The sequence below is a fragment of the Coregonus lavaretus genome (assembly GCF_964263955.1).
Source record: "Coregonus lavaretus genome assembly, chromosome: 15".
Lineage (NCBI taxonomy): Eukaryota > Metazoa > Chordata > Actinopteri > Salmoniformes > Salmonidae > Coregonus > Coregonus lavaretus.
In genome coordinates, this window is record NC_140002.1 from 24,561,442 (window position 1) to 24,622,389 (window position 60,948).

General features: G+C 42.9%; 1 protein-coding gene and 2 long non-coding RNA genes across 3 annotated transcripts in view; 2 read left to right on the forward strand and 1 right to left on the reverse strand.

The window, feature by feature from the left end:
- Positions 1-4,297, forward strand: part of LOC311142462 — a 5,196-nt gene extending 899 nt beyond the window's left edge. The window contains exon 2 of the long non-coding RNA XR_014614317.1: positions 4,130-4,297. This is a non-coding gene — a long non-coding RNA (uncharacterized lncRNA). The remainder of the gene's footprint in view (positions 1-4,129) is intronic.
- Positions 4,298-13,696: 9,399 nt separating this feature from the next.
- On the reverse strand, positions 13,697-14,191 carry LOC311142461. The gene is made up of 2 exons (XR_014614316.1): positions 14,114-14,191; positions 13,697-13,990 (listed from the first exon to the last, which is right to left on the reverse strand). It is a non-coding gene; the product is annotated as an uncharacterized lncRNA (long non-coding RNA).
- A 4,086-nt stretch (positions 14,192-18,277) lies between these two features.
- Positions 18,278-60,408, forward strand: LOC311142459 (polypeptide N-acetylgalactosaminyltransferase 10-like). The gene is made up of 8 exons (XM_084178109.1): positions 18,278-18,459; positions 18,685-18,868; positions 22,719-22,836; positions 40,278-40,385; positions 53,984-54,205; positions 54,583-54,699; positions 55,480-55,629; positions 56,305-60,408. The coding sequence occupies exons 1-8, from the start codon at positions 18,303-18,305 to the stop codon at positions 56,467-56,469; spliced, it is 1,221 nt and encodes a 406-aa protein (XP_084034235.1). The 5' UTR covers positions 18,278-18,302; the 3' UTR covers positions 56,470-60,408.
- The last annotated feature ends 540 nt before the right edge of the window (positions 60,409-60,948 follow it).

The window sequence follows — 60,948 nt, forward strand, 5'->3', positions numbered from 1 at the left end:
AGATAATTATCATCGTGTAAGATAGATAAGTCAAAAGTCGCATAGACAACTGGGGATTTGCTCTAACTCTGTCTATTTCATGAAACTGGAGCAGTTACGACCTCTAGGTTACGGATAGTGTTAGAAATAAATCGTAAAATGTTGTGTACGTGTGAGACTTAATGATTCATCGAAATACGTGATAATTGTTTCAAGGAGGGACGAAATAGATCGCGTGAGAAAAAATGGTTATCTGACCCCTTTCATGAAACCGGAGTAAAAAAAAAAAACTCTGGGTTAGATAATTTAAATGGTTAATTACAAAAGCAGATCATAACATTGGCTCAAGAGACGCATCTAATAATAACTCCTAGGAAAATAATTCTGGATTGAATTATTACTAAACGGGGGGGATTTCTTATTTTTCCACCTTGGGAAAAAAATATTCTAAAGAGGTCCGAGAATTAACGGGGGATGAAAGATATATGTTAGGAAGAGATCGAAGAAATATGTTTTATGGATCCATTTGGGAGAAGAGGTATGGATTTATTGGGCATCTCGATGTGGAAAAGTTAGAAGTTATGATTAAGCAGATGCATGTAAACCGTGGAACGGATTTGAAGAAACAGCGAGGGGAGGGGCTAGAGACAGCGAGGGTATTTTGGAAGCGCGAAGGAGAGAGGAAGTGCTTTAACTGTAACAAAGAGGAATATTTGGCAAGGGAGTGTAAGGCCCCGTGTAAATACTGTAACAGAACAGGTCATAACCATCGTGACTGCAGGGGTAAAGGAAAGGGCAGTGTCGGAGATAGGACAGTCTATTTTTTGGTTCAACGGGTAAAATGTTTGAAGAAATGATTCGTGTCGATTAAGAATTGGCTAAAAACACCACGAAGCGATTATTTGAGAGGTACCTATACATTTCCAACGATATATACGTATGAACTTTCTCACCCAAACGTAGATGTACGTCATGAGTGAGAAAGTAGAGAATATTTACATTTGCATTTTTGGTCATTTGGCAGACGCTCTGGTCCGGAGCGACTTGCAGGAGCAGTGGGGGTTGGGTGCCTTGCTCGGGGGCACATCGGCAGGATTAAGCAGAGTTCAGGCTAAAACCTGTCTCTCCTTTGCTATCTTCTTGATTGATTACAGCAGGAGGGGGGGTTGTGTTAGGTTTGGATTATTTAAATATGGACTTGTCATGTCCAACAATCAGTCTTCAGGTCAAGCCCGGGAGAGCCGGGGTAAAACAGAGTTTGAACTAAACATAAGTGTTTTTACAAGATAAGAGATTGATTGATTGGATTACTAATTGATTCTGAACTGAATGAAAGTCGAATTTAGCCGCCATAAAAGACCAAGGAAGTGTGAGGAGCAATAAAGAAGCAAAAGACAGTCTCAAAAATGAAAGGCATGGCAATTGGTTGATAAATTACCTAAGTGATTGTTTAGGTAGGTGGTAATATTGACACATGAGCAGAACTATGTGTCAAGAGGGGGGAAGAGGCTAATGGTAGGATTAAATAATATACGAAGGAGAGGAAAGAAAGAAAACATTTTTTTTAGATACAGTCTAGAAAGAGAATGCAGTCAGAAATTGTTAGATTAATCTGAACATGTGTGAAGATAGTTTATTAACCACACCCGTATGTCAGAGGTTTTGTACCCCACAGGTGAACTAAAGGAGAAGGTGACCCACTCTATCTAACCAGGTGACTGGTGAGCATCCAGTCCCTAAAGAAGAAAAACTGGAAGCAGGCCTGTTGGGAAGGGCCCTATCAGGTTATATTGGTCACTGCCTTTGCCATTAGAATAGCAGAGAGAGTAACCTGGGTCCATGTTACCCACTGCAAGAGGGTAAGACCACATACAAGCACCACTGAACAGACACAGAGTTGGAGAGAAGAACTGAACCAATAAGGTCCGGGGATCACCTCTGTTAACGAAGATCTCCTACCCCGACCTATCATCACTGTAGTGTGTTCTAAGGGTGTGAGTATGGGGTGGTACCAAGCAGAAGGACTAAAGGCAGGAGAGGGTTGGCGGTTTTTGGGAATATGGGTGACCCTGAGCTGCATCATAGTCTCGGCAATAGTCTTGGTATGTCAAGATCCACCACCACCTCGCACCAATTACGCTATGGCCTTACCATTATTAAGAAATAAAAGGGAAGCGACCCGACATACTGACCGTCAAGGGCGAGTGATCTACAAAATAGGAGTCAAGAGAAGGGTGGGGAGTAAAATTCAAAATTAGGATTAGGGATCTTATCAGGGCAAATAAGCAAGCAACGTGGGATTATAAGATCCCATTGTATTTATGTTCAGCTCCCTCTGCGGATTGTTCCTGGGCTCAGGTATTTAGACATACTGGGGGACGGAGATATGAGACGGGGGACGGGGGACGGGGGGGGGGGTGCTGGACGTCCAGATGGAGGATAAGAAGGTATAACGACATCCCCTCGGAGATGGTAGTAACAATAGTAAAGGTCACTAAAGAGGACATGAAAAGAACTTACTGGACTTGCGCGGACAAATACGGATGGGATACTTGTCTAAGATTACATTTGAGGGAGTCAAAAGATATGGAGGGCACAGGTACTGTCATTAATCCATTAATAGCAATAGACCGAGTAGATCAGTCAAGGGATGACGGAGTCAATTCGACTAACCCGTCCACTGTGAAAGATTTTCTCCTCCAAGAATGGAACCAAGGGGAAGTGGAGGGGGTCCCTGATGAGAATCTCTGGTTAAAGTGGATGAAGTACACCGCTAGGGCCTTGGGGGAGATCAATTGTTATGTATGCTCCATTGGGCGACCGACAATGTTGACCGCCCCAATGCCAAAGGCAATGTTTCCCTGTGTATTAGACCTAGGGTCCAATCAAAAAGAGCCCAATTTCACAGGGATTGGGCTGGCAAAGTTGACTTACTCGGCCAGCCCACCTAGATTCACTTTAACTCCTGGCGAATACCAGTGTTACAGACATAGAAATGGCACCCGTAACTTGGGTGATTTTGATGGCTGTAAGGAGATAATTAATGTGACTGATTTAGATAAGGAAGGGAGGGGAAAAATTATTAACCTTACCATCCCTCTGACTGATGTGTGGTGGGCATGCACTAACAAAGGGAGCATTCGACAGACATTACCAGAAGGATGGGTGGGTATTGTTGGTCCAAACCTGTAAGAATTAGTCATCAAAGACCAGTGACAGGAAGAATAATCAGGAGGAGGAGAAATATAGGTCAGGAAGGAAATAGCCCAATTTGGATAGATGGTATAGGCATCCCCAGGGGTGTTCCAGACGAATACAGAGCTATGAATCAAATATGGGAGGGTTTTACCACAACATTTTTCTGGTGGGTGACAATAAACAAGAATGTGGATTGGATAAATTATATCTATTACAACCAACAACGATTTATTAACCAGACTAGAGATGCAGTAAAGGGGATCTCCGAGCAATTATCCGCCATCCCGCTCATAACTTAGTAGAGGTTGGTTCTAGATCAGGCAGAAAGGGCCGGTGTCTATAGAATGATAAGCCATTGTTGCACATTTATCCCTAACAACACCACACTGGATGGGACAGTCACCAGAGCTCTTACAGAATTAACTGCACTAAGTGAAGAATGAACTGAGAACTCAGAAGTTAGTACATCGTGGATAGGGTGGTTTGATTAAATGTTTGGTAAATGGAAAACCATAGCAGCCACCATCTTAGGAGCGGTCAGTGTTTGTATGGGTATTCTTGTATTATGTGGTTGTGGTTTTGTTTCCTGTGTCCGAGGATTGGTGAGTCAGGCGTTGGTGAAATGCAGTATCTAAACAATGATGAGAGATGGACTGACTCCGGACTCTGAACAGGGGAATGTGAAAAACGATCCTCCAGGCTTGGTGGATGACGAGGATTTGGACCCTGAAAGACCGCAATTGGATGAAATGTTTATTAGTTCTGACGTAATCTCTGAGATTAATCATGCTTGTAAAATACATTTATTCTGAATGTGAAAACATTTAGTCAAAGGGGTGGATTGTTAGATTAATTTGTATTTTAAGAATAATGACTAAAGGATTTCACCCCAAATACAGTATAAATGTGTGAACGGTGTTAGTTATAATGTAGTGGCAACCCACTAACAGAGGTGGGCGGGACTAAACATTCCAGGGTGAAGGGGACTGAGAAAACGGGTTAAAAAAAGCCTCCTAAAGGTGGGCGGAGCAAAGTGCCTTTGTGTGTCAAGGGGTATAAAACAGGAGTGTATGGGTTTTGGCGCCAGAGCTCTCCATGAATAAAAATACAGATCATTCTTGCTGGTTGTGGACCTTGCATCATTTATGATTAAAACCAGAGCCTTACAACCCCTGGTAATGATTCAAGCTTAGGTTGAATTAGAGATAGAAATTCTCATGACAGTCTGTCTGATGCCTACCTTATGCCTCTGCGCTTTGGCTAATTAATGGGCTTAGCTGCTCGCATGGTGGGGGAATTGTCTCGCTCTTCATTAGGCTCTAATTGAATTTTCCCTAATACACCTTATAGAAGGTCACTGTGTTTGTCTGGCCCAAGGGCTGCAAGGGAGGTGGTGGTGCCCTTTCATAGACACCTGCTTGCTAGATAGTGAAGCCGTATTCATTGCTGCCTTTTAACAGAAAGTTATGTCTATTAAGCAGTTAACCACTTATCTCATTAAGTTGTGTGAAGGAAGGCTTTTTAGCAGCACCTGGGGGTGGCATAACTGTTCCTTTTTGTCTGAGACTCAGTTGTCCTAACTTCTATCCTTTTGTATTTTTTCAGGAGCCTGAGCTGCTGTGTTTATGCACGCGCTCATGCAGGCCATCTGTAGTCGACGATGTGAGCATGTTTTCATTAAGCGGTCATTTTTTCATATTTTAATTTGAGTTTATTTTGGGGCGTGCTAGTGCCGCTTCCCGCAGAGCCCCGGCTCATTAGCATCAATGGTAGCAATAATATAAATGATAATATATGCCATTTAGTATATGCTTAGTCATGCGTGCGTGCATACATTTTACATATGGGTGATCCCGGGAATCGAACCCACTATCCTGGCATTACAAGTGCCATGCTCTACCAACTGAGCTACAGAGGACTACCATCTCAAAATAACTGTTGAGAAGTTGGATTGGCTTAATGGGGGCATTGTTATCATCCTAACTAACCAGAAAAAATACGTGATTTATATTTTAATAGCCCTACCCTGGAGAGCAGAAGGCCCATTTCCTGCTGTTCTGCTGATGGGAGCAGCTCTGGGGAGAGGGAGGCTTCAATCAGAGGACCAGCCGAGTGGTTAAAGCAGCCCGCTGGTGACCCGAAGGATGTTGGCTTCACTGTTCACTCTTTAATGGGGAGCAGCTGTCCTACCCCTACAGCTAATTACAAATGGCCTCAATTGCCCCAGTTAAAAAACAATCTCTTCGTAATGAGTTTGTGGATGGAAACTATATATATATTTTTTTATGTTGTGCTAAGGATGATAAGTTTGCTAAACAAATTAATTATATAATGCACTAGAACGTAGATATCTTCCCCTCTCCTCTGCTCAGAGTTTGGGCTCATGAATATTTCATAGATGTTTTTTTCTCTTAGCTGGAAATAATATTTACAAAATGAACAAACAGGGATTTGAGTATTTCAGCTGGTTTGAACTCGGAGCTCCACAACTTTGTTACTTTGCGGCTTCAGAGGTTCAGAGTTGTGGATCTCAACATACGTCCTCAGACTTGTTAGTCGTGGGTGAGAGTTTGGGAATGTGTGAATAAGAGAACAGTTGTTAGCGACGTTGCAAAGGTGGCTGACTGAAGGGTAACTGGGCCAGGACGTCTTCAGGTTCTTATACAGTGAGGGAAAAAAGTATTTGATCCCCTGCTGATTTTGTACGTTTTCCCACTGACAAAGACATGATCAGTCTATAATTTTAATGGTAGGTTTATTTGAACAGTGAGAGACAGAATAACAACAAAAAAATCCAGAAAAACGCATGTAAAAAATGTTATAAATTGATTTGCATTTAAATGAGGGAAATAAGTATTTGACCCCTCTGCAAAACATGACTTAGTACTTGGTGGCAAAACCCTAGTTGGCAATCACAGAGGTCAGACATTTATTGTAGTTGGCCACCAGGTTTGCACACATCTCAGGAGGGATTTTGTCCCATTCCTCTTTGCAGATCTTCTCCAAGTCATTAAGGTTTTGAGGCTGACGTTTGGCAACTCGAACCTTCAGCTCCCTCCACAGATTTTCTATGGGATTAAGGTCTGGAGACTGGCTAGGCCACTCCAGGACCTTAATGTGCTTCTTCTTGAGCCACTCCTTTGTTGCCTTGGCTGTGTGTTTTGGGTCATTGTCATGCTGGAATACCCATCCACGACCCATTTTCAATGCCCTGGCTGAGGGAAGGAGGTTCTCACCCAAGATTTGATGGTACATGGCCCCGTCCATCGTCCCTTTGTTGCGGTGAAGTTGTCCTGTCCCCTTAGCAGAAAAACACCCCCAAAGCATAATGTTTCCACCTCCATGTTTGACGGTGGGGATGGTGTTCTTGGGGTCATAGGAAGCATTCCTCCTCCAAACACGGCGAGTTGAGTTGATGCCAAAGAGCTCCATTTTGGTCTCATCTGACCACAACACTTTCACCCAGTTCTCCTCTGAATCATTCAGATGTTCATTGGCAAACTTCAGACGGGCCTGTAAATGTGCTTTCTTGAGCAGGGGGACCTTGCGGGCGCTGCAGGATTTCAGTCCTTCATGGCGTAGTGTGTTACCAATTGTTTTGTTGGTGACTATGGTCCCAGCTGCCTTGAGATCATTGACAAGATCCTCCCGTGTACTTCTGGGCTGATTCCTCACCGTTCTCATGGTCATTGCAACTCCACGAGGTGAGATCTTGCATGGAGCCCCAGGCCGAGGGAGACAGTTATTTTGTGTTTCTTCCATTTGCGAATAATCGCACCACCTGTTGTCACCTTCTCACCAAGCTGCTTGGCGATGGTCTTGTAGCCCATTCCAGCCTTGTGTAGGTCTACAATCTTGTCCCTGACATCCTTGGAGAGCTCTTTGGTCTTGGCCATGGTGGAGAGTTTGGAATCTGATTGATTGATTGCTTCTGTGGACAGGTGTCTTTTATACAGGTAACAAGCTGAGATTAGGAGCACTCCCTTTAAGAGTGTGCTCCTAATCTCAGCTCGTTACCTGTATAAAAGTCACCTGGGAGCCAGAAATCTTTCTGATTGAGAGGGGTTCAAATACTTATTTCCCTCATTTAAAATGCAAATCAATTTATAACATTTTTGACATGCGTTTTTCTGGATTTTTTTGTTGTTATTCTGTCTCTCACTGTTCAAATAAACCTACTATTAAAATAATAGACTGATCATTTCTTTGTCAGTGGGCAAACGTACAAAATCAGCAGGAGATCAAATACTTTTTTCCCTCACTGTAGCTAACTAGCTCTGTGAGGTATTTTTACCTTTCAACACACACTGTTCCTATACAACTGTTTGTCACTCCATTCCTGTTAGAAACGCTGCTTATCACTTATCAGGCTGGTTTCTATCATTTATTGTACGGCTGTGTGCAGTCAGTGCTCATCAGTAAAATGTCTTATCTTATCCCCACTACCTGTTTACTCCCTGTGTATTTCCCTCAGTACAGGGGTCATCCAAATCCCAGAATAGGAGCCTTTCATACTCTCCCAAGCCCATCATCCTTACAGACATAACAAAAAATCCTTAGCAACTCATAGCAGCATGCCCAGGGAGAGGGGAGTGTGATGAAGTTCACAAGGGCACTTGATTATTTTGCTGGAGGAATACATTTCTGGGCCCCACTGCAGTCTTTGGTGTGCTGCCAAGCGTCTGGGAATTAATCCACCACCTCAGACAGATCCTCCCTGGGCCATATTGCCTCCACTGTAATTGGAAGCTAATTGAATTCAAAAGTGCATTAGGACAACATGGCTGTGGGAGCAGAGGTTGTGTCTGCTACTGATCATGTGTCCCTGAATGTACTATACTGTCCTTGTCTCTCCCATTCCCAGATGTCTCCAGACCACAGCAGTTCGAATCAAAACTCTCAGTTACTTCACACTGTAACTCACTGGATGGAACTACTACATTTGTTTTTGTTAGTTTATGCTTCATGGTCATGAAGTTGGTCACTTCTTTTAAGTTACTGGGTAAGAGTGTTTACAGATTTTGGCACTTGACCTTCTTGCTATTTGTTACGTCATCACCACACAATGCACATTGCTTCTGTGTACACTATGTATTGAAAAGTTTTGAAAAGGGTAGGTTGGTTTAAATTCACAACATGAGTGCATTTAGCATATCAAGGTTGTGTTGTGTGACTCTGTTGTAGCTAAAGCTGCACTTGACTCAAGGGGTCCTTTTATAGACTTTACATTACCAACCTTTTGATATGCTGAAAGAAACTAATAAAACCAGATAGGCTTCATTAGCAATATTAATCAACGTGAATGTTTTGCCGTTTGGAGCCCCACATAATTGATGCTGCTTACATGACTCGCTTCTCTCATGTTGCGTTTATTCAATTAGCTGTTTGTGGAAATGTGACATGTTCCCCCAAGCAGAAATATATGAGGCGCTTGGTAGTAAACGCCTCATCTGTACCGTAAAATTATTCCTGTCGATGATGTCACAGCCCCAATCATATTCCCTGTCCCACATTAAATAAAGACTAATGTTTTTGCCGAGCAGGGTGCTGCTCATTCCACGGATTAATCACGTTCCCACTCATTCCACAGATACATTTCCTTCCCAATTTGAGTAAACCGGATGAGTCTTCGGGATAATTTATGCACCATTCATAATTTGACCCTGTAACCTTTTCCCTTACAGTCACTCCACAATGCAAATGTTCGTTGTTTAATCACAGGATTTCTAGGGGAGCATGATGTGAAGTTTGTGTCAGTGTGCTTCAGTCGGAATTAGCCAAAATCAATCTCATAATGGTCGATTCATTACCTGTGATTTATTGCCGGTGCATATGGAGGGACCTGCCCTCGCCTTACAAAGTGACGCAACCCTCATAGTCCTTGTTCCAATGTCAAACCAGAGCTCAATCGATAATATTTTAACAGCCTAGTACGTAGCTAAACCAAATGCAAATGTAGTGGAGAATTGAGTATTGACTTCGAACGTTGTTGCTGTGCCCACCATATGGCGTTTTCTTTCTCCCGGACCTTTATCTGTTGTTGTTGCAGTGTTCTACCACAGCCCAGGCGTTTCACTGGCTGATCGTGGGGGTTGTGTAACAGATGGGAACTTGAGGATATTTGTGATTCTGATTTTTGATCATGCGATCCAGGGAGATGGTTTTTAATTTGGTCAGTGCAGGTTCCCTATAGAGCTGACAGCAGACAGTCTCATCACTACCCACAACACATCAAGCCAAAAAGAGCGTGGGCGAGGTGGGATAAAGATGGAACACTGGAGAAAGTGAGAGTGAAAGATTGAGAGATAGAGTGAGAGGTAAAGAGAGAGGCGGAGAAAGATAGACTAAGGGAGGGAAAGAGAGAAAAATGAGAGAGAGACAGATTGAGAGTCCTGGCCTCAGGTTGGTAGCTGTTGGACCATCCAGGAGATTTTCTCAAGGGGCCAAGCTGTCACTTTGAATCAGGTCTACCCTTCCAGAGCATTGGGCAGCCAAAAAGACCAGCCCCGGCCAGTGAGAAATCAGACCGAGAGAGTTAAGCACATTTTGTGAGCCACTTTTAGTAGCCCAGCAACCGTTTTAGAAAAAGTTTTGAAAGGGTCATTGCTTTTCCCCCGATCTTCGGAATCCAATTTGTGGCTGCCAGGAAGGGGAGGCCAGTGACAGACTCCCATTTGTAATGCGTGGCCCTTGTTGCCTAGTGTTTGGGGGGAGCAGCCCAGGTGATATTTTTTTTTATACCCCAGCATTTTGTGGGAGAGGCTCCTTTTGATCCACAGGGTCCCAATATGAAATTATTCTGTTTGGCTGGTCCATTTATCAGGCAGCGTTGGAAACGGTCCCCCCGGCATTGCCTTCCCATCCTCTGCAATTCATTACATTGTATTACTTTTCTAGTAGATGTGATTCGGGGGCCCTTCTTCCAATTCCAGCCCTAACGGCCGACACAAATGCCTAATGTGATACATGATCATTTTTCCCTACCGCCGCCGCTTCCACCGCGTTTGAATGGATCTTGCTTTTGTGCTGACAGTTAAAATGCCGTTCACCTGATTGCGGAGAGTTTGGTGGTGGGCGGTGGATGTCTCTCATTCCCTCCTTTGTTAAGCTCAGCCATTGTGTCCTGCCATAAAAGGTTGTCTGTTAAAGGGGCCTCGTGCTTTGTGCTTATATTGTACAGGGCCCCAGGGTAAGGCCATTTAATGAAAGGAGGAGTGTTCTGTGTGCACAGTGAGTGGTTACAGTTATATTCACACTCAACAGGACCTGGGCAAACTCTTTATATCAGCAGCCTCTGTGAACTTAAAAATCTATAAACTACCATTATATGGACACTTTAACAAATTAAAGTAAAACACACAACTTCAGCTTTCACCCTGTAACTTTCACTGTGGTGTCAGAATGAATAACTCCGTAATGTGTCTGGGCACTGCTGAGAGAAGGATGGTGAAAGAGAGGGGGAATGAGGGAGAGGGAACACTGGAGAGTGGGAGAATCTGACTGATTTAATTACTGGCCTGCTGGAGTATAATGAAGAGACAGGTTATGGGGCTCTCCTCTGAGGCTGGGAGAGGGGTGTGATGGTTAGTATGGGGTGGGGGGGGTTTCAGAAGAGGTTTGATAGAAATGTGCCTGTAATCGCCTTAATCCATTATTTTAGGGCCTTAATGTGAACTTGATGTCATCCGTGTCGAGTTCATTCGGTTGCACATATAAATGGTGATTATGCCTGGTTCCTCTCTGGGTTTATTCCTAGGTTCCTGCCTTTTCTACTGAGTTTTTCCTAGCCACCGTGCTTCTACATCTGCATTGCTTGCTCTTTGGGGTTTTAGGCTGGGTTTCTGTATAGCACTTTGTGACATCTGCTGTATAAATACATTTGATTTGTCTTTCTGTTACACACTGACCTTGAACAACAAGTCAATAAAGTTATGTTATATTATCTAGTCAGAATGGCCAGGTTTTTATTGTAATAGAGAATGTTCTCTCAACTGAATGTAGGTCTACATTTAACTTTCCGGATATATTTTTAAAAAATTAAAATGCATATGGGATGGGAATTGGGAAATGTAGTCTTTTTTTCATAGCATTTTCTTCGGGAAGCAGGGTTACAATGGAGAAATGGCAGAGGAAGTGGATAAAGGCTGTGTCCCTGAATGTAATGTTTATTTTATTTTATTGACTTGTCACAACTAACTTGATGTCAAGCCTGAAGATTTATAAACTCCAATTAGAGTGGATTGATTTCTTTTTGAGGCGGTGTAGCTACTGCTCTGAAGATAGATTTGAGACTGGGAGAAAAATACAGCTACCAATAACTCATGTTTTTCTTCCTTCTATGCGAGAGTTCTTCTTGAGGCTATTTTCTCCTCTGTGAATTACATCTATAAAGGAATGGTTAAATACCTTTTGTCACAATTAAATATGTCCTCTTGTGCTTATAACATTGCCAATATGTCAGTAATTGCCTTACTAAAGATACTCACTGAAGGGTGAATGCAACAAAAGAAGCTACGTGAGTCCTGTGCTGTAAAACTCTTAAGCATTGACTAAAAGAATAAGGTCTCGAAGTGTGTGGCCATGACATGTTTGTTGAAGCAGCTGTCCATGTCTGTTATGCCTGTGGACTTTTTCTTATATTCAAGTATAGAAGCATGCTTTTGTAAGCGCTCTCACTGCAGTGCTTCAAGGTCTTCTGTGGTCATGTTTTATGGGTACCGTTTCTCATAAACTACACTCCATGCCCTGGCTATGAAGGAACTCGAGGTCTATCTGAGGTAGTCTCAGAAATCCCAGACCTAGGGCAACAGCACTAGGTCTGGGGTTCATTTTGGATTATCTTGGACACTTAAAGTGGAGGGGGAAAATGGGAGGGTGCTCTTCAGACAGACAACTCTCCCAACAAATCAGGAGTTTGTGTAGGCAGGGCTTAAAATGCGGGCAGGAATCGGAAACATGACCGAGGCTGACACAATGCAGACACCGATAGCTAGGTTAATTATAGCCACAGCCAATCAGTGGTTGTAAGCTTGTAACGCTAACGTCAAGGCGCATGCAAACTACTCACTTGCAAAATACACTTATTGAAAAATATCTTCAGCGGACTCCATCTAGCTAGCTACCAATTTTGTGTCCGGTGGGGATGTTTACGCCAGCGGTTTGCAACATCATGATGATGTGGTCGGTGACAGTTTGCTTCTTGAAAGTGAATGCTAATTGGTTAAAACTGCATTCCAGCCGGTATCTATTCCACAAGTTACCACCGGCTAAGTCTATGACGTTAAAATGCCTATTTACTCTTTTCCATCGGACTGCGCAATCCACTGTCTCATCAGCCCAGCCAGGCACTTTATAAACTTGATCTCCACTATAAAAAGCATCTAGACATTATCTCACATTTTAGTTTTCATCAGCGGAGATTTGTATAAACCTTGCTGTCTGTCTCCGAAATTTGCAACAGTGTTTGAATATTCAAATTCGATCTCCAGATGTCCCATAGTAATGAACGTGTCGGGATAAGGCAAGCAGCTTTTCTCTGCCAGTCGAAATCATGAATCAGCATCATTTTTATGGATATATACATAGAACTAGCGTAGAATCCCATATTATCGGCATTTTCAACAGCGTTTAAGAAATATATTACATTTACATTTTACGTCATTTAGCAGACGCTCTTATCCAGAGCAACTTACATTATTTTTATTTAATTTTTCATACCCCCGTGGGAATCGAACCCACAACCCTGGCGTTGCAAACGCCATGCTCTACCAACTGAGCTACATCCCTGCCGGCCATTCCCTCCCCTACCCTAGACGACGCTGGGCCAATTGTGCGCCGCCCCATTGGTCTCCCGGTCACGGCCAGCTACAACAGAGCCTGGATTCGAACCAGGATCTCTAGTGGCACAGCTAGCACTGCGATGCAGTGCCTTAGACCACTGCGCCACTCGGGAGCCCCTATTAACTTCAACAGTGTTATCTTGTGATCAAGCCTTCAATGTTTTGTGATTATTGGTGTCGTAAAAATGTTAGCTAACGGGTTAGCAATTAGCAAGTTTGACATTTCATTGGAAATACTACTGTTATCAGCTTTTGATAAGCGGTTTAGCAAAAAAATACGTCCCGTATTATCGGCATACGGCCCCCAGTTATTGGCCACCTTACTATTTTGTTCAATTACAAGATATATCAGTTTAATTTTGTTGAAAAAAGAGACACCAACCACGTACCCGAAGTGTTTACTAGATAGTTGACTAGTTGGCTAGTCTTCCGGTAAAAAATAATGAATTGCCTGTCAACTTTTCATTGCGTAGCCCGGTGCGCCCTCCTGTGGACTCTTAAAAAATGGTTCTTCATCAACATATTCAGTGTTGTAACCAAATAAAATATGAGTATTAATAATTTACATCAAATACACTTTAATTTCAGTTATGTGCATTAACATAAACAATGAAAACACTGTTGGAGTTTGTGTTGCAGAGGTGCACATGGAAAGTAAAGGAAGAAATACACAAGATTGGTTCAATAAATATATATATTATATTTTAGACATTTATTTTTTTGAACAAATAAATAATTTCATATGAACACAAACAAAACAAACAATTAAATCTCGACCTCCATCCCTATATTGTCACAAAAATCACAATAAAAATCCAGCTCCACCGCTACCTCTTGATCCCACTGCACACACCTGCAGTGGAACCAGTGCTGGCAGAAGTCACAGCACACCCATGGCACCTCGGATCTACACTCCTGAGAGGAGCTTGCAGGCGGATCACGCTCCCCGCAGCGAGCACAGCAGGTGGTGTCTTCTTTTATAAAAAATAAAATAATAATACAAATTGATTAATATGGTTTTGCAAAATGTAGAAGTTCTTCAACAACAATAGTAATTGATACAACTGAGAGAGCGAGAAAAACAGATTATGAAGTACCTGAGAGTGGTGCCATGGGTGGTGTGACAGATGTGACCGGTGTAGCTTTTCTCTTCCTTTTCTGTGCTGCAGTTTGAGAAAAAGTAGTATTAGACAGAGCATGTTGCATGAAAACCCTTTTCAACTTTTTTACATCAATACCTCTGGAGGAAGCTGCAGAGGTTTTGGAGGAGGTGGAGATGACTTGAGGGCTGGTGCTATGTACTGTAGATATGTATGTATGTGTATATATATATATATATATATATATATATATATTTATTTGTTTTACATTGCTGTTTTATAAAACAGATAACAAACAGTAATTTTTTCGTATTTTAACATGTGTTTACCTGTGGAGGTGGTGGTATTCAAATTGCAGGGGGCAGGGACACCAGACGAGGCTGCTATGGTGGTGTGACCAGGGGAGACAGGCGGCAGTTGGTCCAGAGGAGGCTGTGTTGGTGGTGACAGACAGGGGGGGTGGTGTGCGTTGGGGTGGTGGTGGACAAAACCGCCGACGATGGCTTGGAGGAGCTGGTGTTTGTAATGGTGGGGTTGAGGGGCCGACGATGGTGTGGCCGGGAGAGTAGGCATGTGGCCGCCTTCTTCAGCTGGGGACTCCGGCGGCTCCTACAGGTGTTGCACACTGGGAGGCACTGGCAGTGGTGATGCAGCTGTCAGGAGTGGTTCCAGCAGGGAGTCCAGCAGAGGCGATGGCGTCAATGGTCTCATCCATGTCAGCCCTCTCCTGTGCCCTCTGTGTTCTGAGGGCTGCCCAACGCTCTTTCTCCTCTGCCCTCTCCTTCTCACCCCTCTCCTGCCACTGGCGCGTGTATTCCTCCCCGGTGAGGCATGTGGCGACCACAGGGAGTCTTCTGTATCGGTCCAGCCAATACTTCAGGACAGTAAGGATGTGCCCCAGGTCCTTCGCTATCAGCCCCCCCTCTATTAGGGGGTGCTCTTCTAGAGCTAGGGATGGAACTGGAGCAGTGGCTGGGACTGGAGCAGGGGCTGAGGGTCCTCCAGTGGTCGCTGGGGAGGAGGTGCTGATGGAGGGCACAGTGCTGCTGGTTCCAGTAGAGGCGGTGTTGGGACCCGGTAGGGTTCGAGACGGCATTAAACGGGACCCTTCAATGGCTGAAGGGTCAAAAGGGAAGAGGCCACACTTCTTAAACCCTTCCACCACATAGCGCATGTCCTTGCATCGCTGATACGGGTAGCAGAATACTCTGGCAAATTCTGATTTGTTTACCATGTAGGAGTGGTCAAAATGGCTAAGGTCTCCAGCTACCTTGGAGAACTCAGCCTTTAAAGGGCCAAAGTATGCCACGTCCAGCTGCTGCAGGACATGGGTGCAGTGTGGTGGAAGACAAAGAAGTATAACCCCTTCCCTTAGTGCCGCCGCGAGCACTTCCGGGTCCATGTGGCTCTTGTGCCCATCGAAGAGGAGAAAGAGAGGGCGCTCTTTCACTGCATGCTTAATGAAGTGCTGAAACCACTTCCTGAACAGGTCCCCGTCAATGTAGCCACTGCTTGACCATCCATACAAGGCTTGGGGGGGGCCTCCCAGTGTGTAGTGGCCACCGGGGAAACACTTGGGGTAGATGATAAACGGGGGGACGTCCTCCCCAGTTGCGTTGAAGCAGGCCAGCACTGTGATGTGCTCCTTGGTCCCCGGAGCCTGCTGGTACACGTGTTTTGCGCCCCGGGGAGCCAGCACTTTGTGCCTGCTCTGGTCGCTACGAAACCCAGACTCATCGCAGTTATAGATTTGTCTGGGTTTCTCCCTCAACCCACTCTCCTCCAAGTGCTTCTCATAAGAAGTGAAGAAGGTGTCCATCGTCGGACGTGTGGCACACTCAGCTCTCCCCCTATCCAGGGTGTCCGGCCTCCTCATGCTTAGGTTCTTGTGCCTCCTCCTGAACATTTCCCACCACCTCTTCCCCAGTGGTGGGATTGTTTCCCCTGGGTGCCGAAACCTACAATAGAATAGAATATATAATTGTCCATCCAGGATGAAAATGTTTGTTTTGGCATCACCATACACATCCACATTAACATCACACACATTGAGAACAGTCAGTCCACCAATCTACATACATAAACACATAGAACACAAAATACCTGCGTATTTTGTCGGCGTATTTCATCAGCCTCTGTCTGGTGAAGGGGAACCCATGGCTGGCGCAGTAGATACAGTACTGCACCAGAGTCCTCTGGTGCAAGCAATGTGGGTGGTCCACTGCGACAACCATGGGTCACCCGGCCGCTCAGCCTGTCCGCCAGGGTCTGCCGAGATACACCATGCACCTTGGTAGATAAGAAAAGAAAACTGTTACTAGCAGATAAAATTCACATACACATGGTAATCTCCTAAAAACAAAAGATGCCTAACCTTGGCAGCCTGGCGGATAGCCATCCCTGCCCCGCAGTCCTCCATGGCATGGAACATGTCCACCTCACTCCACTGCTTCCTCTTGACTTTCTCCATGCTGCAGTGGTAAATACATGTACCTAAATAACTTGGCATACTATACACATTTTAGAAAGATAACTCAATCTGAATATGTATAAACATTTACATTTCAAAGCTAAGGCATTTAAAGGTGATGAAAGTTTTCACAATAACTGAAAGTGTACCCACGTTTTTTGTTTGATGTTATCTGTAATGAAAATTTGTGTCCCAATTAGTGTAATATTGATGCATACATTGTACCATTTGACTAAATACTGCCTCTATGTAGCTGTTGTAAGATGAAACATAGCCAACAGTGATAGGTGTCAAAAAGTTCATGGTTCAAAGTTCCAAATACATTTTTGCAGATTGTGCAAAACGCCTCCGTCAGAGGACTCCAATTTTGATACGGTAAAGCTTGACAACATGCAGCTGTTTTCGTGATATGTATTATCTAACACTTACAATTTCTTTCCTTTTTGCTTACTTAGCAGTTCTATCAACATTTAGCAACTAAGATAGCAACATTAGAAAATCCGTTAGCTATATTTCAGAGGTAAAAAGTTGGATATTAAATTAGGTGTGGTCTGTCGCGCAGTCAAATTTTACAATATGCAGCGTGTTCCACAAAATGTGTACATATAACTTTTTTGAAAACTCTCAAAACCTAAGTTAACTTACATAAATTGCACTGAAAATCGGTGGTTAGTCACAAAACGTACCGTTATTTTTCAGTCCATTTAAATGTTGAGCTCGAGGTGATTCAGTCCTCCAACCGCTAGAGAGTGTCCGAGGTTAGGGGGTGTCCGATGTTTGGGGAAAATTAGCTATCAATAGAAAACAGGTCAAACGAAACTAAGTGCAGCTAGTTTGCTGTCTTTCCAGCTTCAGTTTGAAGTGATTGTGTTAGCTGTGTTGTTGCCTAGCTCCTCTGAAGTGTCCTGACGAGTGAGTACATTTTCTATGCCAGGCGAAATCGCGCCTCATTAGCTCATTGTTATGGATGTATCCAAATAAATGTCACTAGAAAACAGCTTAAACAAATGAAGCTACTTTGCTGTTATTCTGGCTGCACTTTTTGACGTGACTGTAAGTTAGCCGTAGATGGCTAGCTAGCAAGCAAGGGATAAGAACGTTGCCAGCCAGTATGGCAATGGAACATTTAGAACGAACGACTGGGTCGCGTCCATAGATACAGAACAAAAAGACTGAACGACCGGGTCGAGTCTCTGGCAACCGGACCAATAGAATGAACGACCAGCCCTAGATTTGTGTCGGGACTATATATTGTGGAAGGATGAAATAGTATGAATAAATTAATCAAAATAACATTTAATGAACATAGGTCAATCATTATTTGAATATGTTGGTAACCCGTTGTATAAAAGTGATAATGCCCTCGAAGCCTGTATTTGGAGGATATATTGGCAGGGTTTGCCCGCCGTCGACTTCGTCTGGGGCCTAACAACACCCGTGCCAATATATCCTCCAAACACCAGCTTCTTGGGCATTATCACTTAATTGTGCCAGCCCTACTGTGTGTCCATCTGACTTTGTGTGTTTGAGTGCACGTGTGTTCATGTCTGTTCTTTTGTGTGGATGGGTCTGTCCTTCTGTGCTCCTGGAGGCCTTACTAGAGGGATGCAGTGTGTGCATGTGTGTCTGCATGCATGTTCATCTGACTGTGTTATAACCCCCCTCTCTCCTGTCTCTCTCCCTGTAGAGCACCTAAAGGGGTCTCTGGAGGAGTACATGGTGCGGATGCCCAAGGTAAGGATTCTGCGCACCAAGAAGAGGGAGGGGCTCATCAGGACCCGTCTGCTGGGGGCCGCGGCTGCCAAGGGAGAGGTCATCACCTTCCTGGACTCCCACTGTGAAGCCAACATCAACTGGTTGCCCCCGCTGCTGGGTGAGTGATCCTGTTAGAGCACACTGAACATTGCTTTGCTATATAGTTGCTTTCTGGTCATTCTGTGGTAGATGACTATACTAGAATATTAATTTCTGATCTGTACAATGTGCCTATTACCTTGTCCAAAGGGGGCAACACATTAACACTAATGTTTGACTTGGGCCGTATACCGCTTTCTGTCTGGCTCTCTCTTTCTCCCCACTCACGCTCTCTCTCTCTTAGACCGTATCGCCACGAACAGGAAGTCCATCGTGTGTCCTATGATCGATGTGATTGACCACGACAACTTTGGCTACGAAACGCAGGCGGGCGACGCCATGCGAGGGGCGTTTGACTGGGAGATGTACTACAAACGCATCCCCATCCCCTCGGAGCTGGCAAAGGAAGACTCTAGTGAACCCTTCGAGTGAGTTAATGGACCAGACAACACATCAGGGCCCAATAAATCAGCACATTTAGAATGATCCCATTTCTAGTCACCAGATGCCACACAGTTTGAGTCAACTCATTTTCTGTGTGATTGACAGTGCAGTAGCATGAAATGAGATGTGGGTTAGATGAACTGACAGAGAATGTATTAGGGTGCAAAAGTCCATGCGGGCCCCTGGGTGTGAAAGCCTCTAAATCCCTCCATGCCTCCTGGCCTGATAGGCAATATGCTCCCCTCCCCTTTCATTGCAAGATGACACAAGGATTCTCTCGGCACCACACTTTTGTGAGTGCTCCCTCAGAGGTCAATAGACTGAAATTGGGAATATCAACTTTGCAATTCTAATTCAAACTAAATTGTGACTGAATATTCATGGTTGATTTAAATGGATAGTGTGATGAAAATCTCAGGGCGGGATGGAGGGAAGGGTGGAAAAGAAACGACGTGGTGCCAGTGAGGGAGTAACCTCAGCTGAGCAGTCCTCTTCTGAGAAATGCTTTACATAAGACATCCCTTTGTCTCCACGGCTACCTTCCTTCCTTATCTGTGCAGCGCAGCCTCGGGGTTCACGGCTGTTGAATGCCAAAGACTGCCATTTGAAAGCCCCAAAACAGATGCAATTCAGCATGCCAGACATTAGGGCTGGGAATTCTCAGGGACCTCACGATACGATATCACAATACTTAGGTTCCGATACGATATGTACTGCGACTCTCGCGATTTTATATGTATTGCAATTCGATAATGCGATTTCATTGCAATTTGATGTTCCAAACTTATTGCTCACTATACTGTGGGGGGAAAAAGTATTTAGTCAGCCACCAATTGTGCAAGTTCTCCCACTTAAAAAGATGAGAGAGGCCTGTAATTTTCATCATAGGTACACGTCATCTATGACAGACAAATTGAGGAAAAAAATTCCAGAAAATCACATTGTAGGATTTTTTATGAATTTATTTGCAAATTATGGTGGAAAATAAGTATTTGGTCACCTACAAACAAGCAAGATTTCTGGCTCTCACAGACCTGTAACTTCTTCTTTAAGAGGCTCCTCTGTCCTCCACTCGTTACCTGTATTAATGGCACCTGTTTGAACTTGTTATCAGTATAAAAGACACCTGTCCACAACCTCAAACAGTCACACTCCAAACTCCACTATGGCCAAGACCAAAGAGCTGTCAAAGGACACCAGAAACAAAATTGTAGACCTGCACCAGGCTGGGAAGACTGAATCTGCAATAGGTAAGCAGCTTGGTTTGAAGAAATCAACTGTGGGAGCAATTATTAGGAAATGGAAGACATACAAGACCACTGATAATCTCCCTCGATCTGGGGCTCCACGCAAGATCTCACCCCGTGGGGTCAAAATGATCACAAGAACGGTGAGCAAAAATCCCAGAACCACACGGGGGGACCTAGTGAATGACCTGCAGAGAGCTGGGACCAAAGTAACAAAGCCTACCATCAGTAACACACTACGCCGCCAGGGACTCATATCCTGCAGTGCCAGACGTGTCCCCCTGCTTAAGCCAGTACATGTCCAGGCCCTTCTGAAGTTTGCTAGAGTGCATTTGGATGATCCAGAAGAGGATTGGGAGAATGTCATATGGTCAGATGAAACCAAAATAGAACTTTTTGGTAAAAACTCAACTCGTCGTGTTTGGAGGACAAAGAATGCTGAGTTGCATCCAAAGAACACCATACCTACTGTGAAGCATGGGGGTGGAAACATCATGCTTTGGGGCTGTTTTTCTGCAAAGGGACCAGGACGACTGATCCGTGTAAAGGAAAGAATGAATGGGGCCATGTATCGTGAGATTTTGAGTGAAAACCTCCTTCCATCAGCAAGGGCATTGAAGATGAAACGTGGCTGGGTCTTTCAACATGACAATGATCCCAAACACACCGCCCGGGCAACGAAGGAGTGGCTTCGTAAGAAGCATTTCAAGGTCCTGGAGTGGCCTAGCCAGTCTCCAGATCTCAACCCCATAGAAAATCTTTGGAGGGAGTTGAAAGTCTGTGTTGCCCAGCGACAGCCCCAAAACATCACTGCTCTAGAGAAGATCTGCATGGAGGAATGGGCCAAAATACCAGCAACAGTGTGTGAAAACCTTGTGAAGACCTGTGTCATTGCCAACAAAGGGTATATAACAAAGTATTGAGAAACTTTTGTTATTGACCAAATACTTATTTTCCATCATAATTTGCAAATAAATTCATTAAAAATCCTACAATGTGATTTTCTGGAAAAAATATTCTCATTTTGTCTGTCATAGTTGACGTGTACCTATGATGAAAATTACAGGCCTCTCTCATCTTTTTAAGTGGGAGAACTTGCACAATTGGTGGCTGACTAAATACTTTTCTTCCCCACTGTATGTCTGCTGCAGAGTGACAAGAGAGAGCATGAGAAATGTTGTTTTGATCAGTCATGAAAATAAGTGTTGAAAACATGTTGGCTCACTATTTTAAAAGAAGATGGAGAACAAGCTATAGTATGAACATTACTGGAGTTTTGGCGCCGGTACAGCCAACTAACTCTAGCTAATGCTACCTAGCAGTTTTTTTCAATCGATACTCGGAGTCAACGTTTCAATATAATATCTTCCAAAATAATATTGCGATTTGTAACTATCGCTCCCCCCCCCCGACTCAAACTACTTGCCCTTGGAAGAAAGAAAAAGAAAAGAAAAATTGGCTTTTACCGTCCTACCTACTTCAGGATTTGTCATAAGGCTTGGGAAGCCCCAGTGTGCTCTGAGCTCCCAACCTTCCACTGTCTGCCCTGTTTCCTTAATTGTTCATTCTAACGGAGAAGCTTAGGACCCAGATGTCTGCCTACCCGGCTCTCTTACAAGTCAGTCGAACATCTAACTTCTCTCTCCCCTCCAATATCTATCCAGAGAGGGTTCATCTCTGCCTCCAATTTAGAGTTGAATGGGGCAGCTAGTTGCCATGACAGCCCGTGGTGTGTATTTGGAGACGGTAGCCTGCCTGTTTAATAGTCTCATTGTCTCCCTCTGACAGCCCTTCCAGTCAGGGACACGTCTCCAGTAATAAGGATGGCATTCAGGTTCCCCCAAAATCTGTCAAAATCCTGTCTGCCTGGGTCGTCAATTAACACACTACATTCATCATTAACTGTCTGCAACTGATTTATTAGAACCCGTCAGATAAGTTTGAATGTCATGAGTGACAGCACAATAAATCACGGAGGGGAAAATAACTACTACCATTTTGGCCCCAATTTAATACACACAGAACAAAGACTTACCAAACGATCCATCTCTGACACACCCCTGACCTCTGACACACACAAGTTTCGACATGAGTATGTTTTTCCTTGGGATTCACAACAAGACTTAAGCATAGGTCTTGATTTTCATTCAGTGCAACTTGAGGGAAATGATCCTACTGTACAGTGGAGCTGGAGTTTTTTATGATGTGTTTGCCATTATGCGTTGAGTATGGCGCTTATTATGCCAGTCAGGTTCCGCCGTGGCGTTGATGGTTTAATTGTTTCTGTGTTGTTCAGAGAACCCCCGGGTAACACTGAGCCGCCTGCAGTTAACTCCCAAATTGATGAGTCTGGTTGAGTAATAAAGCCTTCGTCTCGTACAAACAGTCTATAAAGACAGTTGTAAACCGCGGGCCTGCCATAGCCGTCATCTTTCCTCACTGATTTACACGCTTTTGATTTATCCTTCATGAGTATGAATATCTTCCTGTCCTTTTGGCTGGTCTGAAGCCAGTGATTGATTGAGGGACAGTGTCATCATGTTGGGGTATTGGTGTTGTCTACCGCCCCACACCTTTTGTCCATCAGGTCTCCTGTGATGGCTGGCGGACTCTTTGCCGTGGACAGGAAGTGGTTCTGGGAGCTGGGAGGATATGACACGGGACTGGAGATCTGGGGAGGAGAGCAGTATGAAATCTCTTTCAAGGTAAAACGCCACAATGACACTGAACACTAAGATGGCTAAGTTGTTTTTGGGAAGATGGAGATACACAGGGTGTTCAGGCTTTTGTTCCAGCCCAGTACTACTATAACACTTCATAATAAAGGGCCTGATAATAATTTATCCGATAGGTGCAGTGAAATGTGTTGTTTTACTGGGTCAGCCATAGTAGTATGGCACCCCTGGAGCGTATTAGGGCTAAGTGCCTTGCTCAAGGGCACAGCAACATATTTTTCACCTTGTCGGCTCGGGTATACCAATCAGTGACCTTTCGGTTACTTGCCCAATGCTCTAACCACTGAGTCAGGTGTCAGTGCTGGGCTGGAACAAAGGCTTGCACACCCCATAGTTCTCCAGGACCAGGATTGAAGAACACTGTCTCACCACCAACAAGCTGAAGCCACTGCTGCCAAGCTTTTATCAGAAGCCCATTAACTAACTAGCTTTAAGGCAATGGTGGAAGTTGGTATTCAGATTTCACCTCATGTTTCAATCATTCTGGTCCAAATCCGCTCTGCTGCTCCGAGAACTCCTACATCCATCATACTCAGAAACCATATTAGATTATGCTTTAGAGTTCTGCCTCACTGTGAATTATTCCATAGGATAGCCATTTATTATGCGGACTCTCACTGCATGTAAAGTACTATTCTCTCCACTGTCTCCCAACTCCGGCCCTCCCTTTCCCCATTGGAGCTAAAGTTTTTTGGAAAGCTCATCAAAATAATTAAATTGTGGTTTTTAAACCACAGGGCTCTTACAGCCTCACTTATATTCAGCTCACTGATACTGCCAGTGTTCGTAAAAGTCCACAGAAAGTTGAAGTGGCACTCTCCTGCTTGGCTAAATACTGCATTACAACATGAAAACCTGGGTAAAGTTTGGGGAGGGTGCAGCTCAACCAATCCTCATCCTTCCTCTCATCAAATTAAAGAGGTTGATTTGCCCTCTGGACTCTTGACAGGTCTCAGGCATGGTCCTTAAATTGGAGGCCAAAATGTTCGAAGCGGCCCTTCATTTAGATAATTCTGTAGCCTTTTACCAATGTAATGCTGTCTCAACTTTTAGAGAGAAACTTCTATAAAAGGATAATAAAACGATGGCATAGACACGAGAATATTCTCTTCATTGCTGTCAGATGTTACTTTGGTAACACAGCCAGATCGTTTGTTTTGGTACTGTCCATTTGTAGCTTGTTTTTGGTCACAGGTCCAGGAATGGCTGAAGGATTGCAATATTTACCTGGAGCTAACCCTGCAGATAGCACTACTGGGTGATCTGAAAAGTCATAGTCAATCAATCAATAATATAATAATACATTTAGCAAAAATGTTTATTTTCTATTTACAATCTGTAGGAACAATGAAAATAGAAGGTTTCAGAACTTTTGTGAAACATCACAGTACAGTTGAAAATATATGGCAAATAGAAATCCAATATGGATGGTGTTAAGAGATAGATGGGAGGTGTTGAATGGCGCTGAAGGATGGGACTAATAACAAATAACAACAACTAATAACAACAAGATAACTAATGTAAAGCATACTATGTCCATAATGCGTATATATATATAGGTTATAGGTTGAGATCTATTGTGAAAGAGCACAGTTAGAAAGATATGGCATATAGAAGCAAACCGGATGGACATCATGAAAATGATCAGAGAGGTTGAGGGTATAGGAAGTTCAGGAGTAAAAACAAACAAAATATAATTATTGTCAAATTGACTGTGTCCATAAAAGGCCAAAGCATTGTTGTTCACTAGTTTACTCCAATTAGGGAAGGGGTGGTGGTGTTGGAATGTCATAAATGGAAATATATTTTTAAAAAGGCTTTGTGTATATATGTGTGTATGTGTGTATGTATGTATATATGTACAGTGAGGGAAAAAGTATTTTATCCCCTGCTGATTTTGTACGTTTGCCCACTGACAAAGAAATGATCAGTCTATCATTTTAATGGTAGGTTTATTTGAACAGTGAGAGACAGAATAACAACAAAAAAATCCAGAAAAACGCATGTCAAAAATGTTATAAATTGATTTGCATTTTAATGAGGGAAATAAGTATTTGACCCCCTCTCAATCAGAAAGATTTCTGGCTCCCAGGTGTCTTTTATACAGGTAACGAGCTGAGATTAGGAGCACACTCTTAAAGGGAGTGCTCCTAATCTCAGCTTGTTACCTGTATAAAACACACCTGTCCACAGAAGCAATCAATCAATCAGATTCCAAACTCTCCACCATGGCCAAGACCAAAGAGCTCTCCAAGGATGTCAGGGTCAAGATTGTAGACCTACACAAGGCTGAAATGGGCTACAAGACCATCGCCAAGCAGCTTGGTGAGAAGGTGACAACAGTTGGTGCGATTATTCGCAAATGGAAGAAACACAAAAGAACTGTCAATCTCCCTCGGCCTGGGGCTCCATGCAAGATCTCACCTCGTGGAGCAGCAATGATCATGAGAACGGTGAGGAATCAGCCCAGAACTACACGGGAGGATCTTGTCAATGATCTCAAGGCAGCTGGGACAATAGTCACCAACAAAACAATTGGTAACACACTACGCCGTGAAGGACTGAAATCCTGCAGCGCCCGCAAGGTCCCCCTGCTCAAGAAAGCACATATACAGGGCCGTCTGAAGTTTGCCAATGAACATCTGAATGATTCAGAGGAGAACTGAGTGAAAGTGTTGTGGTCAGATGAGACCAAAATGGAGCTCTTTGGCATCAACTCAACTCGCCGTGTTTGGAGGAGGAGGAATTCTTCCTATGACCCCAAGAACTCCATCCCCACCGTCAAACATGGAGGTGGAAACATTATGCTTTGGGGGTGTTTTTCTGCGAAGGCGATGGACGGGGCCATGTACCATCAAATCTTGGGTGAGAATCTCCTTCCCTCAGCCAGGGCATTGAAAATCTGTCGTGGATGGGTATTCCAGCATGACAATGACCCAAAACACACGGCCAAGCCAACAAAGGAGTGGCTCAAGAGGAAGCACATTAAGGTCCTGGAGTGGCCTAGGCAGTCTCCAGACCTTAATCCCATAGAAAATCTGTGGAGGGAGCTGAAGGTTCGAGTTGCCAAACGTCAGCCTCAAAACCTTAATGACTTGGAGAGGATCTGCAAAGAGGAGTGGAACAAAATCCCTCCTGAGATGTGTGCAAACCTGGTGGCCAACTACAAGAAACGTCTGACCTCTGTGATTGCCAACAAGGGTTTTGCCACCAAGTACTAAGTCATGTTTTGCAGAGGGGTCAAATACTTATTTCCCTCATTAAAATGCAAATCAATTGATAACATTTTTGACATGCGTTTTTCTGGATTTTGTTGTTGTTATTCTGTCTCTCTCACTGTTCAAATAAACCTACCATTAAGATTATAGACTGATCATGTCTTTGTCAGTGGGCAAACGTACAAAATCAGCAGGGGATCAAATACTTTTTTCCCTCACTGTGTGTGTGTGTGTATATGTATATGTGTATATATATATATATATATATATATATATATATATATATATATATATATATATATATATATATATATATATATATATATATATATATATATATATATATATATATATATATATATATATATATATATATATACATATATATATATATATATATATATATATATATATATATATATATATATATATATACATATATATATATATATATATATATATACATATACATACACACACACATACACACACACATATATACAGTGGGGAGAACAAGTATTTGATACACTGCCGATTTTGCAGGTTTTCCTACTTACAAAGCATGTAGAGGTCTGTAATTTTTATCATAGGTACACTTCAACTGTGAGAGACGAAAAACTAAAATCCAGAAAATCACATTGTCTGATTTTTAAGTAATTAATTTGCATTTTATTGCATGATATAAGTATTTGATACATCAGAAAAGCAGAACTTAATATTTGGTACAGAAACCTTTGTTTGCAATTACAGAGGTCATACGTTTCCTGTAGGTCTTGACCAGGTTTGCACACACTGCAGCAGGGATTTTGGCCCACTCCTCCATACAATCCTTCTCCAGATCCTTCAGGTTTCGGGGCTGTCGCTGGGCAATACAGACCTTCAGCTCCCTCCAAAGATTTTCTATTGGGTTCAGGTCTGGAGACTGGCTAGGCCACTCCAGGACCTTGAGATGCTTCTTACGGAGCCACTCCTTAGTTGCCCTGGCTGTGTGTTTCGGGTCGTTGTCATGCTGGAAGACCCAGCCACGACCCATCTTCAATGCTCTTACTGAGGGAAGGAGGTTGTTGGCCAAGATCTCGCGATACATGGCCCCATCCATCCTCCCCTCAATACGGTACAGTCATCCTGTCCCCTTTGCAGAAAAGCATCCCCAAAGAATGATGTTTCCACCTCCATGCTTCACGGTTGGGATGGTGTTCTTGGGGTTGTACTCATTCTTCTTCTTCCTCCAAACACGGCGAGTGGAGTTTAGACCAAAAAGCTCTATGTTTGTCTCATCAGACCACATGACCTTCTCCCATTCCTTCTCTGGATCATCCAGATGGTCATTGGCAAACTTCAGACGGGACATGCGCTGGCTTGAGCAGGGGGACCTTGCGTGCACTGCAGGATTTTAATCCATGACGGCGTAGTGTGTTACTAATGGTTTTCTTTTTTATTTCTTTTTTATTTCACCTTTATTTAACCAGGTAAGCCAGTTGAGAACAAGTTCTCATTTACAACTGCGACCTGGCCAAGATAAAGCAAAGCAGTGCGATTAAAAACAACACAGAGTTACATATGGGGTAAAAAACATAAAGTCAAAAATACAACAGAAAATATATATACAGTGTGTGCAAATGTAGCAAGTTATGGAGGTAAGGCAATAAATAGGCTATAGTGCAAAATAATTACAATAGTATTAACACTGGAATGCTAGATGTGCAAGAGATTATGTGCAAATAGAGATACTGGGGTGCAAAAGAGCAAAATAAATAACAATATAGGGATGAGGTAGTTGGGTGGGCTAATTTCAGATGGGCTGTGTACAGGTGCAGTGATCGGTAAGGTGCTCTGACAACTGATGCTTAAAGTTAGTGAGGGAGATAAGAGTCTCCAGCTTCAGAGATTTTTTCAATTCGTTCCAGTCATTGGCAGCAGAGAACTGGAAGGAATGGCGGCCAAAGGAGGTGTTGGCTTTGGGAATGACCAGTGAGATATACCTGCTGGAGCGCAGACTACAGGTGGGTGCTGCTATGGTGACCAATGAGCTAAGATAAGGCGGGGATTTGCCTAGCAGTGATTTATAGATGGCCTGGAGCCAGTGGGTTTGACGACGAACATGTAGTGAGGACCAGCCAACAAGAGCGTACAGGTCACAGTGGTGGGTAGCATATGGGGCTTTGGAGACAAAACGGATGGCACTGTGATAGACTACATCCAATTTGCTGAGTAGAGTGTTGGAGGCTATTTTGTAAATGACATCGCCGAAGTCAAGGATCGGTAGGATAGTCAGTTTTACGAGGGCATGTTTGGCAGCATGAGTGAAGGAGGCTTTGTTGCAAAATAGGAAGCCGATTCTAGATTTAACTTTGGATTGGAGATTCTTTATGTGAGTCTGGAAGGAGAGTTTACAGTCTAACCAGACACCTAGGTATTTGTAGTTGTCCACATACTCTAGGTCAGACCCGTCAAGAGTGGTGATTCTAGTCAGGTGGGCGGGTGCCAGCAGCGTTCGATTGAAAAGCATGCATTTAGTTTTACTAGTGTTTAAGAGCAGTTGGAGGCTACTGAAGGAGTGTTGTATGGCATTGAAGCTCGTTTGGAGGTTTGTTAACACAGTGTCCAATGAAGGGCCAGATGTATACAAAATGGTGTCGTCTGCGTAGAGTTGGATCTGAGAGTCACCAGCAGCAAGAGCGACATCATTGATATACACGGAGAAAAGTGTCGGCCCAAGAATTGAACCCTGTGGCACCCCCATAGAGACTGCCATAGGTCCAGACAACAGGCCCTCCGATTTGACACACTGAACTCTATCTGAGAAGTAGTTGGTGAACCAGGCGAGGCAGTCATTTGAGAAACCAAGGCTATTTAGTCTGCCAATAAGAATGCAGTGGTTGACAGAGTCGAAAGCCTTGGCCAGGTCGATGAAGACGGCTGTACAGTACTGTCTATTATCAATCGCGGTTATAATATCGTTTAGGACCTTGAGCATGGCTGAAGTGCACCCATGACCAGCTCGGAAACCGGATTGCATAGCGGAGAAGGTACGGTGGTATTCGAAATGGTCGGTGATCTGTTTGTTAACTTGGCTTTCAAATACTTTCGAAAGGCAGGGCAGGATGGATATAGGTCTGTAGCAGTTTGGATCTAGAGTGTCACCCCCTTTGAATAGGGGGATGACCGCGGCAGCTTTCCAATCTCTGGGGATCTCAGACGTTATGAAAGAGAGGTTGAACAGACTAGTAATAGGGGTTGCGACAATTTCGGCGGCTAGTTTTAGAAAGAAAGGGTCCAGATTGTCTAGCCCAGCTGATTTGTTGGGGTCCAGATTTTGTAGCTCTTTCAAAACGTCAGCTGTCTGAATTTGTGTGAAGGAGAAGCGGGGGGGGGCATGGGCAAGTTTCAGCGGAGGGTGCAGAGTTGGTGGCCGGGGTAGTGGTAGCCAGATGGAAAGCATGGCCAGCTGTAGCAAAATGCTTGTTGAAATTCTCGATTATTGTAGATTTATCGGTGGTGATAGTGTTTCCTAGCCTCAGTGCAGTGGGCAACTGGGAGGAAGTGCTCTTATTCTCCATGGACTTTACAGTGTCCCAAAACTTTTTGGAGTTAGTGCTACAGGATGCAAATTTCTGTTTGAAAAAGTTAGCCTTTGCTTTCCTGACTGCTTGTGTATATTGGTTCCTAACTTCCCTGAAAAGTTGCATATCGCGGGGGCTATTTTATGCTAATGCAGTACGCCACAGGATGTTTTTGTGCTGGTCAAGGGCAGTCAAGTCTGAGGAGAACCAGGGGCTATATCTGTTCTTAGTTCTGTATTTTTTGAATGGGGCATGTTTATTTAAGATTGAGAGGAAATTACTTTTAAGGAACAACCAGGCATCCTCTACTGACGGAATGAGATCTATATCCATCCAGGATACCTGGGCCAGGTCAATTAGGAAGGCCTGCTCGCTAAAGTGTTTTAGGGAGCGTTTGACAGTGATGAGGGGTGGTCGTTTGACCGCGGACCCATTACGGACGCAGGCAATAAGGCAGTGATCGCTGAGATCATGGTTGAAGACAGCTAAGGTGTATTTAGAGGGTATGTTAGTCAGGATGATATCTATGAGGGTACCCATGTTTACGAATTTAGGGTTGTACCTGGTAGGTTCGTTGATAATTTGCGTGAGGTTGAGGGCATCTAGTTTGGATTGTAGGATGGCCGGGGTATTAAGCATATCCCAATTTAGGTCACCAAGCAGGACGAACTCTGAGGATAAATGGGGGGCAATCAATTCACATATGGTGTCCAGGGCACATCTGGGGGCTGAGGGGGGTCTGTAGCAAGCGGCAACAGTGAGAGACTTATTTCTGGAAAGGTGGATTTTTAGAAGTAGAGGCTCAAACTGTTTGGGCACAGACCTGGATAGTATGATAGAGCTCTGCAGGCTATCTCTACAGTAGATTGCAACTCCACCCCCTTTGGCAGTTCTATCTAGACGGAAAATGTTATAGTTGGGGATGGAAATTTCAGAATTTTTGGTGGCCTTCCTGAGCCAGGATTCAGACACTGCTAGAACATCAGGGTTGGCAGAGTGTGCTAACGCAGTGAATAACTCAAACTTAGGAAGTAGACTTCTGATGTTTACGTGCAAGAAACCAAGACTTTTGCGATTACAGAAGTCAGCAAATGATAGCGCCTGGGGAGTAGGAGTGATACTGAGGGCTGCAGGGCCTGGGTTAGCCTCTACATCACCAGAGGAACAGAGGAGGACTAGAATAAGGATACGGCTAAAGGCTTTAAGAACTGGTCTTCTAGTGCGTTGGGTACATAGAATAAAGGGGGCAGATTTCCGGGTGTTGTAGAAAAGATTCAGGGCATTATGTACAGACAAGGATATGGAAGGATATGAGTAAAGTGGGGGTAAACCTAAGCGTTGGGTAACAATGAAAGAGATAGTATCACTAGAGGCATCAATTGAGTCGGTCTCTGCGTGTATGGGGGGTGGGACAAAGGAGCTATCTAAGGCAGGTTTAGCTGGGCTGGGGGATCTACAGTGAAATAGTACAATTAGAAATAACCGAAACAACAATAAGCTAACCATGTTTGGGCTGAGGCTAAACATAAACAGGATGTAGTACCGTAAAAAGGAACAGTCCAGCAGACATCAGCTGTATAGCTGAGTTATCATAAGGTCCGGTGAACAGCAATAGGATAGTTCGGAGGCTGCTAAAGCACTAGCAGGTAAGAGGCCAAGGCTAGCGTGTGCTAGCGGGCCGGGGCTAGCAGATGGAATCTTTGTGGTCGACGTCGTCGTAACCACATCAGACGATTTCGTCGGCAGACCAGTCGTGTAGGATCGGCGGGGCTCCGTGTCAACACTAGGTGGTCCCGTCCGGTTGACAGAGAGGTCCCAGCTCTCTTCAGGTCATTGACCAGGTCTTGCTGTGTAGTTCTGGGCTGATCCCTCACCTTCCTCATGATCATTGATGCCCCACGGGGTGAGATCTTGCATGGAGCCCCAGACCGAGTGTGATTGACCGTCATCTTGAACTTCTTCCATTTTCTAATAATTGCGCCAACAGTTGTTGCCTTCTCACCAAGCTGCTTGCCTATTGTCCTGTAGCCTATCCCAGCCTTGTGCTGGTCTACAATTTTATCCCTGATGTCCTTACACAGCTCTCTGGTCTTGGCCATTGTGGAGAGGTTGGAGTCTGTTTGATTGAGTGTGTGGACAGGTGTCTTTTATACAGGTAGCGAGTTAAAACAGGGGCAGTTAATACAGGTAATGAGTGGAGAACAGGAGGGCTTCTTAAAGAAAAACTAACAGGTCTGTGAGAGCTGGAATTCTTACTGGTTGGTAGGTGATGAAATACTTATGTCGTGCAATAAAATGCAAATTAATTACTTAAAAATCATACAATGTCATTTTCTGGATTTTTGTTTTAGATTCCGTCTCTCGCAGTTGAAGTGTACCTATGATTAAAAATGACAGACCTCTACAGGAAAACCTGCAAAATCGGCAGTGTATCAAATACTTGTTCTCCCCACTGTACATATACACACTCAGAATAATAGTAGAGAGAATGATTTATTTCAGCTTTTATTTCATCACATTCCCCAGTGGGTCAGAAGTTTACATACACTCAATTAGTATTTGGTAGCATTGCCTTTAAATTGTTTACCTTGGGTCAAACGTTTCGGGTAGCCTTCCACAAGCTTCCCACAATAAGTTGGGTGAATTTTGGCCCATTCCTCCTGACAGAGCTGGTGTAACTGAGTCAGGTCTGTAGGCCTCCTTGCTCGCACTCACTTTTTCAGTTCTGCCCACACATTTTCTATAGGATTGAGGTCAGGGCTTTGTGATGGCCACTCCAATTCCTTGACTTTGTTGTCCTTAAGCCATTTTGCCACAACTTTGGAAGTATGCTTGGGGTCATTGTCCATTTGGAAGACCCATTTGCGACCAAGCTTTAACTTCCTGACTGATGTCTTGAGATGTTGCTTCCATATATCCACATAATTTTCCTTTCTCATGATGCCATCTATTTTGTGAAGTGCACCAGTCCCTCCTGCAGCAAAGCACCCCCACAGCATGATGCTGCCACCCCCGTGCTTCACGGTTGGGATGGTGTTCTTTGGCTTGCTAGCATCCCCCTTTTTCCTCCAAACATAACGATGGTCATTATGGCCAAACAGTTCTATTTTTGTTTCATCAGACCAGAGGACCAAAAGTACGATCTTTGTCCCCATGTGCAGTTGCAAACCGTAGTCTGGCTTTTTATGGCGGTTTTGGAGCAGTGGCTTCATCCTTGCTGAGCGGCCTTTTCAGGTTATGTCGATATAGGAATTGTTTTACTGTGGATATAGATACTTTTGTGCCTGTTTCCTCCAGCATCTTCACAAGGTCCTTTGCTGTTGTTCTGGGATTGATTTGCACTTTTCGCACCAAAGTACGTTCATCTCTAGAAGACAGAACACGTCTCCTTCCTGAGTGGTATGATGGCTGCGTGGTCCCATGGTGTTTATACTTGTGTACTATTGTTTGTACAGATGAACGTGGTACCTTCAGGCATTTGGAAATTGCTCCCAAGGATGAACCAGACTTGTGGAGGTCTACCATTTTTTTTCTGAGGTCTTGGCTGATTTATTTTGATTTTCCCATGATGTCAAGAAAAGAGCCACTGAGTTTGAAGGTAGGCCTTGAAATACATCCACAGGTACACCTCCAATTGACTCAAATGATGTCAATTAGCCTATCAGAAGCTTCTAAAGCCATTACATCATTTTCTGGAATTTTCCAAGCTTTTTTAAGGCACTGTCAACTTAGTGTATGTAATCTTCTGACCCACTGGAATTGTGATACAGTGAATTATAAGTTAAATAATCTGTCTGTAAACAATTGTTGAAAAAATTACTTGCCATGCACAAAGTAGATGTCCTAACCGACTTGCCAAAACTATAGTTTGTTAACAAGAAATTTGTGGAGTGGTTGAAAAACGAGTTTTAATTACTCCAACCTAAGTGTATGTAAACTTCTGACTTCAAGTGTGTATATATATATATTTGCGGGGGGGAAAAACATGGGGGATTGGAAGTGATGCAGACAATTACATTGATGGAAGTTACAATCTATCTGCAATAGTAAAGCTGATCTATCCCCAAACAAATTTGAAGAAAAAAAAAGAAAACACAACCAGTGAATTTCTTATTCAGTTCTATTTTGAAACTTTCTAAGTTACATCAGGGTTTTTGTTTTGTGAAACTGTAAGTATGGTTGTTTTATCTAAAACCAAAGACGACGAGGGTGAGGTAACCACAAAATTCTAATAACTCTCAAAATAGCATTTTACATTTGCCAAAACCCACCCCTCAGTTGACAAACACATATGTTAGGCCCCACTATGGGCAGAGAGAGCGAGATTGAGGTGTGCCGCATGAACTATCCTTGACTGTAGTGTGTGATAGGTTCTGTATTATAGGCTGCCCACCCTGCTCTGTATCACAGTGGTTTTAGAGGTCATCAGTAGAGGTGGAGGGATCAGCAGTGCTGCACACTAATCCACTGGCAGCACTCTGCTAGAACAATTGATCCCACTTTCTCGTTAAATATAAATGTTTTTAGAGGGGACATATCATGCCAAGGGGAGCGGGGTGGTCAGGGAGGGCACAGGGTTCATAGGTCACTCGGAGTGACCCTGCTGTGGATGCTGATGCGATAGGAGTAGAATGTAGTTACCCCTAACTTATGTTATAGGGTCAGATATGTTATATTCCCCTAATGTTTAAGTTTGTAATTGGGGGTACGCTAATCTGATCCTCGATCTGTGGCTGAAGAAAACGTATATGGGATAATGCCAACACCAGTGAGGGAGGGAAAAAAGTATTTGATCCCCTGCTGATTTTGTACGTTTGCCCACTGACAAAGACATGATCAGTCTATAATTTTAATGGTAGGTTTATTTGAACAGTGAGAGACAGAATAACAAAACAAAAATCCAGAAAAACGCATGTCAAAAATGTTATAAATTGATTTGCATTTTAATTAGGGAAATAAGTATTTGACCCCTCTGCAAAACATGACTTAGTACTTGGTGGCAAAACCCTTGTTGGCAATCACAGAGGTCAGACGTTTCTTGTAGTTGGCCACCAGGTTTGCACACATCTCAGGAGGGATTTAGTCCCACTCCTCTTTGCAGATCTTCTCTAAGTCATTAAGATTTCGAGCCTGACGTTTGGCAACTCAAACCTTCAGCTCCCTCCACAGATTTTCTATGGGATTAAGGTCTGGAGACTGGCTAGGCCACTCCAGGACCTTAATGTGCTACTTCTTGAGCCACTCCTTTGTTGCCTTGGCTGTGTGTTTTGGGTCATTGTCATGCTGGAATACCCATCCACGACCACTTTTCAATGCCCTGGCTGAGGGAAGGAGGTTCTCACCCAAGATTTGACGGTACATGGCCCCGTCCATCGTCCCTTTGATGCGGTGAAGTTGTCCTGTCCCCTTAGCAGAAAAACACCCCTAAAGCATAATGTTTCCACCTCCATGTTTGACGGTGGGGATGGTGTTCTTGGAGTCATAGGCAGCATTCCTCCTCCTCCAAACACAGCGAGTTGAGTTGATGCCAAAGAGCTCGATTTTGGTCTCATCTGACCACAACACTTTCACCCAGTTCTCCTCTGAATCATTCAGATGTTCATTGGCAAACTTCAGACGGGCATGTATATGTGCTTTCTTGAGCAGGGGGACCTTGCGGGCGCTGAAGGATTTCAGTCCTTCACGGCGTAGTGTGTTACCAATTGTTTTGTTGGTGACTATGGTCCCAGCTGCCTTGAGATCATTGACAAGATTATCCCGTGTAGTTCTGGGCTGATTCCTCACCGTTCTCATGATCATTGCAACTCCACGAGATGAGATCTTGCATGGAGCCCCAGGCCGAGGGAGATTGACAGTACATTTGTGTTTCTTCCATTTGCGAATAATCGCACCACCTGTTGTCATCTTCTCACCAAGCTGCTTGGCGATGGTCTTGTAGCCCATTCCAGCCTTGTGTAGGTCTACAATCTTGTCCCTGACATCCTTGGAGAGCTCTTTGGTCTTGGCCATGGTGGAGAGTTTGGAATCTGATTGATTGATTGCTTCTGTGGACAGGTGTCTTTTATACAGGTAACAAACTGAGATTAGGAGCACTCCCTTTAAGAGTGTGCTCCTAATCTCAGCTCGTTACCTGTATAAAAGACACCTGGGAGCCAGAAATCTTTCTGATTGAGAGGGGGTCAAATACTTATTTCCCTCATTAAAATGCAAATCAATTTATAACATTTTTGACATGCGTTTTTCTGGATTTTTTTGTTGTTATTCTGTCTCTCACTGTTCAAATAAAACTACCATTAAAATGATAGACTGATAATTTCTTTGCCTCACTGTATGGCTCTGGATACTGCCACCTCTTGCCGTCTCTAATTAGCCTACCACCTGACAGAGACATGCAAAAGGTGTAATTGATTACTCACACAACCTTAATTTCAAACCCTTTTTTTTTTTTTTTTATGTCCTTGAGCGATGCAGAGTATCAGAGTAAATGAGGCAGATGCTGAGTATTTTGGCATCATCGCTAACTCCTCATTGTCACACTGCCAAAATGTTCCGTTGTGGGTTAACCACAGCTCCACAGTCGTGCCAGTGACCTCATTCCAGGGTCAGTCAGTAGGTCTATCCCCTCAGCCTGGCCTCCAGAGCCTCTACTGATCTACTGTTTCTGACGTCTGTGGGATGTGTGTGCACGTGTACACTTGCATGCGTATGTGCCTCCTTCCATGCCTCTACAAGTTGTGATGTATATTTCATGCTCTGTTGCCCTTTTCTGTGAACGCCAAGACTCGCCTGCCCAGCCCAGCCCCAGATGCCATTAAACAGTCATACGGCAGAAGCCCATCTAACAAGGAACCTTAGTCGGCCAAAACTACACAGAGAAAGTATTTCCTCCCTTTCTTGCTCTTCCCATCACTTTTACTCTCCGTTATTCCCTCTTCCTTTCTGTTTCTCTTTCTCTGCCCTTGTCTTCTTTTGTCCTCCATTTTCTTTCTTTCTCAGTTTAGTCAGCATACTTTTGAGGCACACACAAATGTAGGATTACAAATCAGTATGAGGAGCTGCCACATGATGGTGCCTCCGACAGCCTCTCGTCCCTTTCAGGCCTGCAGCACAAAGTTCACAGTAGACTTGTTTTGGCCCATGGCTCAAAGCTTTCACCTAACCCAGAAGAGTCAACCTGAAGTATGTCACATTCACACAGTGACATTTCAGTCCTGCCTTTAGCATCATGCTGTCTTCTACTGTACATGTTTCTATACACATTTTCTGTCAGGTTTTCCTTCTGTCTTAGCCATGCCCAGGAGGCATTTATAATAGTCTTGTTCTCTGTGTAGTGATGTCACTGTATAGCTATTGTGCCTCACTGCTACCTTTATCCATTATACCTCCTAGAGAACAACCGATAATCGCACAAGCCGATATATCAGGCCGATATTGGCCTTTTCTAATCTGTTGTCTGTCGGCCCTTCTCTATCGGCTTAGCCGATAGTCCCTCTACATAGCAAAGCTGCTACTATGCCAGCCGCCACTCACCGCCTAAATAAATGTTGGCAATAGAGCTCGCCAGCTTGTAGTGCTAAAAAACTGGAAATTAGTTAGTTACCTGTGGTTCATTCAGCCATTCCTATTGGGAAAGAATAGGGTTTTGGGATAAATGTTGAAAATTGGGTCTGAGGTTAACACAGGCTTAGGAGATCTTGTACATTTTGTTCTGTGAGATAATATTAGTCAGTTAACAAGACCTTCTAAAGCCTTTGTTCTTTTTCGGTTTACATAAATGCTTTAAAATTCACAAAGTGATGTTGGAGGATGAAGATTATCTCATAGAACAAAACGTATGAGACCTCCTAAGCCTGTGTTTACCGCAGACCTTACTTTAGGCAAGAAAGCCAAGAGGACCAAGAAAGCTGTAGATAAGCGTGCACGTGTGTGCGCATTTTCACTTCTCAATCTATAGGCAGATTTGAGTCATTCAGACAGAACTTGCATTGTCATTTCGTATTTTTTCCTACCTTCCCTCTGCTTGTTAGATAATGTGCACATTTATGACTTGGTAGCAAATGTCATCGCCATTGAGCTAGTTCTCATAGTAACAGGAAACAGCACCAAGTGATATGAGCGATGAAGAGAGATGTGAGGAGATGTGTAAAAGGGAGCGGAGTTACATTCTCGCTATATCAGATAGAGTTTAATGTGTCAAATCGGAGGGCCTGTTGTCTGGACCTCTGGCAGTCTCTATGGGGGTGCCACATGGTTCAATTCTCGGGCCGACTCTATTCTCTGTGTATATCAATGATGTCGCTCTTGCTGCTGGTGACTCTCAGTTCCACCTCTACGCAGACGACACCATTTTGTATACATCTGGCCCTTCACTGGACACTGTGTTAACAAACCTCCAAACGAGCTTAAATGCCATACAACACTCCTTCCGTGGCCTCCAACTGCCCTTAAACGCTAGTAAAACTAAATGCATGCTCTTCAATTGAACGCTGCTTGCACCCGCCCACCCGACTAGAATCACTACTCTCGGCGGGTCTGACTTAGAATATGTGGACAACTACAAATACCTATGTGTCTGGTTAGACCGTAAACTCTCTTTCCAGACTCACATTAAGCATCTCCAATCCAAAGTTAAATCTAGAATCGGCTTCCTATTTCGCAACAAAGCCTCCTTCACTCATGCTGCTAAACATGCCCTCGTAAAACGGACTATCCTACCGATCCTTGACTTCGGAGATGTCATTTACAAAATAGCTTCCAACACTCTACTCAGCAAATTGGATGTAGTCTATCACAGTGCCATCCGTTTTGTCACCAAAGCCCCATATACTACCCACCATTGTGACCTGTATGCTCTCATTGGCTGGCCCTCACTACATATTCGTCGCCAAACCCACTGGCTCCAGGTCATCTATAAATCACTTCTAGGCAAATCCCCGCCTTATCTTAGATCACTGGTCATCCCCAAAGCCAACACCTCCTTTGGCCGCCATTCCTTCCAGTTCTCTGCTGCAAATGACTGGAACGAACTGCCAAAATCTCTGAAGCTGGAGACACTTATCTCCCTCACTAACTTTAAGCATCAGTTGTCAGAGCAGCTTACCGATCACTGCACCTGTACACAGCCCAACTGTAATTAGCCCACCCAACTACCTCATCCCCATATTGTTATTTACATTGTGATTTATTTAGCTAATTTGCACCTCAGTATCTCTATTTTCACATCATCTTCTGCACATCTATCACTCCAGTGTTAATACTAAATTGTAATTATTTTGCACTATGGCCTATTTATTGCCTTACCTCCATAACTTACTACATTTGCACACACTGTATATAGATTTTCTATTGTGTTATTGACTGTACATTTTGTTTATTCCATATGTAACTCTGTGTTGTTGTTGTTTTTATCGCACTGCTTTGCTTTATCTTGGCCAGGTCGCAGTTGTAAATGAGAACTTGTTCTCAACTGGCTTACCTGGTTAAATAAAGGTGACATTTAAAAATTTTAAAAATCCAATCGTTGCAGTAGGATCAAGTTACAACCCGCCCATTTCTTGACAAATAGCCAAACTAGCCAATTGAGTTGTTTCGAATTTTTGTCCTGGCAGCTGAGTTTTTTAGGGATGCGTCCTGACAGCTGAAAAATACTTTTTCCCGATCATGGAAAATTACTTAGAATACTAGTTTCATAAGCATCCGTGATCACAAATCATGATGTTACGTTGGACCAATTTGCATTGAATAGATGTTATTTTATATTCTCAAACTAACAGCAGTTTGGCCCTCTGTAGCTCAGCTGGTAGAGCACGGCGCTTGTAACGCCAAGGTAGTGGGTTCGATCCCCGGGACCACCCATACACAAAAATGTATGCACGCACGACTGTAAGTCGCTTTGGATAATAGCGTCTGCTAAATGGCATATTATTATTATATTATTATAATGTCCTTCCATACAGGCGTGACATGCTGGAATGATGCTTCTATGCAAATGTTGTTGATCAGTAAGCTAATATAAGTCCCAAATGGAAGGCAAACAGATTGTTTGTCATCTGTAGCACCATAGACTCCACTGATCAGCCAGAACAAGCTCAATAACTCGATGCATGCACACACTCCTATTGAATATTCATTCACCTGTATTGGGAGTGGGCCTATGCCATCTTAATATACCCAGTTTATCAAGAGATTTACAATTCAAATAAAAGTATTAACATGATTTTATGTAGTTAGATTGGTATAAAACAGTCACATTTATTGTTTGATTTTAAAATGAATGCCTACATGGCAGTCTGGGAAATGTTATGATATTGAATATCGCCCTAAAATATTGGCCATCGGCCTCCTTGACCCCCAAATATCTGTATCGGCCTTAAAATATTCATATTGGTCGTTCTCTAATCCCTCCATCCCTCCCTCTGGAACCACTCTCTCTTTTCTCCTTCCCAGCTTTCCTAGTACCTGTCAGCCTCTCATGTTCTCACACTGTTCACAGCTGCACACCACGGGCACACACCGACATAGGAGACACACACACTAACACTGCAGTGATGCTCTGACCCCCACACAGTTGGCTGTGTTAAACCGCTCTCTCTTTCTACCTCCCCCGCCCTCGCTCCCTCTCTCTCCACAGGTGTGGATGTGTGGCGGGCGTATGGAGGACATCCCGTGCTCCAGGGTGGGTCACATCTACAGGAAATACGTCCCCTACAAGGTCCCCGGCGGGGTCAGCCTGGCTAGGGTGAGTATTGGTTTGGTTCCTTGACCCACCTTTTCCTATTTTCTCTTCTAGAAGGGATTTACAAAGAAAAACATGCTACAGTATATCATGCAGACCTGCCAACCTGTACGCATGTTGTGTACCATGCACGCAATTTGAGGTTGAAGTACGCTGGTACGATATCAATCTTGATACTTTGCTAAGTTGAGGCAAGTATTTTTATTTATTTTTTAAATAAGCCTAATGCCCTGCTTTTATGTGCACTTGTGCTAATATGTGAAGGGTTCTGCCGGTTCTTGCATTTCTTTTCACTCATTAAATAGCTCACAAACGTCTCTGCTCCTGAACGTGTGTATGTGTGTAGCCTATTTAGCGGGTGGCACATGCTTTGACTCTGCAACGATAGTAGGGGCGAGCACATTGACTAGCAAGGAAACGTGCACTGTGCGGGGATGGAAGTGAGAGCTTTTCCGCTAATACGGTCCTTCACAGAAAGTTATAGTGAGGGAAAAAAGTATTTGATCCCCTGCTGATTTTGTACGTTTGCCCACTGACAAAGACATGATCAGTCTATAATTTTAATGGTAGGTTTATTTGAACAGTGAGAGACAGAATAACAACAAATAAATCCAGAAAAACGCATGTCAAAAATGTTATGAATTGATTTGCATTTTAATGAGGGAAATAAGTATTTGACCCCTCTGCAAAACAACATGATTTAGTACTTGGTGGCAAAACCCTTGTTGGCAATCACAGAGGTCAGACATTTATTGTAGTTGGCCACCAGGTTTGCACACATCTCAGGAGGGATTTTGTCCCACTCCTCTTTGCAGATCTTCTCCAAGTCATTAAGGTTTCGAGCCTGACGTTTGGCAACTCGAACCTTCAGCTCCCTCCACAGATTTTCTATGGGATTAAGGTCTGGAGACTGGCTAGGCCACTCCAGGACCTTAATGTGCTTCCTCTTGAGCCACTCCTTTGTTGGCTTGGCCGTGTGTTTTGGGTCATTGTCATGCTGGAATACCCATCCACGACCCATTTTCAATGCCCTGGCTGAGGGAAGGAGGTTCTCACCCAAGATTTGACGGTACATGGCCCCGTCCATCGCCTTAGCAGAAAAACACCCCCAAAGCATAATGTTTCCACCTCCATGTTTGACGGTGGGGATGGTGTTCTTGGGGTCATAGGAAGCATTCCTCCTCCTCCAAACACCCTCCTCCTCCAAACACGTTGAGTTGATGCCAAAGAGCTCCATTTTGGTCTCATCTGACCACAACACTTTCACCCAGTTCTCCTCTGAATCATTCAGATGTTCATTGGCAAACTTCAGACGGGCCTGTATATGTGCTTTCTTGAGGAGGGGGACCTTGCGGGCGCTGAAGGATTTCAGTCCTTCACGGCGTAGTGTGTTACCAATTGTTTTCTTGGTGACTATGGTCCCAGCTGCCTTGAGATCATTGACAAGATCCTCCAGTGTAGTTCTGGGCTGATTCCTCACCGTTCTCATGATCATTGCAACTCCACGAGATGAGATCTTGCATGGAGCCCCAGGCCGAGGGAGATTGACAGTACTTTTGTGTTTCTTCCATTTGCGAATAATCGCACCACCTGTTGTCACCTTCTCACCAAGCTGCTTGGCGATGGTCTTGTAGCCCATTCCAGCCTTGTGTAGGTCTACAATCTTGTCCCTGACATCCTTGGAGAGCTCTTTGGTCTTGGCCATGGTGGAGAGTTTGGAATCTGATTGATTGATTGCTTCTGTGGACAGGTGTCTTTTATACAGGTAACAAACTGAGATTAGGAGCACTCCCTTTAAGAGTGTGCTCCTAATCTCAGCTCGTTACCTGTATAAAAGACACCTGGGAGACAGAAATCTTTCTGATTGAGAGGGGGTCAAATACTTATTTCCCTCATTAAAATGCAAATCAATTTATAACATTTTTGACATGCGTTTTTCTGGATTTTTTTGTTGTTATTCTGTCTCTCACTGTTCAAATAAACCTACCATTAAAATTATAGACTGATCATTTCTTTGTCAGTGAGCAAACGTACAAAATCAGCAGGGGCTGCTAACGATGTGATAATAGCCTAGTCAGTTCACCAATGACAACAAGGCATATTGAATGAATGGTAGACCTAACTGAGAAGGAAGATTTGATGGACTAGATCAGGTATGGAGATCTGAAACAAGCTCATATATTTAGGCCTAAATCAGTTGTTTCATATTCCAAATACAGTAGACTACTACATTGCATTCAGTAATTTAATGATTCAAACAAAATTGAGAAGAAGCCAGTTCACATTTTCACTAGGCTATCCACATAGGCACCTATTATAATAATCATTACCCCTATTTTAACCTAGAACAATGTGAATGTGTCATTGAGACCGCCTCAAAATTAATTCAGGATCCAACACTAGACTACTGTGTTGGCTACATTTTTTGATATAATTTAAGACTTGTAAATGGTATAATCGGTAGGACTGGTGGAGTTATGTCGCACATGCAGCTAACAAAAACATATGGAAACGTCAGCCTTACCGCAAAAATGGAAGAGGAAAGTTGAAGGAGGAGAACGTAAGGAACTTGTCTGTCGGCCTTGCATTAAAGAACATAATTGGTTAAGGAAAACTGTGATAAATAAAAAAGTATATCAGTTTCATTTAAGGACCAAAGGATTGACAGCCGTCCCATATAGATTGCAAAATAGTTGGGAAGAGATTTTTGACGTACCGATCCCATGGCATAGTGTTTATGAACTGATACGCAAAACGACACCGGATTCAAAGCTTAGAATCTTTCAATTTAAATGATTATATAAAATTCTTGCTACCAATAGAATGTTATTTATACGGGGGATACAATCTTCCCAGCTCTGCAGATTTTGCTGCGAAGAGACAAAATCATTAGATCATTTGTTTTGGTACTGTCCATTTGTAGCTTGTTTTTGGACACAGGTCCAGGAATGGCTAATGGATTGCAATATTTACCTGGAGCTAACCCTGCAGATAGCACTACTGGGTGATCTGAAAAGTCATAGTCAATCGATCAATAACATAATAATACTATTAGCAAAAATGTTTATTTTAATTTTTTTTATTCACAATCTGTAGAAACAATGAGAATAGAAAGGTTCAGAACTTTTGTAAGACATCACAGTACAGTTGAAATATATATGGCAAATATAAATCCTATATGGATGGTGTTAAAAGATAGATGGGAGGTGTTGAATGGAATTGAAGGATGGGACTAATAACAACTAATAACAAACAATTACAAGATAACTAATAATGTAGGCACGCTGTGTCCATAATAAGTGTATGGGTTCTAGGTTGGGAGCTTTTGTGAAGGAGCACAGTTAGAAAGATATGGCATATAGAAGCAAAGTGGATGGACATCATGAAAATGATCGGAGAGGTTGAGAGTAGAAGTAGTTCAGGAGAAAGAACAAACAAAATGTAATTATTGTGAAATTGACTGCGTCCATAAAATGTAGATAGTGGGTATGGGCTGGAAGTAGAGGCCTAGGCGTTGTTGTTCACTAGTTTACTCCAAGTGGGGAAAGGGTGGCGGGGTTGGAATGTAATAAAGGGGGATATATATAAAAAAATATATATATATATATAAAAAAAAATTTATTAAAGGGTATGTATGTATATGTGTGTATATGTATGTATATATATGTATGTATGTATGTATGTATATGTATGTATGTATGTATGTATGTATGTATGTATGTATGTATATATATATATATGTATGTATATGTGTATGTATATATATGTGTATATGTGTATGTATATATATGTATATATATATATATATGTATGTATGTATGTATGTATGTGTATATATATATATATATATATGTATATATGTATGTATATGTGTATGTATATATATGTATATATATATATATATGTATGTATGTATGTGTATATATATATATATGTATATATATGTATATATATATATATGTATGTATGTATGTATGTATGTGTATATATATATATATATGTATATATATATATATATATATATATATGTATGTATATATATATGTATGTATATATATATGTATATATATATATATATATATATATATATATATATATATATATATATATATATATATATATATATGTATGTATATATATATATGTATGTATGTATGTATGTATATACAGTGGGGAAAAAAAGTATTTAGTCAGCCACAAATTGTGCAAGTTCTCCCACTTAAAAAGATGAGAGAGGCCTGTAATTTTCATCATAGGTACACGTCAACTATGACAGACAAAATGAGAAAAAAAAATCCAGAAAATCACATTGTAGGATTTTTTATGAATTTATTTGCAAATTATGGTGGAAAATAAGTATTTGGTCAATAACAAAAGTTTCTCAATACTTTGTTATATACCCTTTGTTGGCAATGACACAGGTCAAACGTTTTCTGTAAGTGTTCACAATGTTTTCACACACTGTTGCTGGTATTTTGGCCCATTCCTCCATGCAGATCTCCTCTAGAGCAGTGATGTTTTGGGGCTGTCGCTGGGCAACACAGACTTTCAACTCCCTCCAAAGATTTTCTATAGGGTTGAGATCTGGAGACTAGCTAGGCCACTCCAGGACCTTGAAATGGTTCTTACGAAGCCACTCCTTCGTTGCCCGGGCGGTGTGTTTGGGATCATTGTCATGCTGAGAGACCCAGCCACGTTTCATCTTCAATGCCCTTGCTGATGGAAGGAGGTTTTCACTCAAAATCTCACGATACATGGCCCCATTCATTCTTTCCTTTACACGGATCAGTCGTCCTGGTCCCTTTGCAGAAAAACAGCCCCAAAGCATGATGTTTCCACCCCCATGCTTCACAGTAGGTATGGTGTTCTTTGGATGCAACTCAGCATTCTTTGTACTCCAAACACGACGAGTTGAGTTTTTACCAAAAAGTTATATTTTGGTTTCATCTGACCATATGAGATTCTCCCAATCCTCTTCTGGATCATCCAAATGCACTCTAGCAAACTTCAGACGGGCCTGGACATGTACTGGCTTAAGCAGGATTTGAGTCTCTGGCGGCGTAGTGTGTTACTGATGGTAGGCTTTGTTACTTTGGTCCCAGCTCTCTGCAGGTCATTCACTAGGTCCCCCCGTGTGGTTCTGGGATTTTTGCTCACCGTTCTTGTGATCATTTTGACCCCACGGGGTGAGATCTTGCGTGGAGCCCCAGATCGAGGGAGATTATCAGTGGTCTTGTATGTCTTCCATTTCCTAATAATTGCTCCCACAGTTGATTTCTTCAAACTAAGCTGCTTACCTATTGCAGATTCAGTCTTCCCAGCCTGGTGCAGGTCTACAATTTTGTTTCTGGTGTCCTTTGACAGCTCTTTGGTCTTGGCCATAGTGGAGTTTGGAGTGTGACTGTTTGAGGTTGTGGACAGGTGTCTTTTATACTGATAACAAGTTCAAACAGGTGCCATTAATACAGGTAACGAGTGGAGGACAGAGGAGCCTCTTAAAGAAGAAGTTACAGGTCTGTGAGAGCCAGAAATCTTGCTTGTTTGTAGGTGACCAAATACTTATTTTCCACCATAATTTGCAAATAAATTCATTAAAAATCCTACAATGTGATTTTCAGGATTTTTTTTCCTCATTTTGTCTGTCATAGTTGACGTGTACCTATGATGAAAATGACAGGCCTCTCTCATCTTTTTAAGTGGGAGAACTTGCACAATTGGTGGCTGACTAAATACTTTTTTTCCCCACTGTATATATATATATATATATATATATATATTAGGGCTGTCAAATGATTAAAATTTTTAATCAAATTAATCAGAATTTTCAGTGGATTAATCATGATTAATCACTATTTGCAATTACACCTGAATCCTAACCATTTTTTTTCTGAAATGCATACCAAAAGATAAATAACAGGACACAGATACATAATTTTCAGTGAGTCCGCTGTCAGCAAGACTCACTGTGACACTTCTCTGCACCATGTGAGCGACACAGTTCATGTGTTCATAGCGTGTAAGTCGAATTGCGGCAACCATGTTGCGTGCACTGTCAGTCCCAATGGTTGTAGTCTTGCCCTCGATGTCCCACTCACGTGCAACAGACAGGAACTGTTCTTTACAAGCCTCCGCAAAATGACGCTCCTCAGTTTTTAATATAGTCAGCGCAAAAGACTTCAGTTCCCACGTGTCACTGATTAAATGTGCAGTTACTCCGAGGTAATTGTTGTTACTCACTGATGTCCAATGGTCTCCTGTCAGGGCGATATGATTTACTTGAGCCAAGACCTCTTTCCTTTTTTCTTTTTCGTTTTCATAGAGCTCGTGGATTTTCTTCATAACTGTGGCTCTTGACGGTGGCTTATAGAATGAGTCTTGAGACGCCACTTGCAAAACATCAAGGAAACCTGAGTCTTCTACAATGCTAATGGGTCTACAATCCTTTGCAATCCATTTTGCTATTGTGTTGGTCAAATGATCTGAGGTTGATTTTGTTAATTGCCTGCAAACATTCAGCGTGGTCTGGCGCAAACCACTTGCTGAATCTGACGGCCCAGCAAACGCATGTTTGGCGTTGACATGGTACTTCAAGCTTGAACAGCTCCGGTGAAATTGAAACTCCTTCTTACAAATCTTGCAAATAACCTTGTACTTGTTAACTGTACCATCATCATTCTTTTTATATTTGAATCCGTCAATAGGCCCACTTTGCTCACCTTGCTCCATCTCGCCTCTAGCTCCCAACCACTTTCCTGACCTGAATAATTTGTCACACTGCGCATGCGTGAAATGCGTTAAAAAAATTGACGTAATTAACAGCAAACAACTAATTAACGTCGTTAACGCGCTATTTTTGACAGCCCTAATATATATATATATGTATGTATGTATGTATGTATGTATATGTATATATATGTATATATATATATATATATATATATATATATATATATATATATATATATATATATATATATATATAAACAAACATACATGGGGGATTGGAAGTGATGCAGACAATTACATTGATGGAAGTTACAATCTATCTGCAATAGTGGCGCAGTGGTCTGAGTGGCGCAGTGGTCTAAGGCACTGCATCGCAGTGCTAACTGTGCCACTAGAGATCCTGGTTCGAATCCAGGCTCTGTCGCAGCCGGCCGCGACCGGGAGACTCATGGGCGGCGCACAATTGGCCCAGCGTCGTCCAGGGTAGGGGAGGGAATGGCCGGCAGGGATGTAGCTCAGTTGATAGAGCATGGCGTTTGCAACGCCAGGGTTGTGGGTTCGTTTCTCACGGGGGGCCAGTATAAAAAAATATGTATTCACTAACTGTAAGTCGCTCTGGATAAGAGCGTCTGCTAAATGACTAAAATGTAAATATTAAGCTGATCTACCCCCCCAAAAAAAAAAAGACTTGAGGTGTCAGGAAATGGCAGTTACAGGTTTTTCAAACATGCAAAATGCTTTGACTACCTCCCCCCTACCCGACCTTAGGCCTACATCAGCACCACCTTGTCAGAAAATCATAAGGAGAACCCTGATTTTAAATTAAAACGTATTTCTAGTTAGTTACTGAAAAGCAGCCAATTGCCAAGTACCCATAACAGTCTATAGCAGGGATCATCAACTAGATTCAACCGGGGGGCCGGAACATAATTACAGAGAATTTGTAGACTGCAAATTGACCGCAAGAATCCCAAACAGATATAATATTTGACTAAAACATATATTTTGTAAACCTTGCTTACATTTGTATACGATCACGTGTCTCTCTATTGTGCGTGGGAATACTGAACAGATTTCCTACATTTAAATCACTTGGAGCATTTTCTTATTTATTTTTATGGAATTTATCAAATTTAATATTTTTTTGCTCCGCGAACTTGGGGGGCCAAATGAAACCACCTGCGGGCCGCCAGTTGGGGAATCCTGGTCTATAGCCTATCGTTCCTACTGAGGCAGTCTTCTGCCAACATCATTATTAGGCCAAAAAAGGAGCATTTGCCTATGATTTTAGATGTGTGGGTGTCACACGTGCCGTCGTGTGGTCCGGGAGCGCCGCCACCGCGGGTTCTTCAAGATTGGCAGGTCTATATATGGAACATTTATTGCAGAATTTGTTCTCCTAAGGGTCTAGTAAAGAGAGCATTCATCTCCTCTGTTGAGTTTCTCTGCAATAGTTGGATCCTCAGTGATACACACACACACCTTTATATTGCAGTCCCACACCCACCCACCCACTCTCATCACACCCATCAGGAATGCTGTGACTGAATCGATAGGTGTCCCGCTGTGGGGAAGGTGAGGAGGGTTTGAAGTGAATGTTGAGTGTGTTCCACAGTCAGCAGTGCAGTGGGAATAAGAAACTCCTCTTCTTTCTTTCTGGTGGTGAACTGATTTAACCTCCTCACGCTCATGCCTTGCCTGGCGCTGTGTTTTAACAGCTTGATCATTCGGGAAAAAAACGAGCCTCAGAATAATAAACGCTCCGCTTTTCTGTTTTTCCTTGCTTTTCTCCACCAAGGTGTCTGTCCTTTGTTCTTGTGATATGGCCCCCTGTCGTTTTTTGTCCCCAAAATACACAAGGCTAGATAAGTGACTTTGATTAGGAATGCGCTGTAAAGAAGCTTAAGAGGTCTGCAAGTATGGAATCTTTAGATTGATCATTTTTTTGTGATTTGTTAAATATCCTTTGATGCTTCTGCACTGAATGAGAACTATACTGAACAAAAATATGAACGCAACATGCAACAATTTCAAAGATTTTACAGAGTTACAGTTCATATAAGGAGATTGGTCAATTGAAATAAATTCATTAGGCCCTAATCTATGGATTTCAAATGACTGGGTGGGGGTGCAGCAATGTGTGGACCTTGGAGGGCATAGGCCCACCCACTGGGGAGCCAGGCCCAGACAATCAGAATGAGTTTTTCCCCACAAAAGGGCTTTATTACAGACAGAAATAGTCTTCAGCAAGTAAAGAAGCCAGATGTGGAGGTCCTGGGCTGGCGTGTTACACATGGTCTTTTGTTTGAAGCCGGTTGGACATACTGCCAAATTGTCTAAAACGACATTGGAGGCAGCTTATGGTCAAGAAATGAACATTACATTCTCTGGCAACAGCTCGGTGGACATTCCTGCAGTCAGCATGCCAATTGCATGCTCCCTCAAAACTTGAGACATCTGTGGCATTGTAAAGTGGCCTTTTATTATCACCTGCGTAATAATCATAATGTTTAATCAGCTTCTTGATATGCCACACCTGTCAGGTGGATGGATTATCTTGGCAAAGGAGAAATGCTCACTAACCAGGGATGTAAAGAAATGTGTGCACAAAATTTGAGCTTTTTGTGCGTATGGAAAAGTTCTGTGATAAAAAATGTTTGCTCATGAAACATGGGACCAACACTCTACATGTTGCATTTATATTTTTGTTCAGTGTATTTTCACATTCTTCTGAATCGTTTTGGAAGGCAGCTGAAACCATCCATTATGTATGCTGATCCCTGCCTAAACCCTGTTTTTGGCTTGGTCGGCTGTGAAACCTATTGGCCTGTTTGTTGGCTTACTTTTTGGCTTGTGTTCATCCACCGTGGGGGAATAGTCTCTCAAATGAAGAATGCCTGTTCTGTCTATGAGGGAGGAATGTTAATGACTATGGATTTGGGTCAGTTGTTAATAATGTATTTCTTCAGAAAGGAGATGCACCAACAAAGACACAAGAACCTTTGCTTAGAAAAGGCCTCCAGTTCAGTCTGCAATAGTTCAAATCAGGGGTTCCGTTAGCCGGTAATAGCCAGCTTTTTGTCAAAAATTATAATAATGAAAAGCCAATAAATAAAACTGCCACCGGCTAATTGTCCAGATTTGACAAAATCTGTGTTATATTCTCCTACATTAATTACACATTTCCACAAACTTCAAAGTGTTTCCTTTCAAATGGTATCAATAATATGCATATCCTTGCTTCAGGTCCTGAGCTACAGGCAGTTAGATTTGGGTATGTCATTTTTGGCAAAATTGAAAAAAAGGGTCCGATCCTTAAGAGGTTAAATTAAAAGGCTGCCGGTCAAATGTCTGGCGCCACATTTTCCTAACGGAAACCCTGGTTCAAATGCATACATAATACCTACATTCATATTGATTGATTTTCTATAACATGGTGCCGAAAGAATGGAAATGGTGAATGATTGTGAGGTGAATATTGTACCTAAAATGGAAAGTGCCTATTAAGCACAGCTCTGTGTGTTTAGCATCATCCTGTTTTCGCGGTGTTCCTTTTTGAAGTGGAGCTCAGAGAATAAGGGTGGAATTCAAAGTCACAGAGGAGGCATGAATTATTGCTGGCCTGCGGCACAGCTTCTTTTTTGTGCACACGTCGCCTTTTTGCTCTCTCGCATCCCCCCAAACTTCCCTGCAGCTGCCTCTTCTAGACCCCCCCTATCAGCACCACCCCACAGGCACAGCCCCCACACCCCCTCCCACGCAGCTCATCGCTACTGGCATTCTTCCGGGTGTGCTGATTAACCAGCTCGCCCATCCCTCCCAAACCCAGCCGCCATGCAAGCAGATGGTGCCAGTGAACTTCTCACCTGGAGAGGAGTGAGCCAACAGAGTTTGGCTTGGAGCTGAGCTATCTGTGCTGCTCAGTACAGGTATTCCCTATAGCAGGAGGATGTGCTCACTAACTGTAACTCCCATACAAACCTTAGTCTGGCTCTGTCTGATTACCTGGATTCCTAATAGCAGTTATCATTGGCTTTACTCTCTGCTGGTCGTAAGTTTGTTTTATCCACTTCTGATAGAAGGGTAATGGTTATGTAAAACGAAACCCCTCCTCAAACTTTCCTTGACCTGAAATGAGGATGTATTATGAGAGCCGAGGCCATCTAGCAGTCAACGAGGCCCCAAAGGACTGGCACCCTGCATCACGATCAAATGCCGACCGTATTATCTCCCAAGATAATTTTCTTAGGTTAAAGTCACAGCCGCTTATATCCACCCTCAAGCCGATACCACGACGACCCTCAAAGAACTTTACTGGACTTTATGCAAACTGGAAACCACATATCCTGAGGCTGCATTTATTGTAGCCGGGGATTTTAACAAAGCAAATTTGAGGACTAGGCTGCCAAAGTTCTATCAACATATCGACTGTTGTACTCGGACTGCTAAAATTCTCGACCATTGCTATTCGCACTTCCGGGATGGTTATAAGGCCCTCCCCTGCCCTCCTTTCGGCAAATCTGACCACAACTCCATTTTGCTCCTCCCTTCCTATAGGCAGAAACTCAAACAGGAAGTACCCGTGCTAAGGACTATTCAACGCTGGTCTGACCAATCGGAATCCACGCTTCAAGATTGTTTTGATCACGCGGACTGGGATATGTTCCGGGTAGCTTGCGAAAATAATTTAGATGAATACACTGAAACGGTGACTGAGTTTATCAGGAAGTGTATAGGAGATGTTGTGCCCACTGTGATGATTAAAGCCTACCCTAACCAGAAACCGTGGATAGATGGCAGCATTCGTGCAAAACTGAAAGCGCGAACAACCGTGGACTTCAGGAAACAGCAGAGGGTGCACCCCCCTATCCACATCTAAGGGACCGCAGTGGAGAAGGTGGAAAGCTTCAAGTTCCTTGGCGTACACATCACTGACAAACTGAAATGGTCCACCCACACAGACAGTGTGGTGAAGAAGGCGCAACAGAGCCTCTTCAACCGCAGGAGGCTGAAGAAATTTGGCTTGGCACCTAAAACCCTCACAAACTTTTACAGATGCACAATTGAGAGCATCCTGTAGGGCTGTATCACCGCCTGGTACGGCAACTGCACCGCCCGCTGGGCTCTCCAGAGGGTGGTGTGGTCTGCCGAACGCATTACCGGGGGCAAACTACCCGCCCTCCAGGACACTTACAGCACCCGACGTCACAGGAAGGCCAAAAAGATCATCAAGGACATCAACCACCCGAGCCACTGCCTGTTCACCCCGCTATTATCCAGTACAGGTGCATCAAAGCTGGGAGCGAGATAATGAAAAACAGCTTCTATCTCAAGGCCATCAGACTGTTAAATAGCCATCACTAGCACATTAGAGGCTGCTGCTGCCTATTGAAATCACTTGCCACTTTAAGAAATGGAACACTAGTCACTTTAAAAATGTTTACATATATTGCATTACTCATCTCATATGTATATACTATATTCTATACTATTCTACTGTATCTTAGTCCATGCCGCTCTGTCATTGCTTGTCCATATACAGTGGGGAGAACAAGTATTTGATACACTGCCGATTTTGCAGGTTTTCCTACTTACAAAGCATGTAGAGGTCTGTAATTTTGATCATAGGTACACTTCAACTGTGAGAGACGGAATCTAAAAGAAATCCAGAAAATCACATTGTATGATTTTTATGTAATTAATTTGCATTTTATTGCATGACATGAAGAGAGCTGGGACCACAGTCTCAAAGAAAACCATTAGTAACACACTACGCCGTCATGGATAAAAATCCTGCAGCGCATGCAAGGTCCCCCTGCTCAAGCCAGCGCATGTCCAGGCCCGTCTGAAGTTTGCCAATGACCATCTGGATGATCCAGAGGAGGAATGGGGGAAGGTCATGTGGTCTGATGAGACAAGAATAGAGCTTTTTGGTCTAAACTCCACTCGCCGTGTTTGGAGGAAGAAGAAGGATGAGTACAACCCCAAGAACACCATCCCAACCGTGAAGCATGGAGGTGGAAACATCATTATTTGGGGATGCTTTTCTGCAAAGGGGACAGGACGACTGCACCGTATTGAGGAGAGGATGGATGGGGCCATGTATCACGAGATCTTGGCCAACAACCTCCTTCCCTCAGTAAGAGCATTGAAGATGGGTCGTGGCTGGGTCTTCCAGCATGACAACGATCCGAAACACACAGCCAGGGCAACTAAGGAGTGGCTCCGTAAGAAGCATCTCAAGGTCCTGGTGTGGCCTAGCCAGTCTCTAGACCTGAACCCAATAAAAAATATTTGGAGGGAGCTGAAGGTCTGTATTGCCCAGCGACAGCCCCGAAACCTGAAGGATCTGGAGAAGGTCTGTATGGAGGAGTGGGCCAAAATCCCTGCTGCAGTGTGTGCAATCCTGGTCAAGACCTACAGGAAACGTATGATCTCTGTAATTGCAAAGAAAGGTTTCTGTACCAAATATTAACTTCTGCTTTTCTGATGTATCAAATACTTATGTCATGCAATAAAATGCAAATTAATTACTTAAAAATCACAGTTGAAGTGTACCTATGATAAAGATTACAGACCTCTACATGCTTTGTAAGTAGGAAAACCTGCAAAATCGGCAGTGTATCAAATATTTGTTCTCCCCACTGTATGTATTCTTAATTCCATTCCTTGCTTACATTTGCGTGTGTTGGGTATATGGTGTGAAATTGTTTGATATTACTGCACTGTCCGAGCTAGAAGCACAAGCATTTCGCTACTCCCGCAATAACATCTGCTAAACACATGTATGTGGCAAATACAATTTTATTTTATTTATAGTCATTGTGGAGCAACAGTGCTTTAACTCCTTCTGTTCTCCCTTGGTCTCTGTACAGAACCTGAAGCGAGTGGCTGAGGTATGGATGGATGAATATGCAGAGTACATCTACCAGCGGAGGCCAGAGTACAGGCACCTGTCAGCAGGAGACATGACGGTGCAGAAGGACCTGAGGAACAGCCTCAACTGTAAGAGCTTCAAGTGGTTCATGACAGAGGTGGCCTGGGACCTACCCAAGCACTACCCACCTGTGGAGCCCTCTGCTGCCGCCTGGGGAGAGGTACAATTCTCATCTATTAGTGTCTTTAGAGAGAGACAACAACAGCTAGAAGAAGAGAAAGTTAAGAGATAGAGATAAGAGTGAGAGAGATGACAGATGGAGAGAAAGTTAGAAGAGAAAGAGAGCAAGAAAGACAGAGACAGTGTCTGGCCTATGACAGCTGTGTGTCACTGTCACTTCAGCCATCAGAGGGCCAAGCTCCTGCCACAGCATCCTCTTCGTCATTACTCATCACTCACTTTTTCACTAAAGAAGAGAGCTGACAAGAGTTCTGAGAGATCCAGACAGCCCTAGTCAGTGGTTAATACAGTGACTAGTATTGAATGATGACTGCATTTTTGTCTTTCTCTGTTTGTCTGCCCCTGTGTGTGTTCTAGCTGCGCAATGCAGGCAGTGACATGTGCATGGAGAGCAAACACTTTTCGTCTGGGTCGCCCGTCCGCCTGGAGACATGTCTGAAGGGGCGGGGTGAGGCCGGGTGGAGCCATGGACAGGTGAGGAGCTTAGTACACACCACTGAATACAGACATCTGTCTGCCGTGAAAAGCGCTAGTTTTCCTGTAGTTTTGCATACAGATAACTTCATTTTGTACTGTACAGACAGCGCTCTGCCTTCATAAGCACTACACGCACACACATACACACACTGGTGCACACACAACTTCATAATCTCTACTGTTCTAATGGAGCCCCATTTATTCCCCTTGTTATCCAAAATATGTTTTAGCAGAGCTCATAACCAAACGTTGATGGATGGCCATGTTTTCTTATTATTTTCTAAGTTGCCTGCTCTGACACTGCTTTGACAGTTTAATTATAGTAATTTAAAGAGCTGTTGTATTTTAATCTCTGTCATGGTTGCAATTTGTATTCAATGCTGGGATGACAAACAGCATCCGTGCAAATCAAAGAACTCTGTCTGGCTGCAGTCCAACTCAGGGCCTTTTGAATGTGACAGCAGAGGAGCCCCTTTACAAATAACTATTCTATCCCCCATGAGTGAAAATGCCTGGGGGAGACCGATGTGTGATCTCCCTTGGACGGTTCTCTTCAACCCTGGTTCTGAAGACTCACAGGGTGTGCAGGCTTTTGTTCCAACTTATTACTAACAAAGTCTTAATGATGAATTAAATCAGGTGTTAGTACTGAGCTAGAACAAAAGCTTGCTCTGTGGTTCTTCAGGACCAGGAGTGACACTGGCTCCAAGAGGAGAGCTGGAGGTGGAGGCCCATCTCTGGAGGTGATCTGATCCAGGTTGTCTCTGCCCCCTCCAGGTGTTCACGTTTGGCTGGCGGGAGGACATCCGGTTGGGGGGCCCCATGCACACCAAAAAGGTCTGCTTCGATGCAATCTCCCACAACAGCCCCGTCACCCTGTACGACTGCCACGGCATGAAGGGCAACCAGCTGTGGCGCTACAGGAAGGTAAGGTCTCTCTTTCTCACACACACGTCATTTTTTCATGTATGAAAAATACAAGTTTGTGAGTTGGTTGTGATGCACTTCTTTGCTCCAGCCAAGCAGCAGTCTTTGAGATGTATTTTTGATCCTTTGTATTTCCTTTTCCTTCTGATAAAATGTCACAGGCTGCTTGCTAAGGCAGTTTTTTCTTAGATAAAAAACATGACATTCAGCTGTTAAAGGGATACTTCGGGATTTTGGCAATGAGTTTGAAGGAAGTTGCCAACTAGCGTTTGCGCAATTGCTAACTAGAGTTGGCGCAATGACTGGAAGTCTATGGTAACAGCTAGCATGCTAGTTGTTACCATAGTCTTTCATTCATTGAGCTAACGCTAGTTAGCATTGGCTCACAAAACTACCTCTAACTTCCTTCATACAGGAAGCAGAGACATACAAATTGTATCCATTAGTTCATCTGACTCTGGGGAAGTAGATAAAGGGCTTCATTGCCAAAATCACAAAGTATCCCTTAAAGCTGTGTACCCAGTTAGAAGAAGAAAAAAAATCCTTGTTTTCCATGCAGCAAAATAAATATTTTGATATTAAATGACCTTTTTAGAAAATATTTTTATTTAAATGTACTATAACTAAATATATCATTATCATCTCTCTCCTCTTTTCTCTCCCTCATCTCTGTAGGATAAAAGTTTATACCACCCCATCAGTAACAGCTGTATCGACAGCAACCCCACAGAGAGGAAGGTGTTCATGAACACGTGTGACCCCAGCATCCCCAGCCAGCAGTGGGTGTTTGAGAAGACCAACACCACCGTCCTGGAGACGTTCAACCGCAATAGCAACTGACACCAGTAGTGGTCAGCACTGAGACTGAACCTGAATTCCACTCACTCTGGAACTGTGTTTTTTCACTAAGACAGAAGTGGGCTGTTGTCTAGGGGGAAAGGAAGTGAAGGGGGGACGGGGGGGTAGCATTAGCATGGGCAAGCCAGTCTAGATGCATTAGTTATTGGGAGATGGAGAAGGGTTGGCGCCTGAGAGGCTCTTTCTCTGTGGTTGACAGACTGGTCTCTCGATACGGAGCGGTGACGGTGTCTTCCTGCGTTAGGGGGATTAGGTCTGTCACAGCACGGTCATTCTGGCGGTGGTCCATCTCACTTCTGCTTCTCCGTGCCTCTCTCAGACGACACTGCCCATACGTCCGTCTCCATCACCCTGCATGAGTGCGCCTCTTGCTCAGTCACTTTCCCTCCATTCCCCTCATGTGCCGCCCCTGCGCTGACAGCCCCCCCTGAGACTCCAGCTGAGCCAAACCCAAACTGACACTCTGTGAAGCCATCCAGAACCAACCACTCTGAAAAGCACCTTGTGTTGATTCTTGTTTTTGTTTTCTTGTTATGCACTTGGCTAGCATTTTCTCTTTCTTGGTTTCCTCTCTATAGCGTTGATCAAAAGTCCAAATGAGAGGGGTAAGAAAAGGCCCTCATCTTTTAGGACGTGTATTTTTTTAGATCTGAATGAATAATACTTTAGTAGCAGCACTTTGTCTCAGCACTTATCTAATCGAAGGACTGTGATTTGAATCCAGTGATGGATACAAAGATCTTCTGCCAGATGATTTGTCCATAGAGGGAACTGTAAGGACTCTAACTACTGTCATCAGTTTCTTTCTGTCCCATCACCTGAACAGAGGCTCCCGCTGCCTTCTGGGATGAACCCCAGCAGCCTCTGGAATGACCTCATCATGAAACACACTGAGGTCAGCAGCACTGAAACAGTAGACAGACCATGCTGGCTTCTCAAACACATCAGGAGTGACTATAGACTGGTTTGCCCAGGAGGAGGGTTGGTGAAGGGTATTATAGGTGGTTTAAGTGCATGAAGCACTTGCAATGATAAACTTGAATGAAAATCTTAGTGCCTTGCTGGAAGAGAGCAGGAGTAAATACGGCCTGGTCTGACTCGGCCTGGCCTGGTGCCCTATTCCAGTCATCCTCCTCCTACACTGCCTCAGACTGACTGAGATGGTGGAGAGAGAGAGGGATCTGAGGTGACACTGGCTCTTAACAATGGACAGGGTTCTACAACAGAAATGTATTTGTAATGTCAGTGTATAGCTGAAGAGACTAGCAAACAACTATCTGTTCTCCTGCCTTTAAAAGTTAACAGCTTCCCTGAAAAGACCCTCTTTATGTTTGTGGCATGTCACCAACATGCCAATTTGTTGTTATGATCAACAGACCCAATAGTTTTTCAAGGTCTACAATGAACATTCAAGCATTGATTTAATATTGGTTTCCTGTTCTTGTTTTGGGTTTAGGTTTTTTAGCGTTATTATGAGTACTTAGCATTTCTTGTTTTCTTTCAGTTTTTTGTCTTTGCTTAGCCAATGAATATTGTTTGTATATCAAATGCAATTAAGTTTTGACCTGGATGTTCAGAAAGACTGCTTACATTGCCTGCTGTATAGTTATGTTCCAGTCTGTTCCAGTCTCTCTCTTTTCCTGCGAAATAATTCCAAGGCAGAGTGCGTGTTTAGCCTTAGGTGTTTGTCTGCAGCAGAAAAAGTTATTAGGGCGAAACATCGTCACCTTAAGGCAAAGCCGGATGTGATATGCATGATGCAATGATCACACCCTTCATCAGTCCAACTCTCATCCTATCCCTTTCAGAAATCGATATAAATCAAATTAACATAAAGGGAATTCCATAAGGGAAGATCCATGTGGCACATTAGTATGAGATGCTGCACAATGAGGCTTTGATTGGGCAGCATCTTTGTTGCACAGTCATGGAACACTATGTTCTTTCTCCTTATAAAACTGAAATGTAGCTAGGACTGGCTGGGGAATCCCAAGTTGGTTACTTCCATTGGTTTCCCTTTCCAAAAATGTTTAGTTTTATCCCGGCAAGTAAGCAGCATGTATGGAAGACCAAAGCTTTTAAATATTATGATAAAAATGGACTTGTTCAATTTTATTAGTTTTTGGTCATTTATCCTTGTCTTTGTATTTTACACTTACGCTGCAACTTTTTCCAAGACAAAATATTCATTTTCCAATTATTCCAGATAAATACATTTCACAATTATGCTTACAGAATTATTGTAAGCATAATTGTTGTAATTTAAGCAGATTGTCTCATCTTTTACACTAAGTTGTAATTTAAGCAGATTGTCTCATCTTTTACACTAATATTGTAGGTGTAAATGGTAAAATCCTTAACACAGTTTAAATTACCATCATAGAACTAAGACTGGAATTCAATCAAACCAGCACTGCGGAAAACTCTATGGTCAAAAATGTGACCATTTCCATTGGATTTTGATTTAGTCCTTTTTCTCTTGTTTGATATTCTCTTTCAAATGCTCCACGGCTAGGTCCATGACTCCCAATGTGCTCACAGCTCTCACAATGCTAGAATGATGGGTCGAAAACATGTTTATGTTCAAGCATTGAAGTTTGTAGTAAAGTTATGTTTGTTTCTGAGGGAATATAAACAGGGTTGTTTTACCTGTGGACATAATAATCATCTTTCAAAGGTGGTAAGAATCCACCAAATCCATAGCATTTTATTGTTCTGTTTGGAACAAGGATATTTGCAGTACATTGACCCTGTCCATTGCACATGTAAAAGGCATTTGATTGTCATATGATTTATAACTTGGGTTGGAGGTGGTGAAACCTTTTTTTAAATTGTGGTTTTAAACATTTTATACAGTGCAAATTTGTTTCATGATCTTGTGTTTTGAATTAAATATTCAGCTAAAAATGTGAAGACAATACTTATTTTTTAAATTAAACTTGATGTCTATAGGCCCAGTGCAGTTAAATGTGATTTTCCTGTGTTTTATATATATTTCCAGAGGTTGGAATAATACTGTGAAAATGATAATTCCCATTTAGTGTAAGAGCTATTTGAAAAGACTGCCTGAAATTTCAGCCTGTTTTGGAGGGATGGAGTTTTGCCCTGCCTGGCGACATCATCAGGCGGTACAAGTTAATAGATCAATAACAGAGTTTCAAACCGCTCGGCCAATAACCTAGTTTTCAGGTTTCATTAGGCCAATTGTCCAATTGGGCCCCTCACTCAGACCACTCCCAGACAGTCTTAGCAAAATTCTTGCCTGAAAAATTGCTCTTTGCCAAGAAGCTATTTTTATTTTTTCACCATTTGAATTCAAAACAATCACAGTAAGCTACTCAATTGTTAGCCAGAAATGATTCGATATTGAGATAAAACCGCTGCATTGGACCTTTTTTTAAAGTGGCAATATGTAACTTTTTGGGCGACCAGACCAAATTCACATAGATCTATAACTCATTCTACTTGAAAGCAAGTCTAAGAAGCGGTAGATCTGATGTGCGCTATTTCTATGCTTCCTGTTAAGTTTAGTTTTTGCGTCTTTTACGTTCGGTTTTGTACACCATCTTCAAACAGCTGAAACAACTATGTTTGGTTATGGGACAATGATTCTACACTATACTAACTTATTTTGTCACACAAACTGAAATTAGGCAAACTATTAGAGTTTTAGCAACCATGAAATGGTGGAGCAATTTCTGCATAGTGCAACTTTTAAGACCATTGTTGGTAATTTGCAAAATGCTGTGTACATGTTTGTGCAATTTTGATGTGTACATTTTGTATCTCATAAATATCCAATATTTGTTTTCTACTGACAATGACTGTAAATGTGTATTTAGGTATTTAACACACGGTGTACAACTAAACTGGAATTGTATAATATCTTTTGCTGAAAATAAAAATGTTTTTATATTTGAATTATGGGTTGTATAGTTTTTTGGGGGGCTTAAACTGAGCGATTACTTTTCTTAAATAACTTGGTAAGTCATTTTTATATGTAGCAATAATCAAATCCCATCTAAAATTATAAGAAACAAGGACATGCAGATAATGAAAATATGTTTTCTTTCCAATTTCAATAAGTAAAATAATACTGCAATAAATTCACCATATGTGGCCCATGGTTGGTTGTATTTGGAACAACACAAACAATAAATGCAACCATAAACAAAACAAATGCACAAGTTAAGTTGAGATTGGTTGACTATATTTGAGACCAGTCACTGTCATCACTGGACCCTGTGTCTCTTCAGACTGAGTTTCCCAGGCCGCTGGCTGATTCCCATCCCAGGTCCTCTTCCGGGAGACTGAAGGCTGTGAGCTGTTGCGTGTAGAATAGCCACATCTAAGGAAATTGTTGGACCTTATTGTTTGATATTTTCAGTGGTATTGTTAACAAACACACCCCCATAAAGTTTTAATTAAAAACAGGTTCAGTCCCTGGTTCGACCATGATCT

What these genes read in the sequence shown, in the direction of transcription:
- LOC311142459 (XM_084178109.1), top strand. Translation starts at nt 18,303, where the DNA reads ATGGTGCGGATGCCCAAGGTAAGGATTCTGCGCACCAAGAAGAGGGAG. An exon ending in CTGGTTGCCCCCGCTGCTGG is followed by an intron (nt 18,460 to 18,684) that starts GTGAGTGATCCT and finishes TCTCTCTCTTAG; the next exon opens with ACCGTATCGCCACGAACAGG. An exon ending in GACTCTAGTGAACCCTTCGA is followed by an intron (nt 18,869 to 22,718) that starts GTGAGTTAATGG and finishes TTTGTCCATCAG; the next exon opens with GTCTCCTGTGATGGCTGGCG.